Source organism: Coregonus lavaretus, assembly GCF_964263955.1.
Source record: "Coregonus lavaretus genome assembly, contig: HAP1_SCAFFOLD_862, whole genome shotgun sequence".
Classification (NCBI taxonomy): Eukaryota; Metazoa; Chordata; class Actinopteri; order Salmoniformes; family Salmonidae; genus Coregonus; species Coregonus lavaretus.
This window is the reverse complement of record NW_028160992.1, coordinates 1-72089: the sequence shown is the minus strand read 5'-3', so window position 1 is coordinate 72089 and position 72089 is coordinate 1. Positions and strand designations below refer to the sequence as shown.

General features: G+C 46.5%; 2 protein-coding genes across 3 annotated transcripts in view; both read left to right on the top strand.

Moving 5' to 3' along the window:
* Positions 1–5999, top strand: part of LOC311121235 (non-histone chromosomal protein HMG-14A-like) — a 10822-nt gene extending 4823 nt beyond the window's left edge. For both annotated transcript variants that reach the window (XM_084195746.1, XM_084195747.1), the window contains exons 5-6: positions 724–849; positions 5231–5999. In XM_084195746.1, the coding sequence (XP_084051872.1) occupies positions 724–849; positions 5231–5278 (174 nt within the window). In that variant the 3' untranslated portion in view covers positions 5279–5999. The remainder of the gene's footprint in view (positions 1–723; positions 850–5230) is intronic.
* A 24876-nt stretch (positions 6000–30875) lies between these two features.
* On the top strand, positions 30876–59475 carry LOC311121236 (integral membrane protein 2A-like; the record flags this gene model as incomplete). Its single annotated transcript, XM_084195748.1, has 5 exons — positions 30876–31073; positions 31581–31724; positions 31830–32015; positions 32802–32912; positions 59331–59475. Coding segments are annotated over exons 1-5 (664 nt in total), but the record flags the coding sequence as incomplete, so codon positions are not given.
* Between the last annotated feature and the right edge of the window lie 12614 nt (positions 59476–72089).

The window sequence follows — 72089 nt, the reverse complement described above, 5'->3', positions numbered from 1 at the left end:
TGACTAGTCAGGATCGAGGCAAAGATGAACGGAGCAAAGTATAGAGAGATCGTTGATGAAAATCTGCTCCAGTGCTCAGGACCTCAGACTGGGATGAAGGTTCACCTTCCAACAGGACATTGACCCTAAGCACACAGCCAAGACAACGCAGGAGTGGCTTAGGGACAAGTCTCTGAATGTCCTTGAGTGGCACAGCCAGAGCCCAGACTTGAACCCGATCAAACATCTCTGGAGAGATCTGAAAATAGCTGTGCAGCGACGCTCCCCATCCAACCTGACAGAGCTTGAGAGGATCTGCAGAGAAGAATGGGAGAAACTCCCCAAATACAGGTGTGCCAAGCTAGTATCATCATACCCAAGAAGACTCGAGGCTGTAATCGCTGCCAAAGGTGTTTCAACAAAGTACTGATTAAAGGGTCTGAATACTTATGTAAATGTGATATTTCTGTTTTTTATTTTTAATAAATTAGCAACATTTTATAAAAACATGTTTTTGCTTTGTCATTATGGGGTATTGTGTGTAGATTGATGAGAAGACAAAACAACAATTTAATCCATTTTAAAATAAGGCTGTAACGTAACAAAATGTGGAAAAAGCCAAGGGGTCTGAATACTTTCCGAAGTTACTGTAGATAATGTCTGTCATCCCCCCCATCCAGAAAGAGAAGGCATATAGTAGTCCTGGTATAGATGAGGATAATGTCTGTCATCCCCCCCATCCAGAAAGAGAAGGCTGTGAACGACAAGAAGGAGGAGAAGAAAACTAAGAAGGCAGCAGCGAAGGAGAACGCTGAGGCCGAGGCCGCTGAGGAGAACCACTCTGAGAACGGAGACGCCAAGACCAACCAGGTAATATACATTACTAGACTGTACACTACTGTACTATATACTACTATACTGTACACTACTGAACTATATACTACTATATACTACTGTACATTACTCTACTATACATACAGTACCGTTCAAAAGTTTGGGGTCACTTAGAAATGTCCTTGTTTTCGAAAGAAAAAAATTTTTTTTGGCCATTAAAATAACATTAAATTGATCAGAAATACAGTGTAGACATTGTTAATGTTGTAAATGGCTATTGTAGCTGGAAACGGCTGATTTTTAGTGGAATATCTACATAGGCGTACAGAGGCCCATTATCAGCAACCATCAGTCCTGTGTTCCAATGGCACGTTGTGTTTGCTAATCCAAGTTTATCATTTTAAAAGGCTAATTGATCATTAGAAAACCCTTTTGCAATTATGTTAGCACAGCTGAAAACTGTTGTGCTGATTAAAGAAGCAATAAAACTGGCCTTCTTGAGACTAGTTGAGTATCTGGAGCATCAGCAATTGTGGGTTCGATTACAGAATCAAAATGGCCAGAAACAAAGAACTTTCTTCTGAAACTCATCAGTCTATTCTTGTTCTGAGAAATTAAGGCTATTCCATGCGAGAAATTGCCAAGAAACTGAAGATCTCGTACAACGCTGTGTACTACTCCCTTCACAGAACAGCGCAAACTGGCTCTAACCAGAATAGAAAGAGGAGTGGGAGGCCCCGGTGCACAACTGAGCAAGAGGACAAATACATTGGAGTGTCTAGTTTGAGAAACAGACTCCTCACGGGTCCTCAACTGGCAGCTTCATTAAATAGTACCCGCAAAACACCAGTCTCAACGTCAACAGTGAAGAGGCGACTCTGGGATGCTGACCATCTAGGCAGAGTTGCAAAGAAAAAGCCATATCTCAGACTGGCCAATAAAAATAAAAGATTAAGATGGGCAAAAGAACACAGACACTGGACAGAGGAAGATCGGAAAAATGTATTATGGACAGACGAATGGAAGTTTGTGGTGTTCGGATCACAAAGAAAAACATTTGTGAGATGCAGACCAAATGAAAACACGATGGAGGAGTGCTTGATGCCATCTGTCAAGCATGGTGGAGGCAATGTGATGGTCTGGGGGTGCTTTGGTGGTGGTAAAGTGGGAGATTTGTACAGGGTAAAAGGGATCTTGAAGAAGGAAGGCTATCACTCCATTTTGCAACGCCATGCCATACCCTGTGGACGGCGCTTGATTGGAACCAATTTCCTCCTACAACAGGACAATGACCCAAAGCACAGCTTCAAACTATGCAAGAACTATGTAGGGAAGAAGCAGTCAGCTGGTATTCTGTCTATAATGGAGTGGCCAGCACAGTCACCAGATCTCAACCCTATTGAGCTGTTGTGGGAGCAGCTTGACCGTATGATACGTAAGAAGTGCCCATCAAGCCAATCCAATTTGTGGGAGGTGCTTCAGGAAACATGGGGTGAAATCTCTTCAGATTACCTCAACAAATTGACAACTAGAATGCCAAAGGTCTGCAAGGCTTTAATTGCTGCAAATGGAGGATTCTTTGACGAAAGCAAAGTTTGAAGGACACAATTATTATTTCAATTAAAAATCATTATTTCTAACCTTGTCAATGACTACATTTCCTATGCATTTTGCTATATTTCCTATTCAAACTCATTTCATGTGTGTTTTCATGGAAAGCAAGGACATTTCTAAGTGACCCCAAAATTTTGAAGGGTAGTGTAATTTACATTATCCAGAGAGACTTACAGTAGTGAATGCACACATTTTCATACTGGCTCCCCATGGGAATCGAACCCACAACCCTGGCGTTGCAAGTGCCATGCTCTACCAACTGAGCTAAGGAAGACTACAGTACAATATACTACTATACTGTACACTACTATACTATATACTACACTACTATACTATATACTGCTATAATATATACTACACTACTATACTATGTTGTACTGTACACTACTGTACTATATACTACACTACTATACTATATACTACTATACTGTACACTACTGTACTATATACTACACTACTATAATATATACTACACTACTATACTATGTTGTACTGTACACTACTATACTATATACTACTGTACACTACACTACTATACTATATACTACTATACTGTACACTACTGTACTAGATACTACTATACTATGTTCTACTGTACTATATACTACACTACTATACTATGTTCTACTGTACTGTACACTACTGTACTATTTAATTTAATTTTTAAATTAAATAGTACTATATACTATACTATATACTACACTACTATACTATGTTCTACTGTACTGTACACTACTGTACTATATACTACACTACTATACTATGTTCTACTGTACACTACACTACTATACTATATACTACACTACTATACTATGTTCTACTGTACTGTACACTACTGTACTAGATACTACTATACTATGTTCTACTGTACTATATACTACACTACTATACTATGTTCTACTGTACTGTACACTACTGTACTATATACTACACTACTATACTATGTTCTACTGTACTGTACACTACTATATACTACACTACTATACTATGTTCTACTGTACACTACACTACTATACTATGTTCTACTGTACACTACACTACTATACTATATACTACTGTACTGTACACTAATATACTATATACTACTGTACTGTACACTACTATACTATATACTACTGTACTGTACACTACTATACTATATACTACTGTACTGTACACTACTGTACTGTACACTACTGTACTAAATGGTTTCATTTGACCAGTCCTGGTCAAAAGTTTTGAAAATGACACTATTAATTTTCAGTCTGCTGCTTCAGTTTTTATGATGGCAATTTGCATATACTCCAGAATGTTATGAAGAGTGATCAGATGAATTGCAAAGTCCCTCTTTGCCATGAAAATGAACTTAATCCCCCAAAAAACATTTCCACTGCATTTCAGCCCTGCCACAAAAGGACCAGCTGACATCATGTCAGTGATTCTCTCGTTAACACAGGTGAGAGTGTTGACGAGGACAAGGCTGGAGATCACTCTGTCATGCTGATTGAGTTAGAATAACAGACTGGAAGCTTTAAAAGGAGGGTGGTGCTTGAAATCATTGTTCTTCCTCTGTTAACCATGGTTACCTGCAAGGAAACACGTGCCGTCATCATTGCTTTGCACAAAAAGGGCTTCACAGGCAAGGATATTGCTGCTAGTAAGATTGCACCTAAATCAACCTTTTATCGGATCATCAAGAACTTCAAGGAGAGAGGTTCAATTGTTGTGAAGAAGGCTTCAGGGCGCCCAAGAAAGTCCAGCAAGCGCCAGGACCGTCTCCTAAAGTTGATTCAGCTGCGGGATCGGGGCACCACCAGTGCAGAGCTTGCTCAGGAATGGCAGCAGGCAGGTGTGAGTGCATCTGCACACACAGTGAGGCGAAGACTTTTGGAGGATGGCCTGGTGTCAAGAAGGGCAGCGAGGAAGCCACTTCTCTCCAGGAAAAACGTCAGGGACAGACTGATATTCTGCAAAAGGTACAGACAGGGATTGGACTGCTGAGGACTGGGGTAAAGTCATTTTCTCTGATGAATCCCCTTTCCGATTGTTTGGGGCATCCGGAAAAAAGCTTGTCCGGAGAAGACAAGGTGAGCGCTACCATCAGTCCTGTGTCATGCCAACAGTAAAGCATCCTGAGACCATTCATGTGTGGGGTTGCTTCTCAGCCAAGGGAGTGGGCTCACTCACAATTTTGCCTAAGAACACAGCCATGAATAAAGAATGGCACCAACACATCCTCTGAGAGCAACTTCTCCCAACCATCCAAGAACAGTTTGGTGACGACCAATGCCTTTTCCAGCATGATGGAGCACCTTGCCATAAGGCAAAAGTGATAACTTAGTGGCTCGGGGAACAAAACATCGACATTTTGGGTCCATGGCCAGGAAACTCCCCAGACCTTAATCCCATTGAGAACTTGTGGTCGATCCTCAAGAGGCGGGTGGACAAACAAAAACCCACAAATTCTGACAAACTCCAAGCATTGATTATGCAAGAATGGGCTGCCATCAGTCAGGATGTGGCCCAGAAGTTAATTGACAGCATGCCAGGGCGGATTGCAGAAGTCTTGAAAAAGAAGGGTCAACACTGAAAAATATTGACTCTTTGCATAAACGTAATGTAATTGTCAATAAAAGCCTTTGACACTTATGGAATGGTTGTAATTATACTTCAGTATACCATAGTAACATCTGACAAAAATATCTAAAAACACTGAAGCAGCAAACTTTGTGAAGACCAATACTTGTGTCATTCTCAAAACTTTTGACCACGACTGTATACTACTATACTATGTTCTACTGACCTCTAATCTCTGACCCTGCAGATGGAGGAGGCTCCCGAGGCGGAGAAGGAGGAAGCCAAATCTGAGTAGCAACACTGCCGACCCCTAACCCCCGACCCCCCCCCCCCCTCCCCCCAGCCTGCCCCAGTGTTCGTGGTCCCCCTCCAAGGCATATTGTTAACAGAGGAATATTTTTATCAATGATTTTATAAGTATACGATCTACTATCCATACAGATTTTTAGCACAAAGCGAAGCTGAGTAATATGATGCAGGTCTGCAGTGGTCATATCAACAAAGTGTCTGCAGGCAAGATGATGAACACACTAAAATCTTTTTTAAACGGCGTTTCATGATTGTGTAGGAAGGAAAGCGCGTCCCGTCCCATAGTGAGTTGTGTGTTCCTGTGCCCCCTCCTTCCTCCACAGTTGGTTCTCCTAGGGTTCTACCTTAGTCCTGGTTTATTAACGGTTCTCCCTGATGTTCTGTTTTGATCCCGTCTGTTCTGTGCAGTGAGTTCCTTTGCTTTGTCTAAATGTTCCTGTTTTTACATTAAACATGTTCTAAGCGTGTAGAAAGTGTGTTGTCCAATAAGAAAGAGGAAGAGGATCATGAGAAACATTCCGGGCACAGTGACATGCTTGTCTCCTAGGCAACTACAGCAGCTGTGTCTGTGACAGCTCCCATCTTGCTGGTTTTCTAAAGACGTTTTTTTAGATGAAGGGTTCTCTGACGTGTGCAGGAGTCTGTCTGTCCCTCTGATGTTCTGGAATTCTCTAATAAAAAAAAAAGTCCTGTGAATTTTCCTCAAACCTTTGTTGAGTCTTTATTCCATCCTCCTAGCCCGGTCTAGTTGGGTCTTCATTCTGTGTGAAGGCTGTTGTAGTTCTGTTGTGGCTTCACTCACAGGTGTGAAACTAGCTCCTGACTAATCCAGCAGGAAACGAGGGACGTTTTTTTCAGGCACATTAATCCTACTCCTGGATTCTCCATTGATCATGCTTCAGGACTAGGCCCTACAGTGTGAATGTTAACCCCATTTCTCCTCACACAGCAGCTCTGTTAGGTATAATGCTCTATGGCAGTGTATAGACAGAGAAAAGCCTGGGTCGCAGGTTCAACTCATTTATAACAGTAATACTTTACCTCTGAGATAAATCGACCAACTTTAAAAAAGAAAGAGTGATACCTTTGACAGAAGCAATAAAAAGAGGGAAGGAAGAAAGAAGTATTGCATTGTAAAATTGTAAATGATGTAAATGTAAAAGTATTGGAGGAGATTCTTTCAAGAGCAGGCTCCATTTTGTCTCTTAGTTGTGGAGAGTGTAGTTCTGTTTATGACCGCTAGGTGTCAGCCTTGTCCTGTATCAGCTGTGAGAGCAGGGTGACAGTCTTATCTGCAGAGGGCTAAGAGTTAGTGTGGCAGCAGGCTTTTGTTCCAACCAAGCAATGACACCTGATTCAACTAATCATCAAATCCTGTTCATCAATGAGGAATGTATTAGTTGTATGACTGCTTGGCTGGAGCAAAATCCTGCACCCACACTGACACAGCTGAGTTAGAATCAGGAAACCATATACATAAATTACTAGTTGGGGAAGCTACTCTGAAAATATAGTTGACTAATTACTTCACACTGGAAGAAGTTAAGCTACACTAAAGCTATCCTTAAAGATGCACTATGCAGAAATAGCTCCGCCATTTCCTGGTTGCTAAAATTCTAATAGTTCGCCTAATTTCAGTTTGTGCCAAAACAAGCCAGTATAGAGTAGAGAACCTAATCTAAAACGCTGTGAAATAGATTTTCCATAACCAAAAATATTGTATTTTCAGCTGTTTGATGCTGGTGCACAAAACCCAAAGTAAAAGACGCAAAAACGAAACTTAAGACCGGGAAGCAGAGAACTGGCGTCGGGTCACCCAAAAGGGACATACTGTATCGCAGCTTTAAGAAAAATATAAGTTACTTTGAAAAAGTAGTTCAATACATCCAAACTACTTTGTAAAAAATTAGCATATCTAAATCTGAAATGTTAGAGAATACAAATTGCAAGGACATATCACACTGTAGTCAGATGTTAACAGAATGTGTAATTTTAAATTACTAAATTATAAGTAATAGCAGTTTTGTTCCCACTGTGACTATTAAAACCAGAAAACCGTGGATAGATGGCAACATTCGCACAAAACTGAAAGCGTTTAACCACAGCAAGGTGACTGGGAACATGGACGTGAACAAACAGACCAGCTATGCCCTCCGTAAGGAAATCAAACAGGCAAAACGACAGTAAGTGGAGTCGCAATTCAACGACTCAGACAGAAGAAGTATGTGGCAGGGACTATAGACAATCACAGACTACAAAAGGAAAACCAGCCACGTCACCGACACCAACGCCTTGCTCCCGGACAAGCTAAACACCTTCACCTGCTTTGAGGAAAACACAGTGGGCCACTGCCGCTCATTGGGACCGTGAGCTCTTGTTCTCCGTGGCTGACGTGAGAAAGACATTAACCCTCACAAGGCTGCCGGCCCAGACGCCATCCCTAGCCGCGTCCTCCGAGCAAGCGCAGACCAGCTGGCTGGAGTGTTTACGGACATTTTCAATCTCTCCCTATCCCAGTCTGTTGTCCCCACTTGCTTCAAGATGTCCACCATTGTTCCTGTACCCAAGGAAGCGAAGGTAACTGAACTAAATGCCTATCGCCCCGTAGCACTCACTTCTGTCATCATGAAGTTCTTTGAGAGGCTAGTTAAGGATCATATCACCTCCACCTTACCTGTCACCCTAGACCCACAGCAATTTGCATACCGCCCCAACAGATCCACGGATGACGCAATCGCCATTGCACTGCACACTGCCGTATCTCATCTGGAGAAAATAAATACCTATGTAAGAATGCTGTTCATTGACTACAGCTCAGCCTTCAACACCATAACGCCCTCCAAGCTCATCATTAAGCTCGAGGCCCTGGGTCTGAACCCCGTCTTGAGCACTGGGTCCTGGACTTCCTGACGAGCTGCCCCCAGGTGGTGAAGGTAGACAACAACACCTCCGCTACGCTGAGGTGAAATTCAAAGTTCCAACCATTTTAAACGTGTAGCTGCCGCTTTCACGTTTTCTGGTCTGATGTGTTAATTAATAATCCCTCCTTTATAAACTCTGCTCGAAAGGGGGCGGTTCCGTCAGGCTGACACGCTCTCTGACCTCGCTTTGGGCGGTGACTAGCAACTGTGCAACGTTATGAAAAACTATTATCTCTTAGAGCTTCTCAAATCACATCCCTCTCTTAACGAAAATACTTTCATCATGTTTCATATTACATGCACAACGTAGTGGGTATACTTTCCAAATTACAGTATTTCCTTTATAACATTTTTAATTACATCACAAAATAACAACCCAATTGACAGTAGTGTTCTATAGATCATTCTAACCATTCCCCACGTTCTATGTTAGAAATAAACCACTTTTCCAATCTTTTTGGCCCTAAACAAAGATCAAACAGCAAAAACATATACATGATCAAATACAAATCTTAGAATCAACTATTAAAGACTACCAGAACCCACTGGATTCTCCAATTACATTGAATGAACTACAGGACAAAATACAAACCCTCCAACCCAAAAAGGCCTGTGGTGTTGATGGTATCCTAAATGAAATGATAAAATATACAGACCACAAAATCCTTAGCTCTGGCATCTTCCCCAATATTTGGAACCAGGGACTGATAACCCCAAATTTGACCCCAATAACTACCGTGGGATATGTGTCAACAGCAACCTTGGGAAAATCCTATGCATTGTCATTAACAGCAGACTCGTACATTTCCTCAGTGAAAACAATGTACTGACAAATGTCAAATTGGCTTTTTACCAAATTACCGTACGACAGACATTTTACATTTTAGTCATTTAGCAGACGCTCTTATCCAGAGCGACTTACAGTTAGTGAGGGCATACATTTTCATACTGGCCCCCCGGGGGAATCGAACCCACAACCCTGGCGTTGCAAGAGCCATGCTCTACCAACTGACCATATATTCACCCTGACTGACAAAGAAACAAAACAAAACGAAGGCAAAATTCTTCTCATACTTTGTTGGTTTCAAAAAAGCCTTTGACTCAATTTGGATTCAGGGTCTTCTAATTTGGATTCAGGGTCTTCTAATTTGGATTCAGGGTCTTCTAATTTGGATTCAGGGTCTTCTAATTTGGATTCAGGGTCTTCTAATTTGGATTCAGGGTCTTCTAATTTGGATTCAGGGTCTTCTATACAAATTGATGGAAAGTGGTGTTGGGGTGAAAACATACGACATTATAAAATCCACCGGTACCCCCCTGTATATATAGCCTCCCTACTGCACCTTTACCCCCCTGTATATAGCCTCCCTACTGCACCTTTACCCCCCTGTATATATAGCCTCCCTACTGCACCTTTACCCCCCTGTATATATAGCCTCCCTACTGCACCTTTACCCCCCTGTATATAGCCTCCCTACTGCACCGGTACCCCCCTGTATATATAGCCTCCCTACTGCACCTTTACCCCCCTGTATATATAGCCTCCCTACTGCACCTTTACCCCCCTGTATATATAGCCTCCCTACTGCACCGGTACCCCCCTGTATATAGCCTCCCTACTGCACCTTTACCCCCCTGTATATAGCCTCCCTACTGCACCTTTACCCCCCTGTATATATAGCCTCCCTACTGCACCGGTACCCCCCTGTATATATAGCCTCCCTACTGCACCGGTACCCCCCTGTATATATAGCCTCCCTACTGCACCGGTACCCCCCTGTATATATAGCCTCCCTACTGCACCTTTACCCCCCTGTATATATAGCCTCCCTACTGCACCTTTACCCCCCTGTATATATAGCCTCCCTACTGCACCTTTACCCCCCTGTATATATAGCCTCCCTACTGCACCTTTACCCCCCTGTATATAGCCTCCCTACTGCACCTTTACCCCCCTGTATATATAGCCTCCCTACTGCACCGGTACCCCCCTGTATATATAGCCTCCCTACTGCACCGGTACCCCCCTGTATATATAGCCTCCCTACTGCACCTTTACCCCCCTGTATATATAGCCTCCCTACTGCACCGGTACCCCCCTGTATATATAGCCTCCCTACTGCACCTTTACCCCCCTGTATATATAGCCTCCCTACTGTTATTTTATTTTACTTCTGCTCTTTTTTTCTCAACACATTTTTTGTTGTTGTTTTATTTTAACTTTTTTGTTAAAAATAAATGCACTGTTGGTTAAGGGCTGTAAGCATTTCACTGTAATGTCTGCACCTGTTGTATTCGGCACATGTGGCCAATAAAATTTGATTTGATTTGATTTGATTGGTTCTGCTCAGGTATTGCCGGGCATATGTGACCAATCACTGCGGCCTAGGGCTTCCCCCTGCTCCCTCCAGTGTGTGTGTGCTGGCCCTGTCAATCCCTCTTCTCATGAACACACTTTTGTATTTTGTATTCATTACGGATCACCATTAGTGGCTGCCAAGGCAACAGCTACTCTTCCTGGGGTCCAACCACAATTTACATACAATAAAACAATCCATAACACAACACCTTATTACACACTACTCTACCATAACATATTTACAATACAAAATCACTAATACAGCAAAATAACAATATTAAAATGTGTGTGTGTAGAGTGCGTGTGTTAGCATGTGTTTGCGAATGCTGTGTGTGTGTGTCTCTTCACAGTCCGCGCTGTTCCATAAAGTGTAGTTTTATCTGTTTTTTAAATCTGATATTACTGCTTGACTGAGTTACCTGATGTGGAATAGAGTTCCATGTAGTCATGGCTCTATGTATTACTGTGCGCCTCCCATAGTCTGTTCTGGACTTGGGGACTGTGAAGAGACCTCTGGTGGCATGTCTCGTGGGGTATGCATGGGTGTCCGAGCTGTGTGCCAGCATTCCAAACAGACAGCTCGATACATTCACCATGTCAATACCTCTTAAAAAAACAAGCAGTGATGAAGTCAATCTCTCTTCCACTCTAAGCCAGGAGAGATTGACATGCATGTCATTAATGTTAGCTCTCCGTTTACTTTTAAGGGCCAGTCGTGCTGCCCTGTTCTGAGCGAACTGTAATTTTCCCAAGTCCCTCTTTGTGGCACCTGACCACACTACTGAACAGTAGTCCAGGTGCGACAAAACTAGGGCCTGTAGGACCTGCCTTGTTGATAGTGCTGTTAAGAAGGGCCTGTAGGACCTGCCTTGTTGATAGTGCTGTTAAGAAGGCAGAGCAGCGCTTAATTATGGACGTGTTGATGACTCAACATTAAACACACCAGCTACCACAGCAAGTGAAATCATTGCAACACTTAATAAAGAGATGCATTTAGTTTCAGAATGGATGGCAATAAATAAGTTAGTCCTAAATGTTTCAAAAACTAAAGCATTGTTTTTGGTACAAATCATTCAATAAACCCTAAACCTCAACTAAATCTTTTAATAAATAATGTGTAAATTGAGCAAGTTGAGGAGACTAAACTGCTTGGAGTAACCCTGGATTGTAAACTGTCATGGTCAAAACATATTGATACAACAGTAGCTAAGATGGGGAGAAGTCTGTCCATAATAAAGCGCTGCTCTGCCTTCTTAACAACACTATCAACAAGGCAGGTCCTACAGGCCCTAGTTTTGTCGCACCTGGACTACTGTTCAGTCGTGTGGTCAGGTGCCACAAAGAGGGGCTTAAAAAAATTACAATTGGCCCAGAACAGGGCAGCACGGCTGGCCCTTGGATGTACACAGAGAGCTAACATTAATAATATGCATGTCAATCTCTCCTATTTAAGGAAGATGGCGCCATATTGGATGGCGCCATATTGGATGGCTGCCGTTCTGCGAGCTCCGACCCAATTTAGCTATTTTGTGATTATTTTGTCATTTATTTGTACTTTATTTTCACGAAATGTATCCTTTTATTTCTTACTACCGACAGGAATTCTTGAACATCAGATCAGCAGTTACTGACCCCAGTTCCAGCTTCGACTTCGACTCATCTGCCCTGGGAACTTTCTGTAATTCCAACCCAAGAGGAAACGCCGGCGTTACAGAGGCAAGAGGGGGGATCCTTAGGAGATTACGGCGAAGGGAGAACCGGCCACCTCTTTCCTCTATTCTACTGGCTGATGACCTCCGATCACGGATTTGCTACCAACGGGACTCTGCAATATTCTCTGCTTTTCAGAAACATGGCTCTCGGACAAGGTACCCCCCATGGCTATCCAACTCGATGGATTCTCCATTCACCGCGTGGACAGGACAGTTTAGTCAGGGAAATCGAGGAGGGGAGGGGTTTGCCTCCTCATCAACAACAACTGGTGTGCTGACTCGAGCGCGGTGGAAGTGTTGACCCATTGTTCAACTGTCTTTGAATACCTGATGGTCAAATGCCAACCCTTTACCTCCCAAGGGAGTTTTCAGCTGTTATTGTGACTGTTGTATACATTCCACCTCAGGACAAGAAAAATAACAAGCTGGCGCTTAAGAAACTGTACGAGGCTAAAACCAAGAAGGAAAACGTATATCCAGAGGCTGCTTTTCTGGATGCCGGCGATTTTATTTCTGTCATTAAGATCTTTCCCGACATGACTGCTGAAACGACCAGAAAGAGAGCCCTGTTTAATAATATCACCTACGTGAGGCAGAGATCCAGCACAGGCTAATTCACCCTGTCACATTGATCATCACCTTCCAAGGAGCTACCAAAACCTTTCTGAACCACTCTGTGCAGCACGTAATACTCCGACGCATGTCTTGTGTTCAAGAACCTAATTGGCCTGGCTCCTCCCCCTCCACTTAGTACTTTAGTCAAACAGAAAACCCAAACCCACAGCAGCAGATCCACAAGGTCTGCCATGAGAGGTGACTGTATAGTTCCCTTAAGGAAAAGCACCTTTAGTCAATCTGCTTTCTCTGTGCGAGCTTCCCATATCTGGAACAAACTGCCATCAGACACACACAACTGCCCCACCTATCACCCCTTCACAATAACATAAAGACATGGCTGAAGGCCAATCAGACCAGTGATCATAAAGACATGGCTGAAGGCCAATCAGACCAGTGAACATAAAGACATGGCTGAAGGCCAATCAGACCAGTGATCATAAAGACATGGCTGAAGGCCAATCAGACCAGTGAACATAAAGACATGGCTGAAGGCCAATCAGACCAGTGAACATAAAGACATGGCTAAAGGCCAATCAGACCAGTGAACATAAAGACATGGCTGAAGGCCAATCAGACCAGTGATCATAAAGACATGGCTGAAGGCCAATCAGACCAGTGAACATAAAGACATGGCTGAAGGCCAATCAGACTAGTGATCATAAAGACATGGCTGAAGGCCAATCAGACCAGTGAACATAAAGACATGGCTGAAGGCCAATCAGACCAGTGAACATAAAGACATGGCTGAAGGCCAATCAGACCAGTGAACATAAAGACATGGCTGAAGGCCAATCAGACCAGTGAACATAAAGACATGGCTAAAGGCCAATCAGACCAGTGAACATAAAGACATGGCCAATCAGACCAGTGAACATAAAGACATGGCTGAAGGCCAATCAGACCAGTGAACATAAAGACATGGCTGAAGGCCAATCAGACCAGAGAACATAAAGACATGGCTGAAGGCCAATCAGACCAGTGAACATAAAGACATGGCTGAAGGCCAATCAGACCAGTGAACATAAAGACATGGCTGAAGGCCAATCAGACCAGTGAACATAAAGACATGGCTGAAGGCCAATCAGACCAGTGAACATAAAGACATGGCTGAAGGCCAATCAGACCAGTGAACATAAAGACATGGCTGAAGGCCAATCAGACCAGTGAACATAAAGACATGGCTGAAGGCCAATCAGACCAGTGAACATAAAGACATGGCTGAAGGCCAATCAGACCAGTGAACATAAAGACATGGCTAAAGGCCAATCAGACCAGTGAACATAAAGACATGGCTGAAGGCCAATCAGACCAGTGAACATAAAGACATGGCTGAAGGCCAATCAGACCAGTGAACATAAAGACATGGCTGAAGGCCAATCAGACTTCTGCGTGCTACGTGTTGCTTGTCCTATGTTCTCTGTCTGCGTGCTACGTGTTGCTTGTCCTATGTAGCTCTGTCTGAGTGCTACGTGTTGCTTGTGCTATGTTCTCTGTCTGCGTGCTACGTGTTGCTTGTCCTATGTAGCTCTGTCTGTGTGCTACGTGTTGCTTGTCCTATGTTCTCTGTCTGCGTGCTACGTGTTGCTTGTTCTATGTTGCTCTGTCTGTCTGCATGCTACGTGTTACTTGTCCTATGTTTCTCTGTCTGTCTGCGTGCTACATGTTGCTTGTCCTATGTTTCTCTGTCTGTCTGCATGCTACGTGTTGCTTGTCCTATGTTGTTCTGTCTGTCTGCATGCTACGTGTTGCTTGTCCCATGTTGTTCTGTCTGTCTGCATGTTACGTGTTGCTTGTCCTATGTTGTTCTGTCTGTCTGCATGCTACGTGTTGCTTGTCCTATGTTGCTCTGTCTGTCTGCGTGCTACGTGTTGCTTGTCTTTGTTTCTCTGTCTGTCTGCATGCTACGTGTTGCTTGTTCTATGTTTCTCTGTCTGTCTGCATGCTACGTGTTGCTTGTTCTATGTTTCTCTGTCTGTCTGCGTGCTACGTGTTGCTTGTTCTATGTTGCTCTGTTTGTCTGCGTGCTACGTGTTGCTTGTCTTTGTTTCTCTGTTTGTCTGCGTGCTGCGTGTTGCTTGTTCTATGTTTCTCTGTCTGGCTGAGTGCTACGTGTTGCTTGTCCTATGTTTCTTTATCTGTCTGCGTGCTATGTGTTGCTTGTCCTATGTTTCTCTGTCTGTCTGCATGGTACGTGTTGCTTGTTCTATGTTTCTCTGTCTGTCTGCATGCTACGTGTTGCTTGTTCTATGTTTCTCTGTCTGTCTGTGTGCTACGTGTTGCTTGTTCTATGTTTCTCTGTTTTTCTGCATGCTACGTGTTGCTTGTTCTATGTTGTTCTGTCTGTCTGCATGCTACGTGTTGCTTGTACTATGTTGCTCTGTCTGTCTGCGTGCTACATGTTGCTTGTCCTATGTTTCTCTGTCTGTCTGCGTGCTACGTGTTGCTTGTTCTTTGTTTCTCTGTTTGTCTGCATGCTACGTGTTGCTTGTCTATGTTGTTCTCTCTGTCTGCATGCTACGTGTTGCTTGTCCTATGTTAATCTGTCTGTCTGCGTGCTACGTGTTGTTTGTCCTATGTTGCTCTGTCTGTCTGCGTGCTACGTGTTGCTTGTCCTATGTTGCTCTGTCTGTCTGTGTGCTACGTGTTGCTTGTCCTATGTTGCTCTGTCTGTCTATGTGCTACGTGTTGCTTTACCTATGTTGTTCTGTCTGTCTGCGTGCTACGTGTTGCTTGTTCTATGTTTCTCTGTCTGTCTGCGTGCTACGTGTTGCTTGTCCTCTGTTTCTCTGTCTGTCTGCATGCTACGTGTTGCTTGTTCTATGTTGCTGTGTTTGTCTGCGTGCTACATTTAGCTTGTTCTATGTTGCTCTGTCTGTCTGCGTGCTACGTGTTGCTTGTTCTTTGTTGCTCTGTCTGTCTGCGTGCTACGTGTTGCTTGTTCTATGTTGCCCTGACTGTGTGCTACGTGTTGCTTGTTCTATGCTTCTCTGTCTGTCTGCGTGCTACGTGTTGCTTGTCCTATGTTTCTCTGTTTGTCTGCATGCTACGTGTTGCTTCTCCTATGTTGCTCTGTCTGTCTGCGTGCTAAGTGTTGCTTGTCCAATGTTGCTCTGTCTGTGTGCTACGTGTTGCTTGTTCTATGCTTCTCTGTCTGTCTGCGTGCTACGTGTTGCTTGTCCTATGTTTCTCTGTTTGTCTGCATGCTACGTGTTGCTTGTCCTATGTTGCTCTGTCTGTCTGCGTGCTAAGTGTTGCTTGTCCAATGTTGCTCTGTCTGTGTGATACGTTTTGCTTGTTCTATGTTTCTCTGTCTGTCTGCGTGCTACGTGTTGCTTGTTCTATGTTGCTCTGTTTGTCTGCGTGCTACATGTTGCTTGGCTTTGTTTCTCTGTCTGTCTGTGTGCTACGTGTTGCTTGTCCTATGTTGCTCTGTCTGTCTGTGTGCTACGTGTTGCTTGTCCTATGTTGCTCTGTCTGTCTGCGTGCTACGTGTTGCTTGTCCTATGTTGCTCTGTCTGTCTGCGTGCTACGTGTTGCTTGTCCTATGTTGCTCTGTCTGTCTGCGTGCTATGTGTTATTTGTCCTATGTAGCTCTGTCTGTCTAAGTGCTACGTGTTGCTTGTCCTATGATGCTCTGTCTGTCTGCGTGCTACGTGTTGCTTGTCCTATGTTGCTCTGTCTGTCTGTGTGCTACGTGTTGCTTGTCCTATGTTTCTCTGTCTGTTTGCGTGCTACGTGTTTCTTGTCCTATGTTGCTCTGTCTGTCTGTGTGCTAAGTGTTGCTTGTCCTATGTTGCTCTATCTGTCTGCGTGCTACGTGTTGCTTGTCCTATGTTCCTCTGTCTGTCTGCGTGCTACGTGTTGCTTGTCCTATGTTGTTCTGTCTGTCTGCAAGCTACATGTTGCTTGTTCTATGTTGCTCTGTTTGTCTGCGTGCTACGTGTGGCTTTTCTATGTTTCTCTGTCTGCGTGCTACGTGTTGCTTGTTCTATGTTTCTCTGTCTGTGTGCTACGTGTTGCTTGTCCTATGTTTCTCTGTCTGCATGCTATGTGTTGCTTGTCCTATGTTCTCTGTCTGCATGCTACGTGTTGCTTGTTCTATGTTTCTCTGTCTGTCTGCATGCTACGTGTTGCTTGTCCTATGTTTCTCTGTCTGTCTGCATGCTACGTGTTGCTTGTTCTATGTTTCTCTGTCTGTCTGCATGCTACGTGTTGCTTGTCCTATGTTGCTCTGTCTGTCTGCTACGTGTTGCTTGTCCTATGTTCTCTGTCTGCATGCTACCTGTTGCTTGTCCTATGTTTCTCTGTCTGTCTGCTATGTGAAGCTTGTCCTATGTTTCTCTGTCTGTCTGCATGCTACGTGTTGCTTGTTCAATGTTCTCTGTCTGCCTGCTATGTGTTGCTTGTCCTATGTTCTCTGTCTGCATGCTACGTGTTGCTTGTCCTATGTTTCTCTGTCTGTCTGCTATGTGAAGCTTGTCCTATGTTGCTCTGTCTGTCTGCATGCTACGTGTTGCTTGTTCAATGTTCTCTGTCTGCGTGCTACGTGTTGCTTGTCCTATGTTGCTCTGTCTGTCTGCGTGCTACGTGTTGCTTGTCCTATGTAGCTCTGTCTGTCTGCGTGCTACGTGTTGCTTGTCCTATGATGCTCTGTCTGTCTGCGTGCTACGTGTTGCTTGTCCTATGTTGCTCTGTCTGTCTGTGTGCTACGTGTTGCTTGTCCTATGTTTCTCTGTCTGTTTGCGTGCTACGTGTTTCTTGTCCTATGTTGCTCTGTCTGTCTGTGTGCTAAGTGTTGCTTGTCCTATGTTGCTCTATCTGTCTGCGTGCTACGTGTTGCTTGTCCTATGTTCCTCTGTCTGTCTGCGTGCTACGTGTTGCTTGTCCTATGTTGTTCTGTTTGTCTGCAAGCTACATGTTGCTTGTTCTATGTTGCTCTGTTTGTCTGCGTGCTACGTGTGGCTTTTATATGTTTCTCTGTCTGCGTGCTACGTGTTGCTTGTTCTATGTTTCTCTGTCTGTGTGCTACGTGTTGCTTGTCCTATGTTTCTCTGTCTGCATGCTACGTGTTGCTTGTCCTATGTTCTCTGTCTGCATGTTACGTGTTGCTTGTTCTAGGTTTCTCTGTCTGTCTGCATGCTACGTGTTGCTTGTCCTATGTTTCTCTGTCTGTCTGCATGCTACGTGTTGCTTGTTCTATGTTTCTCTGTCTGTCTGCATGCTACGTGTTGCTTGTCCTATGTTGCTCTGTCTGTCTGCTACGTGTTGCTTGTCCTATGTTCTCTGTCTGCATGCTACCTGTTGCTTGTCCTATGTTTCTCTGTCTGTCTGCTATGTGAAGCTTGTCCTATGTTTCTCTGTCTGTCTGCATGCTACGTGTTGCTTGTTCAATGTTCTCTGTCTGCCTGCTACGTGTTGCTTGTCCTATGTTCTCTGTCTGCATGCTACGTGTTGCTTGTTCAATGTTCTCTGTCTGCCTGCTACGTGTTGCTTGTCCTATGTTCTCTGTCTGCATGCTACGTGTTGCTTGTCCTATGTTTCTCTGTCTGTCTGCTACGTGTTGCTTGTCTTTGTTTCTCTGTCTGTCTGCATGCTACGTGTTGCTGGTGTGGTATCGAAATAACGATGCTAATTATGCTGTGATGATAAGAAATCCGCTGACACTGTCCTTGATTATAATAGTTTATTACATCAAAGATTTCAGCGTAAATTTACAGACTCCTGCAGACATCTGTAGAACAACTGACCCAATCTCTAATATGTTGTTTCTCCCCGTCCTTTGTTCCAACCATGGTATTTATAATCTGTAACATGATATGGGTGGTTCTCCATTAGACCAATCCCTGGCCTTCACATAACAGACTCTCCTCTGTTTTAGGGGGCCCCTATAGTAATGCTTTCCCGATGCTTCCACAAGCTGAGTCAACTTCCTCTAACACACCATTTGCAAACGTCAGCAAAGTCATAAACTGTTTAGATACTACATATTTCCCCCCTTCGAGACTAATTAAGTCTCGAAAACAAATAGAATAGGATTATGACAAATAACAATTTTTCTTATTGAGTAACTTTAGCAATAAACCAAAATGTATGGAGAGTAAACACATTTTTCTATGGAGTGTAAATAAATTTCTATGAAATATGAACAAATCTTTATGGCGTGTGAGAGCGAAAAACCTGTCTGGCAGCTTTCTTTCCAAATATACATCAATCAATCAAGACAGTAAAATTCTCTCACGGCCCCTCTGCCCCAGGCAACCACCTAAGTACTCCAGATCAATTCATAAATCTTTATCAATGCATTTTAAACTATGATGCAATTGAATACACATGAAAGCCTCAAAACAAAATACAATCAAACTTGTCCACATTCAGGCTGGTCGACCCATCGGACCCTCCTGTGGATTCTCTCTATCCCTGCCTAGACCCAATATCCCTAAGCATCCACGAAAAAACTAAAACATCTGAGGTCCCCACATGTACCCAACAACAGAAAATATCATTCTTCAGAAATTAATACAGAAAGAATATGACACAAATTATGTATTACACATGCAAATATGTCTATATATCATTGCAGACACTGGAATGTAGTCCACTACACTGCATCTCCTCAGCAGTGTCGACTTTCAATGCAACATCGATGATGGAATCTGAACATTTCCACACCTTCCTTGTTCCACTTCCTCCAGTCCATTCATATTGTCCATGTTTGAGTATTTGAATCCCCTCTACACATTCCCCCATATGCTTCTGGAAGAAAAGAAAACACCAACCAGTATCTTTTGCAAAACAACACATGCAAATTAAAACATCAATATCAACAAAAATATAAAAATGATATACAAAATGAATCACATTCCATTTCCCCCCTTTGATTCATAAGAAAATACTAAATATCACAATAATATGTAAAGACGTGAACAATTATCTCTCCACGTGGGAGGAATGTCACCACCCCCACATCTCTCACATCTACAAGGAAGATGAGCTGTACCACCCATCCTAACCCTAATGACAGTCTTTTCCTCTAAAATTGGTGTTGGAGCGATTTTCTGAGGCGCCATTGTAATCAAATGTGATACATTTATAGCTTTAATAACTGTCAATGTTGAAAGAGTTGAATTGCTTCTCACTGTTGTTGTATTAGGCTGAAGTGTTGATGTCATTGTTGTTGATTCATCTATTTTCCCTACAGCTTGGAGCTCTTTACTTATATTTCCATCTATCACCACTAGTGTCACTACATTAACTCTCAGTCCCAACTCTAATCCCTCACTTTCAAACTGTGGATTATAAAAAATACATTTATAATCACCTTGATCCTCCTGCTGGGAATTGTACACATAGAGACTACAATCACCCTCAATCTTCAGTCTTCTCTTATCATTCAGCAACGCATACTTTCTCAATGTAACTGCTCCTAACAGATCTAAACTCCTGCCATAGCTATCTTCCCACTGAACTCTAAATTTCCCTTCACCACTGTTCTCTCTTGTGCACTGACATGGAAGCTGAGCTGACTTTCCTAGAGTTACTTCAACCCTAGTTTTCGTAACGTTTTGGTCTGACTTTTCTCCTAGCTGGTCTGGGCCTACTTTGTCTAACCAAATCACCAGCTTCTCCTGTAACAGAGTTGCCCTTGGTGATCTCCACTGTTTCACATTCCACTGAAATATTCCCTGTTGTTTCTGGGACGTATTGAAAATCAATGTCCACAAATCTCCTTTCCTTTCCATCCATTGCAGAGTCATCTCTGGCATCATCAGAAGTGTAAAAATTATCATCAATGTTGTCCACAACATGGACAATCTCTCCTTCTGGGTTTTGACTCTGGATATTGTCATGCATCCCTCCTTCTGCCTGTTCTCCCCTATCTTCATCCTGCTCTCTTGAGCCTTCAACATCCTGTCTCTCTGTGCGTGGCACCTCTTCTCCAGGCGCTTTAACACAATGTGACAAATGATACCACGTTGGAGACCCTTTAACCTGGACAGCTGTTCCAGTACTACGAACAACTTCAAATGGTCCTTCACGACGTTCGTTATACCACTTCCTTCTAAATACCTTCACGAACACCTTGTCCCCAGGTTGCACTGTACTCCTTTTTTGCTCATCAAGCTTCTCCTGCACCTCTTCTTATCTTTGCCTGTCAGAAACATATGTGGACAACTTTTAATGAAAATTGGCCATATATGTAACGTACGCTCTCATTACATCTTCCAAAAGAGCCAAGCTTGGACCCTTTCCGCTTGTTCGCAAACAAGGCGTAGGCATCCTTCTTCCTGTGACCAGTTCATGGGGTGTCATACGTAGATCACGCAACTCACTTGAGCGACACACCATTAATGCTAAAGGAAGCGCCGCTATCCAGTTTAGACCCGTGTGCTGACAAATTTTGACAATGCGATTTTTCAAGACACCGTTCATTTTTTCACAAATCCCTTGACTTTGTGGGTGATAAACTGCTCCAAGACGTTGCTTAATTCCCAATTTTTGCATCATCAATTTCACTGATTTATCCACAAATTCCTTCCCATTATCTGAGGATATTCAATCGGGTAGTCCCCACCTGCTTATGACTTCTTTACACAAGAACTTGGCAACCGATTGAGCAAATTTTCGCTTGGTTGGACATCTTATACACCTCTTGGTGTAGGAATGTAACCAAGAATAACAGTCACACCCCTGCAAACATTATTTTTCAGACAGATTGTGCACCTGCCTATGACATAGTCAACCTGTTCAAGCAAATATGGTGCCCAAAAACCATACTCCTTTGTGATCTTTCTCCTAACCTCCCCCCTTGCAACATGAGCTAACCCATGTGCTTCCTGAATCATCAGACCTAATAGGTCTAGAGGCACTACTATCAACCCCTCATGGTTTCTCCAAAGACAACAAAGGATTGCTACTCTGAGGATTTTGTTGTTGTCCTTAAAACAGCTGCTTTCGAAAGTCCTTTAATTTGTGGTTCAATCCCTTGGATTGCTTCAACTTTCAATGGATGCTCCTGGTCGAAGTTCAACTTTCACCGGTTGGGCTGATTTCACAAGTCCAATATCGGTACTGTGTTGAGACCACAAACATTCTTGAACTTGTTGCAACATCTCCTCTTTCATAGGGTCTGAATCCATCTTCACACTGCAAATAGATTCATGTGTCATCCGTACAGCTTGTGGCTCTCCTTGTCCTTGAGCCGAAATCATTATTTTGAGAAATCGCTGATCTTCTCTCCTCCAAATCGCCAAATTCTCTTTCATCGGTACGAAAACAGCTTTCTCTGCTTCTGTCATAATTTCTCCTATTTGCTTCTGCTCATAGCCTTCAGAAACCAACAAGGTCACATGTGGCACACTCTTCTCAATCTCCAATTCTTTATCCAGATAATCGTCTGTGTTTATCTTCATAGCTGCTCCTTGTGGTCCTAAAATTATGCAACATGAGCTGAGTTGAACTTTCTTTGGTTGATGACTCAACCATTCCTCTGAGTTCGATTGGGCAGCCTTCTTGAAATACTTGAGCGTACAATGAAATTGATATTCCGGAAGCCTCGCATCTGGCATATTTGCCACAATAAATTTCTCCCATATCTTAGCCTGCTTCAAAAAATCTTCACTGAGATTTCCAATCCAGAATACTGAAGAAGAATCCATCTCTGTCATCATCAACAATTGGTAAAACTTTTCCTTTGGCACTTCTACCAGACAGCCGCCTGGTGTACATTTTATTGTACAGTTCAACTTACACAATGCATCTCTTCCCAACAATGCAATAGGTGTATGTTCTGATACCAGTATGGGTATTGTAATTTTCTGATTTTTATAGCAGAGCTCAATTGGTTCCGTAAGAGGAATCTACTGTTTCACTCCCTCAAATCCAATTGTCCTAATTAGTTGATTGGACATAATGAGATGTGTAGCATCTTCAGGCCGAACACAGCTAAAAGCAGCTCCGCTATCCGCCATCACTTCCAATGGTCGGTTGTTTATTTTCACCTCAATTGTAGGATATTTTTCTGGTCCTGATGCTACCAGCTGACACCCCCCTTTCGGATCTTCTGGGCACCCCTAGAATCCTTGCTCCGGGCCCCTATAAGGGTTCACCGGTCCTCCAGATGATCTTGACTGGCCCCTGTATCTTCCTCTGAAATTCCCTCTGGTGTTTCCTCCTGGCCCATTACACTCACGGGCAAATTTACACTCACGGGCAAAGTGACCATCCTGTCCACAATTATAACACACTTCTGAAGATTGCTGGAAGTATGGCTTAAATCTTCCTCCTCTTCCTCTTCCTAAGCCTTCTCGTCCTCTTCCTCTCCAATTCTGTGTCTGTCCAGAGACTGGCTGTGGATATGAAACAACTGGTACCACTATTGGTTGCTGGTACACTTGCGGTTGGAACTGGTCCGGTTGAAGCTGTGGCAGTGATTGTTGATTTGGTGCACACTGATTCTGCATAACCAAAGCTTGTTTCTTCTCCTTCTTATTCTCCATCAGTTGTATTTGATTGAGTTTTCTGAGAGTTTCTTGGTCCTGTTCTTTCTGGTTGTGTTCCTTTTTTCCTGTACAGATCCACTTGATGGGCTATCTGATCTGTATAGACACCTTTTGTCATGCTTCCAAGTCCAACCACCTCTGCCAGTTTGCTCCTTACTGGTGAGGGCAGTCCCATCTGCAGTTTAGCTCTCAAAATTGACTGCTCAATTTGACTCACATCTGGATCATTTCCGGTAATATTTCTCCACACTTGATGAACTCTTGACACATAGGCTCTCGGATTTTCTTGTTGTCCTAGTGGGTCAATCAGAATGTTGTCAGGATGCACATTTGTTGGAAACGTATCTTTCAGTGCTCTCCACAGCCGATTTCTACATGCAGCCAACAATTCAGGATCATTCACCGCAGTCCCCACATATCTATTAAGTCTAGCTCTCTGAAAAATTTATTCCATATCTGGAATCCCAAGGAGATTAGCCAAAAGTCTCTTAATGTCTCCTATGGCAGACTGTTCCCACCGTAATTTCTTCCAATTTTGAAATCCAAGGATATGCTCCATCTTGAAGAGTAGGCAGCTTCTCAAATATATCTGACATATCGGTATTCTGCAAAGGCTTATACTCCAGGTTCTGTCCTCGATTTATCACTGGCATCATCTTCTTACTTGTGCCCTCTTTCCTTGGCCTCAATGTATACTTCTTCTCCAATTCTTGGGATCCTTTTCTCAGCAGTTTTTTCTTCTATATCTTCAGCTTCTTGAGTTGTTCTTCCAGTTCTCTTACTTCTTCTAAATTATTCGCCTTATCCAGGCATGATACGCATCGGTCTATATCTATTTCTATTTCTTCTGTGCTAATCATTGTAGGATAAAATCCTCTTGAATATGAAGCACCTTTAATCTCCAAATCTTTATTGCTGTCTTCATCTTCACTTTCATCAGAACTCGAATCTCTTGTATTCTACTTCTTCCATCATCCATCACCCCTTATTTCCGCTCTGGCCAACCTCCGTCTGATCACAGGGTCATATCCACCCATGATCTCTTTTGAATCACTCTGATCATCATCATCATCATCTTCAAGTTCCATCCTCCTGAACCTCACTCCACCTTTAGTTTCCAGACATCTCGTTTTCTTCTTACTTTTGGAGTTTGGATTCATCTTTATGGTCGTTTCTGCTTGTTCTCTTTCTATTATTCGTTCATCTTCATGTCTGATGCAATAATCACCCTCCTGAATGATCACTGGAAGCTGAGGATAGACGTCCTTAAACTTGACTTCTTTCTCATAAGGTGGGGGTCTTTTTGCTGAATCCGTATGTGAGAAAGGTGTATTGACTTCTGCCATTAGTTTTTCTGTCACCTTCACCTCTTTTGCCATTTTCTCTATACCTCTGTTTCTTTTCTTGTTGGTATCTGTTATCAGTTTTTGTCCTTCATTTTCAAACAGCTTAAGAACACCCAGCTCTCTTTGTCTCTTTTCTTTACGTTGTTCCCTTTTTTCCCCCTTCTTTTGATCTATAAATTGACACAAGCACTTTCATTATGTTGATGACGTCAGGGTTAAGAGTCCCTTCCACTGGCCATGGTTGTTCAATGTCAGGCCAACGTTTATTCCATTTTCCAGATAACCTTGCAATACCATTAACTAGAGGATTACTATTTTCTACTACATCAACAGGAGTAATTACTTTCATAGTTTTGATGTCCTTTTTCCCCATTGTAACAACTCTTTTCTATTCCTTTATTGTGAATTATTTTATTATTATTATTATTATTTTAAACCAATTAATGTGTAAATCAAAAATACTTTAGAGTATGTAGCTTATGTTTCCCTCCCTTTTATTTTTTATTTTAAATTAATTAATTAATTAATCAATATATTTTATTATTATTTTTATTCATTATTTTTTTATTTTTTTTATTTTTTTAACCAAATTATTGATTAGTGGCAATCTTACCACATCCGATCAGGAAAAGTAAATGAAAGTAGTCAACTTCAGAGCAATCCAAAAAATAAAGACCTGTAATCCAGCAACACTACAGCACTCACAAACCAATTGCTTAATAAGCACCCAATTACCTTAATTTTACAGAATAATGTCAGTGCTGGATTTCCAACACAACTCTAATCAAACCAACCCATGCACAAAAAACTCCAATGTGCAATTCTTTAATTACATCAATTGATCAGTCTGTTGCCAAGTCCCTGTCAAATTGTCACAACATGAAATATGCTAGGCACACACAATATCCTGTATGGGAAGGTAAGTTTTGTGAACAGAACAGTACTGGCCTTGATTGGACTGGATCCGTGGCAGCACACACTGTCGCGTGACGCACTCGTCAGCACCTCCTCTCTCTCTCTGTCTCCTCCTTCTCGTCTCTCATATCACAGGAGAACAAAGAACACAGACAAGAATTTAGTCTTTTATGCATTCACTGGGTTATTTCAACCATACAATACCCTTTTAGACATACCTATGTTCACACTCGCGCTAAGAAATAAGCAAACAGCTTAACTCAGGAATATTATAAATAGCGTAATAACATTTTATTTTATTTATTTTTAATCCGTCAACATATCTCTCATTTATAAATTCAATAGATCTCAATCAAATAGTTTCATCGTTAAGCAACAGCCGATTTAACAAACAGAATACTTTATTCGTGTGTAAGTCTCCCCCTCATTCTCTGTCTGCATGTCACAGCAGCTCAGTGCAGGCAGGGGAGTGGCATATTTGCTCTACGTAACTCTAAACTCATAAAATCCCACACATGCGTAGTTCATTCACCAATGCGATTTCAGAGTGAGAAGAGCTCCCAAGCAGCTCTCTCCAAGCTAAACAACAGAAAGTAGACAGACCAGCTGTCCCTCCGTTATTTCCCCAACACAGACAAACAGTAACACTTAACAGAACTCACAAACCAGCACAAAACATAGAACACAAATCCTACTTTGAAGTTTCTTAACTTCACTTATCCTAATCTGCAGATTTATAGTTATTTTCTTATCCATTACAAAACATCTCTATACACTCTTAAAAATCCTCACTGTAGGCTCATAATCTTTTAACAGTTATTAAATGTTCTCTTTTTATAGAGACTCATAAGATTTTAACCTTAACGTCCTCCCAGGGGGCTCATATATAGTTAACAATTATTAACGTTCTCGCTAACGGAGACTCATAAGATTTTAACCTTAACTAACATATTTCCTTACAAAAAACTAAAACCCCTGTTCTCAACCAAAACATATATATATATATATATCTAACATAAATCTTATCCTAACATGAGTCGACACACACAGCTGAAACACAACAGAGACGTCTTTATTTTATTATAATTTTTTTCGCACACACACACAATTCAAGAGGAATGCATCCGTTCCTACGGTCCTCTAAAGCATGCTACTGTCGTTCCTTATTTCTCATAGTTCCTTCCTAAATTTCTGCTACCACGAGTTTGCAGATATTCAATGAGAGGTTACATCGAACATATACCTCGTCAACTATAAGTCGAGGGGTAACTTGCAACCGAATGTACAGTGGGGGAAAAAAGTATTTAGTCAGCCACCAATTGTGCAAGTTCTCCCACTTAAAAAGATGAGAGAGGCCTGTAATTTTCATCATAGGTACACGTCAACTATGACAGACAAAATGAGAAAGAAAAATCCAGAAAATCACATTGTAGGATTTTTTATGAATTTATTTGCAAATTATGGTGGAAAATAAGTATTTGGTCAATAACAAAAGTTTCTCAATACTTTGTTATATACCCTTTGTTGGCAATGACACAGGTCAAACGTTTTCTGTAAGTCTTCACAAGGTTTTCACACACTGTTGCTGGTATTTTGGCCCATTCCTCCATGCAGATCTCCTCTAGAGCAGTGATGTTTTGGGGCTGTCGCTGGGCAACACGGACTTTCAACTCCCTCCAAAGATTTTCTATGGGGTTGAGATCTGGAGACTGGCTAGGCCACTCCAGGACCTTGAAATGCTTCTTACGAAGCCACTCCTTCGTTGCCCGGGTGGTGTGTTTGGGATCATTGTCATGCTGAAAGACCCAGCCACGTTTCATCTTCAATGCCCTTGCTGATGGAAGGAGGTTTTCACTCAAACTCTCATGATACATGGCCCCATTCATTATTTCCTTTACACGGATCAGTCGTCCTGGTCCCTTTACAGAAAAACAGCCCCAAAGCATGATGTTTCCACCCCCATGCTTCACAGTAGGTATGGTGTTCTTTGGATGCAACTCATCATTATTTGTCCTCCAAACACGACGAGTTGAGTTTTTACAAAAAATATATATTTTGGTTTCATCTGACCATATGACATTCTCCCAATCCTCTTCTGGATCATCCAAATGCACTCTAGCAAACCTCAGACGGGCCTGGACATGTACTGGCTTAAGCAGGGGGACACGTCTGGCACTGCAGGATTTGAGTCCCTGGCGGCGTAGTGTGTTACTGATGGTAGGCTTTGTTACTTTGGTCCCAGCTCTCTGCAGGTCATTCACTAGGTCCCCCCGTGTGGTTCTGGGATATTTGCTCACCGTTCATGTGATCATTTTGACCCCACGGGGTAGGATCTTGCGTGGAGCCCCAGATTGAGGGAAATTATCAGTGGTCTTGTATGTCTTCCATTTCCTAATAATTGCTCCCACAGTTGATTTCTTCAAACCAAGCTGCTTACCTATTGCAGATTCAGTCTTCCCAGCCTGGTGTAGGTCTACAATTTTGTTTCTGGTGTCCTTTGACAGCTCTTTGGTCTTGGCCATAGTGGAGTTTGGAGTGTGACTGTTTGAGGTTGTGGACAGGTGTCTTTTATACTGATAACAAGTTCAATCAGGTGCCATTAATACAGGTAACGAGTGGAGGACAGAGGAGCCTCTTAAAGAAGAAGTTACAGGTCTGTGAGAGCCAGAAAATCTTGCTTGTTTGTAGGTGACCAAATACTTATTTTCCACCATAATTTGCAAATAAATTCATGAAAAATCCTACAATGTGATTTTCTGGAGAAAAAAAATCTCAATTTATCCAGAAAAACGCATGTCAAAAATGTTATAAATTGATTTGCATTTTAATGAGGGAAATAAGTATTTGACCCCCTCTCAATCAGAAAGATTTCTGGCTCCCAGCTGTCTTTTATACAGGTAACGAGCTGAGATTAGGAACACACTCTTAAAAGGAATGCTCCTAATCTCAGCATGTTACCTGTATAAAAGACACCTGTCCACAGAAGCAATCAATCAATCAGATTCCAAACTCTCCACCATGGCCAAGACCAAAGAGCTCTCCAAGGATGTCAGGGACAAGATTGTAGACCTACACAAGGCTGGAATGGACTACAAGACCATCGGCAAGCAGTTTGGTGAGAAGGTGACAACAGTTGGTGCGATTATTCGCAAATGGAAGAAACACAAAATAACTGTCAATCTCCCTCGGCCTGGGGCTCCATGCAAGATCTCACCTTGTGGAGTTGCAATGATCATGAGTATGGTGAGGAATCAGCCCAGAACTACACGGGAGGATCTTGTCAATGATCGCAAGGCAGCTGGGACCATCGTCACCAAGAAAACAATTGGTAACAAACTACGCCGTGAAGGACTGAAATCCTGCAGCGCCCGCAAGGTCCCCCTGCTCAAGAAAGCACATATACAGGCCCGTCTGAAGTTTGCCAATGAACATCTGAATGATTCAGAGGAGAACTGGGTGAAAGTGTTGTGGTCAGATGAGACCAAAATCGAGCTCTTTGGCATCAACTCAACTCACCGTGTTTGGAGGAGGAGGAATGCTGCCTATGACCCCAAGAACACCATCCCCACTGTCAAAAATGGAGGTGGAAACATTATGCTTTGGGGGTGTTTTTCTGCTAAGGGGACAGGACAACTTCACCGCATCAAAGGGACAATGGACGGCGCCATGTACCGTCAAATCTTGGGTGAGAACCTCCTTCCCTCAGCCAGGGCATTGAAAATGGGTCGTGGATGGGTATTCCAGCATGACAATGACCCAAAACACACGGCCAAGGCAACAAAGGAGTGGCTCAAGAAGAAGCCCTTTAAGGTCCTGGAGTGGCCTAGCCAGTCTCCAAACCTTAATCCCATAGAAAATCTGTGGAGGGAGCTGAAGGTTTGAGTTGCCAAACGTCAGCCTTGAAACCTTAATGACTTGGAGAAGATCTGCAAAGAGGACTGGGACAAAATCCCTCCTGAGATGTGTGCAAACCTGGTGGCCAACTACAAGAAACGTCTGACCTCTGTGATTGCCAAAAAGGGTTATGCCACCAAGAACTAAGTCATGTTTTGCAGAGGGGTCAAATACTTATTTCCCTCATTAAAATGCAAATCAATTTATAACATTTTTGACATGCGTTTTTCTGTCTCTCACTGTTCAAATAAACCTACCATTACAATTATAGACTGATCATGTCTTTGTCAGTGGGCAAACGTACAAAATCAGCAGGGGATCAAATACTTTTTTCCCTCACTGTACATATACACACATTATTACCCCATTTGTCCTCCAGTACCTAGATAAAGTATATGCATATGATGGTGTGTATAGACAGTATGGACAGTATATGAATAGAAAAGGTGTGTTTAGTAGTAGGTGGTATTTTGGGTGGGGGTGATGGGAGTGGTGAGGTTTGTAAGGAATTGTTTTATTTTGTTCGAAATGAAGGTTTAATTAAGAGAATATAGTGGAATAGACAGGTTGTCACCGGCCTCACACTCTACTACAGTAGGTGGTGGTGTTTGCCCCTGTCAGTTGGTTGCGATCAGCCAATAGAAACTCAAAGAAGAAGAACCACGGCAAGTTAGTGGCTACAAAAAGACGCCATTACTATTGCTTTCTATATGCACAGTTTGAAGTACTCATGGAAGGGACATTGCAGGCTAGCTCAGTGCTGCCCCCTCTCATTGATTAACTCAAATTGAAGGCCGAACGGGGTATTGCAGGCTAAATTATCCTTATAAATTATTCTGTGTGCGATTTTTTCCTACATCAGGTGATTGTCGTTTTAACATATTTTAATTTACACGACGAGTGACCAATAAGAATGCCATTTTTCCATTCCTATAATGGGGGGGTCCTGTTTTCTGCTAACAATGCCTGCTGTACCTCGGTCGGCTTTGAGCTTCCGTTGCTTCAAAGAGAGGGGCAGTCGCTCTCCCATTGGTTTCTCTCCCTCATCCACAACCAGTCAATCCACATGTCCTGCTGGTCATTCTAGAATAATGTGGTTCGACCTCGGTCCTGAAATCTGACCGCCAAACAAGGAATGCACAATTTACAATATATATATATATATATATATATATATATATATATTATTTAATGCCATTTTCTTCTGACTATCGCTTCATAGCTGCAGTGTAGCCCAGTAGTTGAAGCTCTATCCACATTATTTGTGCCTCCCTTTAATCCCAAATGACATCTGCAAACATGTGATCGGTCCGGAACACACCGAGATCAAGCCCCCTCTCGGTTTATTCAAAGTGCGTCACAGAATCACGCGGTTCACAGGAGAGCTAGTGCGCGCTATTATACCCGGGGATAAATAATCGTCTAAGTACTGTCGTAACATGGTGAAGATAGCATTCAACTCTGCTCTGGCGCAGAAAGCCCTGCAAGGGAAGGAGGCTGGGCTGGTGTCGGAGAAAGTAAGTTTCTCTGTCTTGACATTAGCGGTGGTCTGATGGCGCTGCAGCGGGACAGAAGAGGCCTTCCCCCGGCCACAACACCACTCAGAGACCCGGTAGACTAGACACACTGGAGCCCGCCGGCGGTGCAGTGGTCATAAAAGCTAGAAGCACATAGCAGAATGAACCAGTATGTGTGCGTTAGAGGTCTGTAGAGCACCGATACTGTGGTTGAATAGATGCTAAGCTCCGTTTGTTGTGAGATGCGCCATGATTTGGGACCGCCCATTTGAGAATTTCGACAGCTGTCAGTTAATGGTGAAGTTTCCGTCAGATTGAAAAATGGTTGCGCTGTCCTTATTAAATAATATACATATAAGACAATGTAGCTTATTATGTTACTGCATTAAACGTTGCACAATTTGACACGTTTTTTTTCTATTTGAAACATTGTTGCACTGTACTGTTTTAGAATACCCAATTGATGGGTTTACATGTTGCTACATTTCACTGTGTGTGTGTGTGTAGGACCCTGAGGCAGCTGTGGGTAACCTTAGCAGCAGTAATCAAGGCTCTACAGGGAGATGTGTCCTCACTCTACTGGGACTAGCATTCATCCTGACTGGGGCCATAGTAGGAGCAGCCTGCCTCTACCGATACTACACACCCAAGGTACTGAATCTTTTGTATTTTTATCATGTTACCCCTGCTTGCAAACCAAATTTCTCTCTTGGGGCATTACATTTTGATTGCCCCCCTGCTGTTCTTCCTCTGTAGAGGCTGTACCACGGGGCAATGCAGTTCAGTGAGGTGTCCAGCGGGGCGGCGGTAGAGAGCCAGCCCTACTATCTTCCCCGCGTTGAGGAGGAAGTAGAGATCTCTGACAGCATGGCCACCATCAGTGTCTCAACCCCTCGCTTTGCCCAGGGAGACCCCGCATATATCCTGCACGACTTCCAAAGGGTACACACACCTAGACACACACTGATTCCTGATTTAATTTAGGATTTTAAACAAATCTGACAGAGTTGACCAAATCTCCAGACACATCTTTTAGGAATCACAGTTTTGATATAAATATTCTTTAATGTCACAGAGGGCTACATAACATAATTATTCAGTTAATATCCATTATTGACCATTTTTAGAATTGTTAACACTTTTTTGGAGAGTGTTGAAATTGGGATCCTTTGCTCCAGACAAGGAATTGAATTAGGCATAGAGACGACATGAAATTGAATTATATTGAAATTATTTAGAAAATTCCCAAAACAAATATTTTCCCCTAAATGTACATTTTAAGCTCAAATAATGCAGCAAAATCCATTTTTTAAACAATTAAAATAACGTTTCCCTGCCGGACAAGGATTGACTTTCAAGAATCCCTGAGCTAATTTCTTGCTATCCGACACATTTTGCCATGAGGCTGAGAGAGAACTTTGCAGTTTTAAAGGTAATTTCCTGTAATAATAATTTTTAAAAATCATAGCTTATGACGTGTTTATAGTTTATATGCTGTCAAGGGGGCTCGACCTCCGGGGGTACAGCAACCCAAAACGATTAATAAATTATTATTATTTTGGTTTGGGGCCCCCAAATGTCGTGCCCCCCCCCAAACGTACAAACATACGGCCTAAATACAACTACACAAACATTCCATTACATGAAACCCGGCTGTTTTGTTGTTGTAATGGATGATGGCAGACATAAGTGAGAGTTTTCTGACTTATTTCTGGTGTGTGTGTGTAGAAGCTGACGGCATATCTGGACCTGACTCTGAGGACATGTTTTGTGATTCCCCTGAACACCTCGGTGGTTCTGCCTCCTCAAGACCTCATGGACCTCTTCATGCAGTTAATGGTGAGAACAAACCCTTAGCTCAGCAGGCTAACACAGTCTCATGGTGAGAACAGACCTTTAGCTCAGCAGGCTAACACAGTCTCATGGTTAGAACAGACCTTTAGCTCAGCAGGCTAACACAGTCTCATGGTGAGAACAGACCTTTAGCTCAGCAGGCTAACACAGTCTCATGGTGAGAACAGACCTTTAGCTCAGCAGGCTAACACAGTCTCATGGTTAGAACAGACCTTTAGCTCAGCAGGCTAACACAGTCTCATGGTGAGAACAAACCTTTAGCTCAGCAGGCTAACACAGTCTCATGGTGAGAACAAACCTTTAGCTCAGCAGGCTAACACAGTCTCATGGTGAGAACAAACCTTTAGCTCAGCAGGCTAACACAGTCTCATTGTGAGAACAGACCTTTAGCTCAGCAGGCTAACACAGTCTCATTGTGAGAACAGACCTTTAGCTCAGCAGGCTAACACAGTCTCATGGTTAGAACAGACCTTTAGCTCAGCAGGCTAACACAGTCTCATGGTTAGAACTTTAGCTCAGCAGGCTAACACAGTCTCATGGTGAGAACAGACCTTTAGCTCAGCAGGCTAACACAGTCTCATGGTTAGAACAGACCTTTAGCTCAGCAGGCTAACACAGTCTCATGGTGAGAACAGAACTTTAGCTCAGCAGGCTAACACAGTCTCATGGTGAGAACATACCTTTAGCTCAGCAGGCTAACACAGTCTCATGGTGAGAACTTTAGCTCAGCAGGCTAACACAGTCTCATGGTGAGAACAGACCTTTAGCTCAGCAGGCTAACACAGTCTCATGGTGAGAACAGACCTTTATCTCAGCAGGCTAACACAGTCTCATGGTGAGAACATACCTTTAGCTCAGCAGGCTAACACAGTCTCATGGTGAGAACTTTAGCTCAGCAGGCTAACACAGTCTCATGGTGAGAACAGACCTTTAGCTCAGCAGGCTAACACAGTCTCATGGTGAGAACAGACCTTTATCTCAGCAGGCTAACACAGTCTCATGGTGAGAACAGACCTTTAGCTCAGCAAGCTAACACAGTCTCATGGTTAGAACAGACCTTTAGCTCAGCAAGCTAACACAGTCTCATGGTTAGAACAGACCTTTAGCTCAGCAGGCTAACACAGTCTCATGGTGAGAACAAACCTTTAGCTCAGCAGGCTAACACAGTCTCATGGTGAGAACAGACCTTTATCTCAGCAGGCTAACACAGTCTCATGGTGAGAACAAACCTTTAGCTCAGCAGGCTAACACAGTCTCATGGTGAGAACAGAACTTTAGCTCAGCAGGCTAACGCAGTCTCATGGTGAGAACAGACCTTTAGCTCAGCAAGCTAACACAGTCTCATGGTGAGAACAGACCTTTAGCTCAGCAAGCTAACACAGTCTCATGGTTAGAACAGAACTTTAGCTCAGCAGGCTAACACAGTCTCATGGTGAGAACTTTAGCTCAGCAGGCTAACACAGTCTCATGGTTAGACCTTTAGCTCAGCAGGCTAACACAGTCTCATTGTGAGAACTTTAGCTCAGCAGGCTAACACAGTCTCATGGTGAGAACAGACCTTTAGCTCAGCAGGCTAACACAGTCTCATGGTGAGAACTTTAGCTCAGCAGGCTAACACAGTCTCATGGTTAGAACTTTAGCTCAGCAGGCTAACACAGTCTCATGGTGAGAACAGACCTTTAGCTCAGCAGGCTAACACAGTCTCATGGTTAGAACAGACCTTTAGCTCAGCAGGCTAACACAGTCTCATGGTTAGAACAGACCTTTAGCTCAGCAGGCTAACACAGTCTCATGGTTAGAACAGACCTTTAGCTCAGCAGGCTAACACAGTCTCATGGTTAGAACAGACCTTTAGCTCAGCAGGCTAACACAGTCTCATGGTAAGAACAGACCTTTAGCTCAGCAGGCTAACACAGTCTCATGGTTAGAACTTTAGCTCTGCAGGCTAACACAGTCTCATGGTGAGAACAGACCTTTAGCTCAGCAGGCTAACACAGTCTCATGGTGAGAACAGACCTGAGACTGTGAGTAGAGGGGTGGAGGGGTAGAGACTGGGTGGAGGGGTGGAGACTGGGTGGTGGGGTGGAGACTGGGTGGTGGGGTGGAGACTGGGTGGTGGGGTGGAGACTGGGTGGTGGGGTGGAGACTGGGTGGTGGGGTGGAGGGGTAGAGACTGGGTGGAGGGGTAGAGACTGGGTGGTGGGGTGGAGGGGTAGAGACGGGGTGGAGGGGTAGAGAATGGGTGGTGGGGTGGAGGGGTGAAGACTGGGTGGTGGTGTGGAGACTGGGTGGTGGGGTGGAGACTGGGTGGTGGGGTGGAGACTGGGTGGTGGGGTGGAGGGGTAGAGACTGGGTGGAGGGGTAGAGACTGGGTGGTGGGGTGGAGGGGTAGAGACTGGGTGGTGGGGTGGAGGGGTAGAGACTGGGTGGTGGGGTGGAGACTGGGTGGTGGGGTGGAGACTGGGTGGTGGGGTGGAGGGGTGGAGACTGGGTGGTGGGGTGGAGACTGGGTGGTGGGGTGGAGGGGTGGAGACTGGGTGGTGGGGTGGAGACTGGGTGGAGGGGTGGAGACTGGGTGGTGGGGTGGAGGGGTAGAGACTGGGTGGTGGGGTGGAGGGGTAGAGACTGGGTGGTGGGGTGGAGGGGTAGAGACTGGGTGGAGGGGTGGAGACTGGGTGGTGGGGTGGAGACTGGGTGGTGGGGTGGAGACTGGGTGGTGGGGTGGAGACTGGGTGGTGGGGTGGAGACTGGGTGGTGGGGTGGAGACTGGGTGGAGGGGTGGAGACTGGGTGGAGACTGTGGAGGGCTAGAGACTGGGTGGTGGGGTGGAGGGTAGAGACTGGGTGGTGGGGTGGAGACTGGGTGGTGGGGTGGAGGGGTAGAGACTGGGTGGAGGGGTGGAGACTGGGTGGTGGGGTGGAGGGGTAGAGACTGGGTGGAGACTGTGTGGAGGGGTGGAGACTGGGTGGTGGGGTGGAGGGGTAGAGACTGGGTGGTGGGGTGGAGACTGGGTGGTGGGGTGGAGGGGTAGAGACTGGGTGGAGACTGTGTGGAGGGGTGGAGACTGGGTGGAGGGGTGGAGACTGGGTGGTGGGGTGGAGGGGCAGAGACTGTGTGGAGGGGTGGAGACTGGGTGGTGGGGTGGAGGGGTGGAGACTGGGTGCAGGTGTGGACACTAGGTGGAGGGGTGGAGACTTTGTGGTGGGATGATGGGGTAGAGACTGGTGGGGTGGAGGGATTGAGACTGGGTGGTGGGGTGGAGGGGTAGAGACTGGGTGGTGGGGTGGAGGGGTAGAGACTGGGTGGTGGGGTGGAGGGGTAGAGACTGGGTGGTGGGGTGGAGGGGTAGAGACTGGGTGGTGGGGTGGAGGGGTAGAGACTGGGTGGTGGGGTGGAGGGGTAGAGACTGGGTGGTGGGGTGGAGGGGTAGAGACTGGGTGGTGACTGTGTGGAGGGGTGGAGACTGGGTGGTGGGGTGGAGGGGTAGAGACTGGGTGGTGGGGTGGAGGGGTAGAGACTGGGTGGTGACTGTGTGGAGGGGTGGAGACTGGGTGGTGGGGTGGAGGGGTAGAGACTGGGTGGAGGGGTGGAGACTGGGTGGAGGGGTAGAGACTGGGTGGTGGGGTGGAGGGGTAGAGACTGGGTCGAGACTGTGTGGAGGGGTGGGGACTGGGTGGAGGGGTGGAGACTGGGTGGTGTGGTGGAGGGGTAGAGACTGGGTGGAGGGGTAGAGACTGGGTGGAGGGGTGGAGACTGGGTGGAGGGGTAGAGACTAGGTGGAGGGGTGGAGACTGTGGTGGGATGATGGGGTGGAGACTGGGTGGAAGGGTAGAGACTGGGTGGAAGGGTAGAGACTGGGTGGAGGGCTAGAGACTGGGTGGTGGGGTGGAGACTGGGTGGAAGGGTAGAGACTGGGTGGAGGGGTAGAGACTGGGTGGTGGGGTGGAGACTTTGTGGTGGGATGATGGGGTAGAGACTGGGTGGTGGGGTATAGACTGGGTGGAGGGGTAGAGACTGGGTGAGGGGTAGAGACTGGGTGGAGGGCTAGAGACTGGATGGAGGGCTAGAGACTGGGTGGAGGGCTAGAGACTGGATGGAGTGCTAGAGACTGGATGGAGTGCTAGAGACTGGGTGGAGTGCTACAGACTGGGTGCAGGTATAGAGACTGGGTGGAGGGGTAGAGACTGGGTGGAGTGCTAGAGACTGGGTGGAGTGCTAGAGACTGGGTGGAGTGCTAGAGACTGGATGGAGTGCTAGAGACTGGATGGAGTGCTAGAGACTGGATGGAGTGCTAGAGACTGGGTGGAGTGCTAGAGACTGGATGGAGTGCTAGAGACTGGATGGAGTGCTAGAGACTGGATGGAGTGCTAGAGACTGGATGGAGTGCTAGAGACTGGATGGAGTGCTAGAGACTGGGTGGAGTGCTAGAGACTGGGTGGAGTGCTAGAGACTGGATGGAGTGCTAGAGACTGGATGGAGTGCTAGAGACTGGATGAAGGGTTACAGACTGGGTGCAGGTATAGAGACTGTGTAGAGGGGTAGAGACTGGGTGGAGTGCTAGAGACTGGAGGAAGGGTTACAGACTGGGTGCAGGTATAGAGACTGTGTAGAGGGGTAGAGACTGGATGGAGTGCTAGAGACTGGGTGGAGTGCTAGAGACTGGATGGAGGGTTACAGACTGGGTGCAGGTATAGAGACTGTGTAGAGGGGTAGAGACTGTGGTGGGGTAGAGACTGTGGTGGGGTGCAGGTATAGAGACTGTGTAGAGGGGTAGAGACTGGGTGGAGTGCTAGAGACTGGATGAAGGGTTACAGACTGGGTGCAGGTATAGAGACTGTGTAGAGGGGTAGAGACTGTGGTGGGGTAGAGACTGTGGTGGGGTGCAGGTATAGAGACTGTGTAGAGGGGTAGAGACTGTGTGGTGGGGTAGAGACTGTGGTGGGGTGCAGGTATAGAGACTGTGTAGAGGGGTAGAGACTGTGGTGGGGTGCAGGTATAGAGACTGTGTAGAGGGGTAGAGACTGTGGTGAGGTGCAGGTATAGAGACTGTGTAGAGGGGTAGAGACTGTGTAGTGGGGTGCAGGTATAGAGACTGTGGTGGGGTAGAGACTGTGTAGAGGGGTAGAGACTGTGTGGTGGGGTGCAGGTATAGAGACTGTGTGGAGGGGTAGAGACTTTGTAGAGGGGTAGAGACTGTGGTGGGGTGCAGGTATAGAGACTGTGTGGAGGGGTAGAGACTGTGGTGGGGTGCAGGTATAGAGACTGTTTAGAGGGGTAGAGACTGTGTAGAGGGGTAGAGACTGTGGTGGGGTGCAGGTATAGAGACTGTGTGGAGGGGTAGAGACTGTGTAGAGGGGTAGAGACTGTGTGGTGGGGTGCAGGTATAGAGACTGTGTAGAGGGGTAGAGACTGTGTAGTGGGGTAGAGACTGTGTGGTGGGGTGCAGGTATAGAGACTGTGTAGAGGGGTAGAGACTGTGGTGGGGTGCAGGTATAGAGACTGTGTGGAGGGGTAGAGACTGTGGTGGGGTGCAGGTATAGAGACTGTGTAGAGGGGTAGAGACTGTGTAGATGGGTAGAGACTGGTGGGGTGCAGGTATAGAGACTGTGTGGAGGGGTAGAGACTGTGGTGGGGTGCAGGTATAGAGACTGTGTAGAGGGGTAGAGACTGTGTAGAGGGGTAGAGACTGTGGTGGGGTGCAGGTATAGAGACTGTGTGGAGGGGTAGAGACTGTGGTGGGGTGCAGGTATAGAGACTGTGTGGTGGGGTGCAGGTATAGAGACTGTGTGGTGGGGTGCAGGTATAGAGACTGTGTGGTGGGGTAGAGACTGTGGTGGGGTGCAGGTGTAGAGACTGTGTAGAGGGGTAGAGACTGTGTAGAGGGGTAGAGACTGTGGTGGGGTGCAGGTATAGAGACTGTGTGGAGGGGTAGAGACTGTGGTGGGGTGCAGGTATAGAGACTGTGTGGTGGGGTGCAGGTATAGAGACTGTGTGGTGGGGTAGAGACTGTGGTGGGGTGCAGGTATAGAGACTGTGGTGGGGTAGAGACTGTGGTGGGGTGCAGGTATAGAGACTGTGTAGAGGGGTAGAGACTGTGGTGGGGTGCAGGTATAGAGACTGTGTAGAGGGGTAGAGACTGTGGTGGGGTAGAGACTGTGGTGGGGTGCAGGTATAGAGACTGTGTGGAGGGGTAGAGACTGTGTAGTGGGGTGCAGGTATAGAGACTGTGGTGGGGTAGAGACTGTGTAGAGGGGTAGAGACTGTGTAGAGGGGTAGAGACTGTGGTGGGGTGCAGGTATAGAGACTGTGTGGAGGGGTAGAGACTGTGGTGGGGTGCAGGTATAGAGACTGTGTGGTGGGGTGCAGGTATAGAGACTGTGTGGTGGGGTAGAGACTGTGGTGGGGTGCAGGTATAGAGACTGTTGTGGAGTAGAGACTGTGGTGGGGTGCAGGTATAGAGACTGTGTAGAGGGGTAGAGACTGTGGTGGGGTGCAGGTATAGAGACTGTGTAGAGGGGTAGAGACTGGGTGGTGGGGTAGAGACTGTGGTGGGGTGCAGGTATAGAGACTGTGTAGAGGGGTAGAGACTGTGTGGTGGGGTGGAGGTGTAGAGACTGTGGTGGGGTAGAGACTGTGTAGAGGGGTAGAGACTGTGTAGAGGGGTAGAGACTGTGTGGTGGGGTGGAGGTGTAGAGACTGGTGGGGTAGAGACTGTGTAGAGGGGTAGAGACTGTGTAGAGGGGTAGAGACTGTGTGGTGGGGTGGAGGTGTAGAGACTGTGGTGGGGTAGAGACTGTGTAGAGGGGTAGAGACTGTGTGGTGGGGTGGAGGTGTAGAGACTGTGGTGGGGTAGAGACTGTGTAGAGGGGTAGAGACTGTGTAGAGGGGTAGAGACTGTGTAGTGGGGTAGAGACTGTGTAGTGGGGTAGAGACTGTGTAGTGGGGTGCAGGTATAGAGACTGTGTAGTGGGGTAGAGACTGTGTGGTGGGGTGCAGGTATAGAGACTGTGTAGTGGGGTAGAGACTGTGTGGTGGGGTGCAGGTATAGAGACTGTGTAGAGGGGTAGAGACTATGTAGAGGGGTAGAGACTGTGTAGTGGGGTAGAGACTGTGTAGTGGGGTGCAGGTATAGAGACTGTGTAGTGGGGTAGAGACTGTGTGGTGGGGTGCAGGTATAGAGACTGTGTAGTGGGGTAGAGACTGTGTGGTGGGGTGCAGGTATAGAGACTGTGTAGAGGGGTAGAGACTGTGTGGTGGGATAGAGACTGTGTAGTGGGGTAGAGACTGTGGTGGGGTGCAGGTATAGAGACTGTGTGGTGGGGTAGAGACTGTGGTGGGGTGCAGGTATAGAGACTGTGTGGTGGGGTAGAGACTGTGGTGGGGTGCAGGTATAGAGACTGTGTAGTGGGGTAGAGACTGTGGTGGGGTGCAGGTATAGAGACTGTGTAGAGGGGTAGAGACTGTGGTGGGGTGCAGGTATAGAGACTGTGTAGTGGGGTAGAGACTGTGTGGTGGGGTGGAGGTGTAGAGACTGTGGTGGGGTGCAGGTATAGAGACTGTGTAGTGGGGTAGCGACTGTGTAGTGGGGTAGAGACTGGTGGGGTGCAGGTATAGAGACTGTGTAGAGGGGTAGAGACTGTGGTGGGGTGGAGGTGTAGAGACTGTGGTGGGGTAGAGACTGTGTAGAGGGGTAGAGACTGTGTAGTGGGGTAGAGACTGTGTGGTGGGGTGCAGGTATAGAGACTGTGTAGAGGGGTAGAGACTGGGTGGTGGGGTAGAGACTGTGGTGGGGTGCAAGTATAGAGACTGTTTAGAGGGGTAGAGACTGTGGTGGGGTGCAGGTATAGAGACTGTGTAGTGGGGTAGAGACTGTGTGGAGGTGTAGAGACTGTGTAGAGGGGTAGAGACTGTGTAGAGGGGTAGAGACTGGGTGGGGTGCAGGTATAGAGACTGTGTAGAGGGGTAGAGACTGTGTAGAGGGGTAGAGACTGGGTGGGGTGCAGGTATAGAGACTGTGTAGAGGGGTAGAGACTGTGTGGTGGGGTGCAGGTATAGAGACTGTGTAGAGGGGTAGAGACTGGGTGGGGTGCAGGTATAGAGACTTTGTGGTGGGGTGGAGGTGTAGAGACTGTGTAGAGGGGTAGAGACTGGGTGGGGTGCAGGTATAGAGACTGTGTGGAGGGGTAGAGACTGGGTGGTGGGGTGCAGGTATAGAGACTGTGTAGTGGGGTAGAGACTGTGGTGGGGTGCAGGTATAGAGACTGTGTAGTTGGGTAGAGACTGTGTAGTGGGGTAGAGACTGTGTGGTGGGGTGGAGGTGTAGAGACTGTGTAGAGGGGTAGAGACTGTGGTGGGGTGCAGGTATAGAGACTGTGGTGGGGTAGAGACTGTGTAGTGGGGTGCAGGTGTAGAGACTGTGTAGAGGGGTAGAGACTGTGGTGGGGTGCAGGTATAGAGACTGTGGTGGGGTAGAGACTGTGGTGGGGTGCAGGTATAGAGACTGTGTAGAGGGGTAGAGACTGTGTAGAGGGGTAGAGACTGTGTGGTGGGGTGCAGGTATAGAGACTGTGTGGTGGGGTAGAGACTGTGGTGGGGTGCAGGTGTAGAGACTGTGTAGAGGGGTAGAGACTGTGTAGAGGGGTAGAGACTGTGGTGGGGTGCAGGTATAGAGACTGTGTGGAGGGGTAGAGACTGTGGTGGGGTGCAGGTATAGAGACTGTGTGGTGGGGTGCAGGTATAGAGACTGTGTGGTGGGGTAGAGACTGTGGTGGGGTGCAGGTATAGAGACTGTGGTGGGGTAGAGACTGTGGTGGGGTGCAGGTATAGAGACTGTGTAGAGGGGTAGAGACTGTGTGGTGGGGTGGAGGTGTAGAGACTGTGGTGGGGTAGAGACTGTGTGGAGGGGTAGAGACTGGGTGGTGGGGTGCAGGTATAGAGACTGTGTAGTGGGGTAGAGACTGTGGTGGGGTGCAGGTATAGAGACTGTGTAGTGGGGTAGAGACTGTGTAGTGGGGTAGAGACTGTGTGGTGGGGTGGAGGTGTAGAGACTGTGTAGAGGGGTAGAGACTGTGGTGGGGTGCAGGTATAATAATAATTATATTATAATAATTATATTATAATTATAATTAGTCATTTAGCAGACGCTCTTATCCAGAGCGACTTACAGGAGCAATTAGGGTTAAGTGCCTTGCTCAAGGGCACATCGACAGATTTTTCACCTAGTCGGCTCGGGGATTAGAACCAGCGACCTTTCGGTTACTGGCACAACGCTCTTAACCACTAAGCTACCTGCCGCCCGTGCAGGTATAGAGACTGTGGTGGGGTAGAGACTGTGTAGTGGGGTGCAGGTGTAGAGACTGTGTAGAGGGGTAGAGACTGTGGTGGGGTGCAGGTATAGAGACTGTGGTGGGGTAGAGACTGTGGTGGGGTGCAGGTATAGAGACTGTGTAGAGGGGTAGAGACTGTGTAGAGGGGTAGAGACTGTGTGGTGGGGTGCAGGTATAGAGACTGTGTGGTGGGGTAGAGACTGTGGTGGGGTGCAGGTGTAGAGACTGTGTAGAGGGGTAGAGACTGTGTAGAGGGGTAGAGACTGTGGTGGGGTGCAGGTATAGAGACTGTGTGGAGGGGTAGAGACTGTGGTGGGGTGCAGGTATAGAGACTGTGTGGTGGGGTGCAGGTATAGAGACTGTGTGGTGGGGTAGAGACTGTGGTGGGGTGCAGGTATAGAGACTGTGGTGGGGTAGAGACTGTGGTGGGGTGCAGGTATAGAGACTGTGTAGAGGGGTAGAGACTGTGGTGGGGTGCAGGTATAGAGACTGTGTAGAGGGGTAGAGACTGTGGTGGGGTGCAGGTATAGAGACTGTGTGGAGGGGTAGAGACTGTGTAGTGGGGTGCAGGTATAGAGACTGTGGTGGGGTAGAGACTGTGTAGAGGGGTAGAGACTGTGTAGAGGGGTAGAGACTGTGGTGGGGTGCAGGTATAGAGACTGTGGTGGGGTAGAGACTGTGTAGTGGGGTGCAGGTGTAGAGACTGTGTAGAGGGGTAGAGACTGTGGTGGGGTGCAGGTATAGAGACTGTGGTGGGGTAGAGACTGTGGTGGGGTGCAGGTATAGAGACTGTGTAGAGGGGTAGAGACTGTGTAGAGGGGTAGAGACTGTGTGGTGGGGTGCAGGTATAGAGACTGTGTGGTGGGGTAGAGACTGTGGTGGGGTGCAGGTGTAGAGACTGTGTAGAGGGGTAGAGACTGTGTAGAGGGGTAGAGACTGTGGTGGGGTGCAGGTATAGAGACTGTGTGGAGGGGTAGAGACTGTGGTGGGGTGCAGGTATAGAGACTGTGTGGTGGGGTGCAGGTATAGAGACTGTGTGGTGGGGTAGAGACTGTGGTGGGGTGCAGGTATAGAGACTGTGGTGGGGTAGAGACTGTGGTGGGGTGCAGGTATAGAGACTGTGTAGAGGGGTAGAGACTGTGGTGGGGTGCAGGTATAGAGACTGTGTAGAGGGGTAGAGACTGTGGTGGGGTGTAGGTATAGAGACTGTGTGGAGGGGTAGAGACTGTGTAGTGGGGTGCAGGTATAGAGACTGTGGTGGGGTAGAGACTGTGTAGAGGGGTAGAGACTGTGTAGAGGGGTAGAGACTGTGGTGGGGTGCAGGTATAGAGACTGTGGTGGGGTAGAGACTGTGTAGTGGGGTGCAGGTGTAGAGACTGTGTAGAGGGGTAGAGACTGTGGTGGGGTGCAGGTATAGAGACTGTGGTGGGGTAGAGACTGTGGTGGGGTGCAGGTATAGAGACTGTGTAGAGGGGTAGAGACTGTGTAGAGGGGTAGAGACTGTGTGGTGGGGTGCAGGTATAGAGACTGTGTGGTGGGGTAGAGACTGTGGTGGGGTGCAGGTGTAGAGACTGTGTAGAGGGGTAGAGACTGTGTAGAGGGGTAGAGACTGTGGTGGGGTGCAGGTATAGAGACTGTGTGGAGGGGTAGAGACTGTGGTGGGGTGCAGGTATAGAGACTGTGTGGTGGGGTGCAGGTATAGAGACTGTGTGGTGGGGTATAGAATGTGGTGGGGTGCAGGTATAGAGACTCTGGTGGGGTAGAGACTGTGGTGGGGTGCAGGTATAGAGACTGTGTAGAGGGGTAGAGACTGTGGTGGGGTGCAGGTATGGAGACTGTGTAGAGGGGTAGAGACTGTGGTGGGGTAGAGACTGTGGTGGGGTGCAGGTATAGAGACTGTGTGGAGGGGTAGAGACTGTGTAGTGGGGTGCAGGTATAGAGACTGTGGTGGGGTAGAGACTGTGTAGAGGGGTAGAGACTGTGTAGAGGGGTAGAGACTGTGGTGGGGTGCAGGTATAGAGACTGTGTGGAGGGGTAGAGACTGTGGTGGGGTGCAGGTATAGAGACTGTGTGGTTGGGTGCAGGTATAGAGACTGTGTGGTGGGGTAGAGACTGTGGTGGGGTGCAGGTATAGAGACTGTGGTGGAGTAGAGACTGTGGTGGGGTGCAGGTATAGAGACTGTGTAGAGGGGTAGAGACTGTGGTGGGGTGCAGGTATAGAGACTGTGTAGAGGGGTAGAGACTGGGTGGTGGGGTAGAGACTGTGGTGGGGTGCAGGTATAGAGACTGTGTAGAGGGGTAGAGACTGTGTGGTGGGGTGGAGGTGTAGAGACTGTGGTGGGGTAGAGACTGTGTAGAGGGGTAGAGACTGTGTAGAGGGGTAGAGACTGTGTGGTGGGGTGCAGGTGTAGAGACTGTGTAGAGGGGTAGAGACTGTGGTGGGGTGCAGGTATAGAGACTGTGGTGGGGTAGAGACTGTGGTGGGGTGCAGGTATAGAGACTGTGTAGAGGGGTAGAGACTGTGTAGAGGGGTAGAGACTGTGTGGTGGGGTGCAGGTATAGAGACTGTGTGGTGGGGTAGAGACTGTGGTGGGGTGCAGGTGTAGAGACTGTGTAGAGGGGTAGAGACTGTGTAGAAGGGGAGAGACTGTGGTGGGGTGCAGGTATAGAGACTGTGTGGAGGGGTAGAGACTGTGGTGGGGTGCAGGTATAGAGACTGTGTGGTGGGGTGCAGGTATAGAGACTGTGTGGTGGGGTAGAGACTGTGGTGGGGTGCAGGTATAGAGACTGTGGTGGGGTAGAGACTGTGGTGGGGTGCAGGTATAGAGACTGTGTAGAGGGGTAGAGACTGTGGTGGGGTGCAGGTATGGAGACTGTGTAGAGGGGTAGAGACTGTGGTGGGGTAGAGACTGTGGTGGGGTGCAGGTATAGAGACTGTGTGGAGGGGTAGAGACTGTGTAGTGGGGTGCAGGTATAGAGACTGTGGTGGGGTAGAGACTGTGTAGAGGGGTAGAGACTGTGGTGGGGTGCAGGTATAGAGACTGTGTGGAGGGGTAGAGACTGTGGTGGGGTGCAGGTATAGAGACTGTGTGGTTGGGTGCAGGTATAGAGACTGTGTGGTGGGGTAGAGACTGTGGTGGGGTGCAGGTATAGAGACTGTGGTGGAGTAGAGACTGTGGTGGGGTGCAGGTATAGAGACTGTGTAGAGGGGTAGAGACTGTGGTGGGGTGCAGGTATAGAGACTGTGTAGAGGGGTAGAGTCTGGGTGGTGGGGTAGAGACTGTGGTGGGGTAGAGACTGTGTAGAGGGGTAGAGACTGTGGTGGGGTAGAGACTGTGTAGAGGGGTAGAGACTGTGTGGTGGGGTAGAGACTGTGGTGGGGTAGAGACTGTGTAGAGGGGTAGAGACTGTGGTGGGGTGCAGGTATAGAGACTGTGTAGAGGGGTAGAGACTGGGTGGTGGGGTAGAGACTGTGGTGGGGTGCAGGTATAGAGACTGTGTAGAGGGGTAAAGACTGTGTGGTGGGGTGGAGGTGTAGAGACTGTGGTGGGGTAGAGACTGTGTAGAGGGGTAGAGACTGTGTAGAGGGGTAGAGACTGTGTGGTGGGGTGGAGGTGTAGAGACTGTGGTGGGGTAGAGACTGTGTAGAGGGGTAGAGACTGTGTAGAGGGGTAGAGACTGTGTGGTGGGGTGGAGGTGTAGAGACTGTGTAGAGGGGTAGAGACTGTGTAGAGGGGTAGAGACTGTGTAGAGGGGTAGAGACTGTGTAGTGGGGTAGAGACTGTGTAGTGGGGTAGAGACTGTGTAGTGGGGTGCAGGTATAGAGACTGTGTAGTGGGGTAGAGACTGTGTGGTGGGGTGCAGGTATAGAGACTGTGTAGTGGGGTAGAGACTGTGTGGTGGGGTGCAGGTATAGAGACTGTGTGGTGGGGTGCAGGTATAGAGACTGTGTAGAGGGGTAGAGACTGGGTGGTGGGGTAGAGACTGTGTGGTGGGGTAGAGACTGTGGTGGGGTGCAGGTATAGAGACTGTGTGGTGGGTTAGAGACTGTGGTGGGGTGCAGGTATAGAGACTGTGTAGTGGGGTAGAGACTGTGGTGGGGTGCAGGTATAGAGACTGTGGTGGGGTGCAGGTATAGAGACTGTGTAGTGGGGTAAAGACTGTGTGGTGGGGTGGAGGTGTAGAGACTGTGGTGGGGTGCAGGTATAGAGACTGTGTAGTGGGGTAGAGACTGTGTAGTGGGGTAGAGACTGTGGTGGGGTGCAGGTATAGAGACTGTGTAGAGGGGTAGAGACTGTGTGGTGGGGTGGAGGTGTAGAGACTGTGGTGGGGTAGAGACTGTGTAGAGGGGTAGAGACTGTGTAGAGGGGTAGAGACTGTGTAGTGGGGTAGAGACTGTGTGGTGGGGTGCAGGTATAGAGACTGTGTATAGGGGTAGATACTGGGTGGTGGGGTAGAGACTGTGGTGGGGTGCAGGTATAGAGACTGTTTAGAGGGGTAGAGACTGTGGTGGGGTGCAGGTATAGAGACTGTGTAGTGGGGTAGAGACTGTGTGGAGGTGTAGAGACTGTGTAGAGGGGTAGAGACTGTGTAGAGGGGTAGAGACTGGGTGGGGTGCAGGTATAGAGACTGTGTAGAGGGGTAGAGACTGTGTAGAGGGGTAGAGACTGGGTGGGGTGCAGGTATAGAGACTGTTTAGAGGGGTAGAGACTGTGTGGTGGGGTGGAGGTGTAGAGACTGTGTGGTGGGGTAGAGACTGTGTGGAGGGGTAGAGACTGGGTGGTGGGGTGCAGGTATAGAGACTGTGTAGTGGGGTAGAGACTGTGGTGGGGTGCAGGTATAGAGACTGTGTAGTGGGGTAGAGACTGTGTAGTGGGGTAGAGACTGTGTGGTGGGGTGGAGGTGTAGAGACTGTGTAGAGGGGTAGAGACTGTGGTGGGGTGCAGGTATAGAGACTGTGGTGGGGTAGAGACTGTGTAGTGGGGTGCAGGTGTAGAGACTGTGTAGAGGGGTAGAGACTGTGGTGGGGTGCAGGTATAGAGACTGTGGTGGGGTAGAGACTGTGGTGGGGTGCAGGTGTAGAGACTGTGGTGGGGTAGAGACTGTGTAGTGGGGTGCAGGTGTAGAGACTGTGTAGAGGGGTAGAGACTGTGTAGAGGGGTAGAGACTGTGTGGTGGGGTGCAGGTATAGAGACTGTGGTGGGGTAGAGACTGTGTAGTGGGGTGCAGGTGTAGAGACTGTGGTGGGGTGCAGGTGTAGAGACTGTGTAGAGGGGTAGAGACTGTGTGGTGGGGTAGAGACTGTGGTGGGGTGCAGGTGTAGAGACTGTGGTGGGGTGCAGGTGTAGAGACTGTGGTGGGGTGCAGGTGTAGAGACTGTGTAGAGGGGTAGAGACTGTGTAGTGGGGTAGAGACTGTGTAGTGGGGTGCAGGTATAGAGACTGTGTAGAGGGGTAGAGACTGTGGTGGGGTGCAGGTATAGAGACTGTGTAGAGGGGTAGAGACTGTGTAGAGGGGTAGAGACTGGGTGGGGTGCAGGTATAGAGACTGTGTGGAGGGGTGGAGGTGTAGAGACTGTGGTGGGGTGCATGTATAGAGACTGTGTAGAGGGGTAGAGACTGTGTAGAGGGGTAGAGACTGTGTGGTGGGGTGCAGGTATAGAGACTGTGGTGGGGTAGAGACTGTGTAGTGGGGTGCAGGTGTAGAGACTGTGGTGGGATAGAGACTGTGGTGGGGTGCAGGTATAGAGACTGTGTAGAGGGGTAGAGACTGTGTAGTGGGGTAGAGACTGTGGTGGGGTGCAGGTATAGAGACTGTGTGGAGGGGTAGAGACTGTGGTGGGGTGAAGGTATAGAGACTGTGTAGAGGGGTAGAGACTGTGTAGTGGGGTGCAGGTATAGAGACTGTGTAGAGGGGTAGAGACTGTGGTGGGGTGCAGGTATAGAGACTGTGTGGAGGGGTAGAGACTGTGGTGGGGTGCAGGTATAGAGACTGTGTAGAGGGGTAGAGACTGTGGGGTGCAGGTATAGAGACTGTGTAGAGGGGTAGAGACTGTGTGGTGGGGTGCAGGTATAGAGACTGTGTGGAGGGGTAGAGACTGTGTAGTGGGGTAGAGACTGTGGTGGGGTGCAGGTATAGAGACTGTAGTGGGGTAGAGACTGTGGTGGGGTGCAGGTATAGAGACTGTGTAGAGGGGTAGAGACTGTGGTGGGGTGCAGGTATAGAGACTGTGTAGAGGGGTAGAGACTGTGTAGAGGGGTAGAGACTGTGTGGTGGGGTAGAGAATGTGTAGAGGGGTAGAGACTGTGTAGAGGGGTAGAGACTGTGTGGTGGGGTAGAGACTGTGGTGGGGTGCAGGTATAGAGACTGTGTAGAGGGGTAGAGACTGTGGTGGGGTGCAGGTATAGAGACTGTGTAGAGGGGTAGAGACTGTGGTGGGGTGCAGGTATAGAGACTGTGTAGAGGGGTAGAGACTGTGTAGTGGGGTAGAGACTGTGGTGGGGTGCAGGTATAGAGACTGTGTGGAGGGGTAGAGACTGTGGTGGGGTGCAGGTATAGAGACTGTGTAGAGGGGTAGAGACTGTGGTGGGGTGCAGGTATAGAGACTGTGGTGGGGTAGAGACTGTGGTGGGGTGCAGGTATAGAGACCGTGTAGAGGGGTAGAGACTGTGTGGAGGGGTAGAGACTGTGGTGGGGTGCAGGTATAGAGACTGTGGTGGGGTAGAGACTGTGGTGGGGTGCAGGTATAGAGACTGTGTAGTGGGGTAGAGACTGTGGTGGGGTGCAGGTATAGAGACTGTGTAGAGGGGTAGAGACTGTGGTGGGGTGCAGGTATAGAGACTGTGTAGAGGGGTAGAGACTGTGTAGAGGGGTAGAGACTGTGGTGGGGTGCAGGTATAGAGACTGTGTAGAGGGGTAGAGACTGTGGTGGGGTGCAGGTATAGAGACTGTGTAGAGGGGTAGAGACTGTGGTGGGGTGCAGGTATAGAGACTGTGTAGAGGGGTAGAGACTGTGTAGTGGGGTAGAGACTGTGGTGGGGTGCAGGTATAGAGACTGTGTGGAGGGGTAGAGACTGTGGTGGGGTGCAGGTATAGAGACTGTGTAGAGGGGTAGAGACTGTGGTGGGGTGCAGGTATAGAGACTGTGGTGGGGTAGAGACTGTGGTGGGGTGCAGGTATAGAGACTGTGTAGAGGGGTAGAGACTGTGTGGAGGGGTAGAGACTGTGGTGGGGTGCAGGTATAGAGACTGTGGTGGGGTGCAGGTATAGAGACTGTGTGGAGGGGTAGAGACTGTGGTGGGGTGCAGGTATAGAGACTGTGTAGAGGGGTAGAGACTGTGTAGAGGGGTAGAGACTGTGGTGGGGTGGAGGTATAGAGACTGTGTAGAGGGGTAGAGACTGTGGTGGGGTGCAGGTATAGAGACTGTGTAGAGGGGTAGAGACTGTGTAGAGGGGTAGAGACTGTGGTGGGGTGCAGGTATAGAGACTGTGTAGAGGGGTAGAGACTGTGGTGGGGTGCAGGTATAGAGACTGTGTAGAGGGGTAGAGACTGTGTAGTGGGGTAGAGACTGTGGTGGGGTGCAGGTATAGAGACTGTGTGGAGGGGTAGAGACTGTGGTGGGGTGCAGGTATAGAGACTGTGTAGAGGGGTAGAGACTGTGGTGGGGTGCAGGTATAGAGACTGTGGTGGGGTAGAGACTGTGGTGGGGTGCAGGTATAGAGACCGTGTAGAGGGGTAGAGACTGTGTGGAGGGGTAGAGACTGTGGTGGGGTGCAGGTATAGAGACTGTGGTGGGGTAGAGACTGTGGTGGGGTGCAGGTATAGAGACTGTGTAGTGGGGTAGAGACTGTGGTGGGGTGCAGGTATAGAGACTGTGTAGAGGGGTAGAGACTGTGGTGGGGTGCAGGTATAGAGACTGTGTAGAGGGGTAGAGACTGTGTAGAGGGGTAGAGACTGTGGTGGGGTGCAGGTATAGAGACTGTGTAGAGGGGTAGAGACTGTGGTGGGGTGCAGGTATAGAGACTGTAGAGGGGTAGAGACTGTGGTGGGGTGCAGGTATAGAGACTGTGTAGAGGGGTAGAGACTGTGTAGTGGGGTAGAGACTGTGGTGGGGTGCAGGTATAGAGACTGTGTGGAGGGGTAGAGACTGTGGTGGGGTGCAGGTATAGAGACTGTGTAGAGGGGTAGAGACTGTGGTGGGGTGCAGGTATAGAGACTGTGGTGGGGTAGAGACTGTGGTGGGGTGCAGGTATAGAGACTGTGTAGAGGGGTAGAGACTGTGTGGAGGGGTAGAGACTGTGGTGGGGTGCAGGTATAGAGACTGTGGTGGGGTGCAGGTATAGAGACTGTGTGGAGGGGTAGAGACTGTGGTGGGGTGCAGGTATAGAGACTGTGTAGAGGGGTAGAGACTGTGTAGAGGGGTAGAGACTGTGGTGGGGTGGAGGTGTAGAGACTGTGGTGGGGTAGAGACTGTGTAGTGGGGTGCAGGTGTAGAGACTGTGGTGGGATAGAGACTGTGGTGGGGTGCAGGTATAGAGACTGTGTAGAGGGGTAGAGACTGTGTAGTGGGGTAGAGACTGTGGTGGGGTGCAGGTATAGAGACTGTGTGGAGGGGTAGAGACTGTGGTGGGGTGAAGGTATAGAGACTGTGTAGAGGGGTAGAGACTGTGTAGTGGGGTGCAGGTATAGAGACTGTGTAGAGGGGTAGAGACTGTGGTGGGGTGCAGGTATAGAGACTGTGTGGAGGGGTAGAGACTGTGGTGGGGTGCAGGTATAGAGACTGTGTAGAGGGGTAGAGACTGTGTAGAGGGGTAGAGACTGGGTGGGGTGCAGGTATAGAGACTGTGTGGAGGGGTGGAGGTGTAGAGACTGTGGTGGGGTGCATGTATAGAGACTGTGTAGAGGGGTAGAGACTGTGTAGAGGGGTAGAGACTGTGTGGTGGGGTGCAGGTATAGAGACTGTGGTGGGGTAGAGACTGTGTAGTGGGGTGCAGGTGTAGAGACTGTGGTGGGATAGAGACTGTGGTGGGGTGCAGGTATAGAGACTGTGTAGAGGGGTAGAGACTGTGTAGTGGGGTAGAGACTGTGGTGGGGTGCAGGTATAGAGACTGTGTGGAGGGGTAGAGACTGTGGTGGGGTGAAGGTATAGAGACTGTGTAGAGGGGTAGAGACTGTGTAGTGGGGTGCAGGTATAGAGACTGTGTAGAGGGGTAGAGACTGTGGTGGGGTGCAGGTATAGAGACTGTGTGGAGGGGTAGAGACTGTGGTGGGGTGCAGGTATAGAGACTGTGTAGAGGGGTAGAGACTGTGGGGTGCAGGTATAGAGACTGTGTAGAGGGGTAGAGACTGTGTGGTGGGGTGCAGGTATAGAGACTGTGTGGAGGGGTAGAGACTGTGTAGTGGGGTAGAGACTGTGGTGGGGTGCAGGTATAGAGACTGTAGTGGGGTAGAGACTGTGGTGGGGTGCAGGTATAGAGACTGTGTAGAGGGGTAGAGACTGTGGTGGGGTGCAGGTATAGAGACTGTGTAGAGGGGTAGAGACTGTAGAGGGGTAGAGACTGTGTGGTGGGGTAGAGACTGTGTAGAGGGGTAGAGACTGTGTAGAGGGGTAGAGACTGTGTGGTGGGGTAGAGACTGTGGTGGGGTGCAGGTATAGAGACTGTGTAGAGGGGTAGAGACTGTGGTGGGGTGCAGGTATAGAGACTGTGTAGAGGGGTAGAGACTGTGGTGGGGTGCAGGTATAGAGACTGTGTAGAGGGGTAGAGACTGTGTAGTGGGGTAGAGACTGTGGTGGGGTGCAGGTATAGAGACTGTGTGGAGGGGTAGAGACTGTGGTGGGGTGCAGGTATAGAGACTGTGTAGAGGGGTAGAGACTGTGGTGGGGTGCAGGTATAGAGACTGTGGTGGGGTAGAGACTGTGGTGGGGTGCAGGTATAGAGACCGTGTAGAGGGGTAGAGACTGTGTGGAGGGGTAGAGACTGTGGTGGGGTGCAGGTATAGAGACTGTGGTGGGGTAGAGACTGTGGTGGGGTGCAGGTATAGAGACTGTGTAGTGGGGTAGAGACTGTGGTGGGGTGCAGGTATAGAGACTGTGTAGAGGGGTAGAGACTGTGGTGGGGTGCAGGTATAGAGACTGTGTAGAGGGGTAGAGACTGTGTAGAGGGGTAGAGACTGTGGTGGGGTGCAGGTATAGAGACTGTGTAGAGGGGTAGAGACTGTGGTGGGGTGCAGGTATAGAGACTGTGTAGAGGGGTAGAGACTGTGTAGTGGGGTAGAGACTGTGGTGGGGTGCAGGTATAGAGACTGTGTGGAGGGGTAGAGACTGTGGTGGGGTGCAGGTATAGAGACTGTGTAGAGGGGTAGAGACTGTGGTGGGGTGCAGGTATAGAGACTGTGGTGGGGTAGAGACTGTGGTGGGGTGCAGGTATAGAGACCGTGTAGAGGGGTAGAGACTGTGTGGAGGGGTAGAGACTGTGGTGGGGTGCAGGTATAGAGACTGTGGTGGGGTAGAGACTGTGGTGGGGTGCAGGTATAGAGACTGTGTAGTGGGGTAGAGACTGTGGTGGGGTGCAGGTATAGAGACTGTGTAGAGGGGTAGAGACTGTGGTGGGGTGCAGGTATAGAGACTGTGTAGAGGGGTAGAGACTGTGTAGAGGGGTAGAGACTGTGGTGGGGTGCAGGTATAGAGACTGTGTAGAGGGGTAGAGACTGTGGTGGGGTGCAGGTATAGAGACTGTAGAGGGGTAGAGACTGTGGTGGGGTGCAGGTATAGAGACTGTGTAGAGGGGTAGAGACTGTGTAGTGGGGTAGAGACTGTGGTGGGGTGCAGGTATAGAGACTGTGTGGAGGGGTAGAGACTGTGGTGGGGTGCAGGTATAGAGACTGTGTAGAGGGGTAGAGACTGTGGTGGGGTGCAGGTATAGAGACTGTGGTGGGGTAGAGACTGTGGTGGGGTGCAGGTATAGAGACTGTGTAGAGGGGTAGAGACTGTGTGGAGGGGTAGAGACTGTGGTGGGGTGCAGGTATAGAGACTGTGGTGGGGTGCAGGTATAGAGACTGTGTGGAGGGGTAGAGACTGTGGTGGGGTGCAGGTATAGAGACTGTGTAGAGGGGTAGAGACTGTGTAGAGGGGTAGAGACTGTGGTGGGGTGGAGGTGTAGAGACTGTGGTGGGGTAGAGACTGTGTAGTGGGGTGCAGGTGTAGAGACTGTGGTGGGATAGAGACTGTGGTGGGGTGCAGGTATAGAGACTGTGTAGAGGGGTAGAGACTGTGTAGTGGGGTAGAGACTGTGGTGGGGTGCAGGTATAGAGACTGTGTGGAGGGGTAGAGACTGTGGTGGGGTGAAGGTATAGAGACTGTGTAGAGGGGTAGAGACTGTGTAGTGGGGTGCAGGTATAGAGACTGTGTAGAGGGGTAGAGACTGTGGTGGGGTGCAGGTATAGAGACTGTGTGGAGGGGTAGAGACTGTGGTGGGGTGCAGGTATAGAGACTGTAGAGGGGTAGAGACTGTGTAGAGGGGTAGAGACTGGGTGGGGTGCAGGTATAGAGACTGTGTGGAGGGGTGGAGGTGTAGAGACTGTGGTGGGGTGCATGTATAGAGACTGTGTAGAGGGGTAGAGACTGTGTAGAGGGGTAGAGACTGTGTGGTGGGGTGCAGGTATAGAGACTGTGGTGGGGTAGAGACTGTGTAGTGGGGTGCAGGTGTAGAGACTGTGGTGGGATAGAGACTGTGGTGGGGTGCAGGTATAGAGACTGTGTAGAGGGGTAGAGACTGTGTAGTGGGGTAGAGACTGTGGTGGGGTGCAGGTATAGAGACTGTGTGGAGGGGTAGAGACTGTGGTGGGGTGAAGGTATAGAGACTGTGTAGAGGGGTAGAGACTGTGTAGTGGGGTGCAGGTATAGAGACTGTGTAGAGGGGTAGAGACTGTGGTGGGGTGCAGGTATAGAGACTGTGTGGAGGGGTAGAGACTGTGGTGGGGTGCAGGTATAGAGACTGTGTAGAGGGGTAGAGACTGTGGGGTGCAGGTATAGAGACTGTGTAGAGGGGTAGAGACTGTGTGGTGGGGTGCAGGTATAGAGACTGTGTGGAGGGGTAGAGACTGTGTAGTGGGGTAGAGACTGTGGTGGGGTGCAGGTATAGAGACTGTAGTGGGGTAGAGACTGTGGTGGGGTGCAGGTATAGAGACTGTGTAGAGGGGTAGAGACTGTGGTGGGGTGCAGGTATAGAGACTGTGTAGAGGGGTAGAGACTGTAGAGGGGTAGAGACTGTGTGGTGGGGTAGAGACTGTGTAGAGGGGTAGAGACTGTGTAGAGGGGTAGAGACTGTGTGGTGGGGTAGAGACTGTGGTGGGGTGCAGGTATAGAGACTGTGTAGAGGGGTAGAGACTGTGGTGGGGTGCAGGTATAGAGACTGTGTAGAGGGGTAGAGACTGTGGTGGGGTGCAGGTATAGAGACTGTGTAGAGGGGTAGAGACTGTGTAGTGGGGTAGAGACTGTGGTGGGGTGCAGGTATAGAGACTGTGTGGAGGGGTAGAGACTGTGGTGGGGTGCAGGTATAGAGACTGTGTAGAGGGGTAGAGACTGTGGTGGGGTGCAGGTATAGAGACTGTGGTGGGGTAGAGACTGTGGTGGGGTGCAGGTATAGAGACCGTGTAGAGGGGTAGAGACTGTGTGGAGGGGTAGAGACTGTGGTGGGGTGCAGGTATAGAGACTGTGGTGGGGTAGAGACTGTGGTGGGGTGCAGGTATAGAGACTGTGTAGTGGGGTAGAGACTGTGGTGGGGTGCAGGTATAGAGACTGTGTAGAGGGGTAGAGACTGTGGTGGGGTGCAGGTATAGAGACTGTGTAGAGGGGTAGAGACTGTGTAGAGGGGTAGAGACTGTGGTGGGGTGCAGGTATAGAGACTGTGTAGAGGGGTAGAGACTGTGGTGGGGTGCAGGTATAGAGACTGTAGAGGGGTAGAGACTGTGGTGGGGTGCAGGTATAGAGACTGTGTAGAGGGGTAGAGACTGTGTAGTGGGGTAGAGACTGTGGTGGGGTGCAGGTATAGAGACTGTGTGGAGGGGTAGAGACTGTGGTGGGGTGCAGGTATAGAGACTGTGTAGAGGGGTAGAGACTGTGGTGGGGTGCAGGTATAGAGACTGTGGTGGGGTAGAGACTGTGGTGGGGTGCAGGTATAGAGACTGTGTAGAGGGGTAGAGACTGTGTGGAGGGGTAGAGACTGTGGTGGGGTGCAGGTATAGAGACTGTGGTGGGGTGCAGGTATAGAGACTGTGTGGAGGGGTAGAGACTGTGGTGGGGTGCAGGTATAGAGACTGTGTAGAGGGGTAGAGACTGTGTAGAGGGGTAGAGACTGTGGTGGGGTGGAGGTGTAGAGACTGTGTAGAGGGGTAGAGACTGTGGTGGGGTGCAGGTATAGAGACTGTGTAGAGGGGTAGAGACTGTGTAGAGGGGTAGAGACTGTGGTGGGGTGCAGGTATAGAGACTGTGTAGAGGGGTAGAGACTGTGGTGGGGTGCAGGTATAGAGACTGTGTAGAGGGGTAGAGACTGTGTAGTGGGGTAGAGACTGTGGTGGGGTGCAGGTATAGAGACTGTGTGGAGGGGTAGAGACTGTGGTGGGGTGCAGGTATAGAGACTGTGTAGAGGGGTAGAGACTGTGGTGGGGTGCAGGTATAGAGACTGTGGTGGGGTAGAGACTGTGGTGGGGTGCAGGTATAGAGACCGTGTAGAGGGGTAGAGACTGTGTGGAGGGGTAGAGACTGTGGTGGGGTGCAGGTATAGAGACTGTGGTGGGGTAGAGACTGTGGTGGGGTGCAGGTATAGAGACTGTGTAGTGGGGTAGAGACTGTGGTGGGGTGCAGGTATAGAGACTGTGTAGAGGGGTAGAGACTGTGGTGGGGTGCAGGTATAGAGACTGTGTAGAGGGGTAGAGACTGTGTAGAGGGGTAGAGACTGTGGTGGGGTGCAGGTATAGAGACTGTGTAGAGGGGTAGAGACTGTGGTGGGGTGCAGGTATAGAGACTGTGTAGAGGGGTAGAGACTGTGGTGGGGTGCAGGTATAGAGACTGTGTAGAGGGGTAGAGACTGTGTAGTGGGGTAGAGACTGTGGTGGGGTGCAGGTATAGAGACTGTGTGGAGGGGTAGAGACTGTGGTGGGGTGCAGGTATAGAGACTGTGTAGAGGGGTAGAGACTGTGGTGGGGTGCAGGTATAGAGACTGTGGTGGGGTAGAGACTGTGGTGGGGTGCAGGTATAGAGACTGTGTAGAGGGGTAGAGACTGTTTGGAGGGGTAGAGACTGTGGTGGGGTGCAGGTATAGAGACTGTGGTGGGGTGCAGGTATAGAGACTGTGTGGAGGGGTAGAGACTGTGGTGGGGTGCAGGTATAGAGACTGTGTAGAGGGGTAGAGACTGTGTAGAGGGGTAGAGACTGTGGTGGGGTGGAGGTGTAGAGACTGTGTAGAGGGGTAGAGACTGTGGTGGGTGCAGGTATAGAGACTGTGTAGAGGGGTAGAGACTGTGTAGAGGGGTAGAGACTGTGGTGGGGTGCAGGTATAGAGACTGTGTGGTGGGGTAGAGACTGTGGTGGGGTGGAGGCATAGAGACTATGTGGAGGGTTTAGAGACTGTGTGGTGGGGTGCAGATATAGAGACTGTGTAGAGGGGTAGAGACTGTGTGGTGGGGTGCAGATATAGAGACTGTGTAGAGGGGTAGAGACTGTGGTGGGGTGCAGGTGTAGAGACTGTGTAGAGGGGTAGCGACTGGGGGTGGAGACTGGGATAGAGAGGTAGAGACTTGGATAGAGGGGTAGAGACTGGGGGTGGAGACTGGGATAGAGGGGTAGCGACTGGGGGTGGAGACTGGGATAGAGGGGTAGCGACTGGTGGTGGAGACTGGGATAGAGGTGTAGCGACTGGGGGTGGAGACTGGGATAGAGGGGTAGAGACGGGGTGGTGGAGACTGGGATAGAGAGGTAGCGACTGGGGGTGGAGACTGGGATAGAGGGGTAGCGACTGGGGGTGGAGACTGGGATAGAGGGGTAGCGACTGGGGGTGGAGACTGGGTGGGCTGGAAGGGTGGAGACTGGGATAGAGGGGTAGAGACTGGTGGTGGAGACTGGGATAGAGGGGTAGAGACTGGGGGTAGAGACTGGGATAGAGGGGTAGAGACTGGGGGTGGAGACTGGGATAGAGGGGTAGAGACTGGGGGTGGAGACTGGGATAGAGGGGTAGAGACTGGGGGTGGAGACTGGGATAGAGGGGTAGAGACTGGGGGTGGAGACTGGGATAGAGGTGTAGCGACTGGGGGTGGAGACTGGGATAGAGGGGTAGAGACTGTGTGGTGGGGTGGAGACTGGGATAGAGGGGTTGAGACTGGGGGTGGAGACTGGGATAGAGGGGTAGAGACTGGGGGTGGAGACTGGGATAGAGGGGTAGCGACTGGGGGTGGAGACTGGGATAGAGGGGTAGCGACTGGGGGTGGAGACTGGGATAGAGAGGTAGCGACTGGGGGTGGAGACTGGGATAGAGGTGTAGCGACTGGGGGTGGAGACTGGGATAGAGGGGTAGAGACTGGGGGTAGAGACTGGGATAGAGGGGTAGAGACTGGGGGTGGAGACTGGGATAGAGGGGTAGAGACTGGGGGTAGAGACTGGGATAGAGGGGTAGAGACTGGGGGTGGAGACTGGGATAGAGGGGTAGAGACTGGGGGTGGAGACTGGGATAGAGGGGTAGAGACTGGTGGTGGAGACTGGGATAGAGGTGTAGCGACTGGGGGTGGAGACTGGGATAGAGGGGTAGAGACGGGGTGGTGGAGACTGGGATAGAGGGGTAGCGACTGGGGGTGGAGACTGGGATAGAGGGGTAGCGACTGGGGGTGGAGACTGGGATAGAGGGGTAGAGACTGGGGGTGGAGACTGGGGGGTGGAGACTGGGATAGAGGGGTAGCGACTGGGGGTGGAGACTGGGATAGAGGGGTAGCGACTGGGGCTGGAGACTGGGTGGGCTGGAAGGGTGGAGACTGGGATAGAGGGGTAGAGACTGGGGGTGGAGACTGGGATAGAGGGGTAGAGACTGGGGGTGGAGACTGGGATAGAGGGGCAGAGACTGGGGGTGGAGACTGAGTAGAGGGGTAGCGACTGGGGGTGGAGACTGGGATAGAGGGGTAGAGACTGGGGGTGGAGACTGGGATAGAGAGGTAGAGACTGGGATAGAGGGGTAGAGACTGGGGGTGGAGACTGGGATAGAGGGGTAGAGACTGGTGGTGGAGACTGGGATAGAGGGGTAGAGACTGGGGGTGGAGACTGGGGGGTGGAGACTGGGATAGAGGGGTAGCGACTGGGGGTGGAGACTGGGATAGAGGGGTAGAGACTGGGGGTGGAGACTGGGGGGTGGAGACTGGGATAGAGGGGTAGCGACTGGGGGTGGAGACTGGGGGGTGGAGACTGGGATAGAGGGGTAGAGACTGGGGGTGGAGACTGGGTAGAGGGGTTGAGACTGGGGGTGGAGACTGGGTAGAGGGGTAGCGACTGGGGGTGGAGACTGGGATAGAGGGGTAGAGACTGGGGGTGGAGACTGGGATAGAGGGGTAGCGACTGGGGGTGGAGACTGGGATAGAGGGGTAGAGACTGGTGGTGGAGACTGTGGTGGGCTGGAAGGGTGGAGACTGGGTAAGGGGGTAGAGACTGGGTAAGGGGGTAGAGACTGGGTAAGGGGGTAGAGACTGGGTAAGGGGGTAGAGACTGGGTAAGGGGGTACAGACTGGGTAAGGGGGTACAGACTGGGTAAGGGGGTACAGACTGGGTAAGGGGGTAGAGACTGGGTAAGGGGGTAGAGACTGGGTAAGGGGGTAGAGACTGGGTAAGGGGGTAGAGACTGGGTAAGGGGGTACAGACTGGGTAAGGGGGTACAGACTGGGTAAGGGGGTACAGACTGGGTAAGGGGGTACAGACTGGGTAAGGGGTACAGACTAGGTAAAGGGGTTGTCTTATTGTGTTTAAACAGATGAACAAATTGTTGTTGATTAGTTGTCTGCTAAAGTATCAGATGAACGATTCACTATGTTAATGTGTGTGTGTAGTCGGGGTCGTTCCGTAGCTACCTGGTGCAGGAGGACCTGGTCGTGACGGAGCGTGTTGATGATGTCACAGAGATGGGCTTCTATATCCGGCGGCTGTGTGAGGGGAAGGAAACCTATAGGATGCAGCGCCGCAGTGACCTCACAGGTGGGTTTGTGTGTGTTACAAGTGTGTGTGTGTGTGTGTGTTGAAAGCGTGTGTGTTACTGTGTGTGTGTGTGTGTGTGTGTGTGTGTGTGTGTGTGTTGAAAGCGTGTGTGTTACTGTGTGTGTGTCTGTGTGTGTTATAGGGTTGACCCCGACAAAAAAAAAATATTGATTGACCGAGAGTCGTCTGTTCTATCCTGTGTGTTTTAATCAACTACAGTATAGACTCATCCTGTGTTTTAATCAACTACAGTATAGACTCATCCTGTGTGTTTTAATCAACTACAGTATACAGTATAGACTCATCATGTGTTTTAATCAACTACAGTATAGGCTCATCATATGTGTGTTAATTTAATCAACAACAATATACAGTATAGACACATCCTGTGTGTTTTAATTTAATCAATTACAGTATACAGTATAGACACATCCTGTGTGTTTTAATCAACTACAGTATAGACTCACCCTGTGTTTTAATCAACTACAGTATAGACTCATCCTGTGTGTTTTAATCAACTACAGTATACACACATCCTGTGTGTTTTAATCAACTACAGTATAGACTCATCCTGTGTGTTTTAATCAACTACAGTATAGACTCATCCTGTGTGTTTTAATCAACTACAGTATAGACACATCCTGTGTGTTTTAATCAACTACAGTATAGACTCATCCTGTGTGTTTTAATTTAATCAATTACAGTATACAGTATAGACTCATCCTGTGTGTTTTAATCAACTACAGTATAGACTCATCCTGTGTGTTTTAATCAACTACAGTATAGACTCATCCTGTGTGTTTTAATCAACTACAGTATAGACTCATCCTGTGTGTTTTAATCAACTACAGTATAGACTCATCCTGTGTGTTTTAATCAATTACAGTATAGACTCATCCTGTGTGTTTTAATCAACTACAGTATACACACATCCTGTGTGTTTTAATCAACTACAGTATAGACTCATCCTGTGTGTTTTAATCAACTACAGTATAGACTCATCCTGTGTGTTTTAATCAACTACAGTATAGACACATCCTGTGTGTTTTAATCAACTACAGTATAGACTCATCCTGTGTGTTTTAATTTAATCAATTACAGTATACAGTATAGACTCATCCTGTGTGTTTTAATCAACTACAGTATAGACTCATCCTGTGTGTTTTAATCAACTACAGTATAGACTCATCCTGTGTGTTTTAATCAACTACAGTATAGACTCATCCTGTGTGTTTTAATCAACTACAGTATAGACTCATCCTGTGTGTTTTAATCAATTACAGTATAGACTCATCCTGTGTGTTTTAATCAACTACAGTATAGACGCATCCTGTGTGTTTTAATCAACTACAGTATAGACTCATCCTGTGTGTTTTAATCAATTACAGTATAGACTCAGCCTGTGTGTTTTAATCAACTACAGTATAGACTCATCCTGTGTGTTTTAATCAACTACAGTATAGACGCATCCTGTGTGTTTTAATCAACTACAGTATAGACGCATCCTGTGTGTTTTAATCAACTACAGTATAGACTCATCCTGTGTGTTTTAATCAGCTACAGTATAGACTCATCCTGTGTGTTTTAATCAACTACAGTATAGACTCATCCTGTGTGTTTTAATCAACTACAGTATAGACTCATCCTGTGTGTTTTAATCAACTACAGTATAGACTCATCCTGTGTGTTTTAATCAACTACAGTATAGACTCATCCTGTGTGTTTTAATCAACTACAGTATAGACTCATCCTGTGTGTTTTAATCAACTACAGTATAGACTCATCCTGTGTGTTTTAATCAACTACAGTATAGACTCATCCTGTGTGTTTTAATCAACCACAGTATAGATTCATCCTGTGTGTTTTAATCAACCACAGTATAGACTCATCCTGTGTGTTTTAATCAACCACAGTATAGACTCATCCTGTGTGTTTTAATCAACCACAGTATAGACTCACCCTGTGTGTTTTAATCAACCACAGTATAGACTCATCCTGTGTGTTTTAATCAACCACAGTATAGACTCATCCTGTGTGTTTTAATCAACCACAGTATAGACTCATCCTGTGTGTTTTAATCAACCACAGTATAGACTCATCCTGTGTGTTTTAATCAACCACAGTATAGACTCATCCTGTGTGTTTTAATCAACCACAGTATAGACTCATCCTGTGTGTTTTAATCAACTACAGTATAGACTCATCCTGTGTGTTTTAATCAACTACAGTATAGACGCATCCTGTGTGTTTTAATCAACTACAGTATAGACGCATCCTGTGTGTTTTAATCAACTACAGTATAGACGCATCCTGTGTGTTTTAATCAACTACAGTATAGACTCATCCTGTGTGTTTTAATCAACTAGAGTATAGACTCATCCTGTGTGTTTTAATCAACTACAGTATAGACTCATCCTGTGTGTTTTAATCAACTACAGTATAGACTCATCCTGTGTGTTTTAATCAACCACAGTATAGACTCATCCTGTGTGTTTTAATCAACCACAGTATAGACTCATCCTGTGTGTTTTAATCAACCACAGGATAGACTCATCCTGTGTGTTTTAATCAACCACAGGATAGACTCATCCTGTGTGTTTTAATCAAATCAACTATTTCACTGAGCTGGTCTGATGCTTTCAGGGCACTGTTTGATGAAATAATTAAGACACACAAATGACTAGAGGCAGTCCAACCGCAATTGATTTGATTGGGCCAGGCCGGGCTCAGACTTGCTTGACTGTGAAAAAAATCAATATGACAGCGAGTGACTGACTAGCACCCTTTTTCTCTATCTCCTCCCTGCTGCAGCGACCGCCACAAAATTTTTTAGTGATCCAATTGACATTTTAGTCATTTAGCAGACGCTCTTATCCAGAGCGACTTACAATACATTTTTCATACTGGCCCCACCAACAGTAACACATAACATCAACAGTAACACAGAACATCAACAGTAACACAGAACATCAACAGTAACACAGAACATCAACAGTAACACAGAACATCAACAACCACAGAACATCAACAGTAACACAGAACATCAACATAACCACATAACATCAACAGTAACACAGAACATCAACATAACCACATAACATCAACAGTAACACAGAACATCAACATAACATCAACATATCAACATAACCACAGAACATCAACAGTAACACATAACATCAACAGTAACACAGAACATCAACAGTAAAACAGAACATCAACATAACCACAGAACATCAACATATCAACATAACCACAGAACATCAACAGTAACACATAACATCAACATAACCACAGAACATCAACAGTAAAACAGAACATCAACATAACCACAGAACATCAACATATCAACATAACCACAGAACATCAACATAACCACAGAACATCAACAGTAACACATAACATCAACAGTAACACAGAACAGTAACACAGAACATCAACATAACCACAGAACATCAACAGTAACACATAACATCAACAGTAACACATAACATCAACAGTAACACATAACATCAACAGTAACACATAACATCAACAGTAACACATAACATCAACAGTAACACAGAACAGTAACACAGAACATCAACATAACCACAGAACATCAACAGTAACACAGAACATCAACAGTAACACATAACATCAACATAACCACAGAACATCAACATAACCACAGAACATCAACATAACCACAGAACATCAACAGTAACACATAACATCAACAGTAACACAGAACATCAACATAACCACAGAACATCAACAGTAACACAGAACATCAACAGTAACACAGAACATCAACAGTAACACAGAACATCAACATAACCACAGAACATCAACAGTAACACATAACATCAACATAACCACAGAACATCAACAGTAACACATAACATCAACATAACCACAGAACATCAACAGTAACACATAACATCAACAGTAACACATAACATCAACAGTAACACATAACATCAACAGTAACACAGAACATCAACAGTAACACAGAACATCAACAGTAACACAGAACATCAACAGTAACACAACATCAACAGTAACACATAACATCAACAGTAACACATAACATCAACAGTAACACAGAACAGTAACATAGAACATCAACAGTAACACAGAACATCAACAGTAACACAGAACATCAACAGTAACACAGAACATCAACAGTAACACAGAACATCAACAGTAACACATAACATCAACAGTAACACAGAACATCAACATAACCACAGAACATCAACATAACCACAGAACATCAACAGTAACACAGAACATCAACAGCATGGCGTTTGCAACGCCAGGGTTGTGGGTTCGATTCCCACGGGGGCCAGTATGAAAAATAAAAAATAATGTATGCACTCACTTAACTGTAAGTCGCTCTGGATAAGAGCGTCTGCTAAATGACTAAAATGTAAATGTAAATGTAACACATAACATCAACAGTAACACATAACATCAACAGTAACACAGAACATCAACAGTAACACAGAACATCAACAGTAACACAGAACATCAACAGTAACACAGAACATCAACAACCACACATAACATCAACAGTAACACAGAACATCAACAGTAACACAGAACATCAACATAACCACATAACATCAACAGTAACACAGAACATCAACATAACCACAGAACATCAACAGTAACACAGAACATCAACAGTAACACAGAACATCAACAGTAACAGAACATCAACAGTAACACATAACATCAACAGTAACACAGAACATCAACATAACCACAGAACATCAACAGTAACACAGAACATCAACATAACCACATAACATCAACAGTAACACAGAACATCAACATAACCACATAACATCAACAGTAACACAGAACATCAACATAACATCAACATATCAACATAACCACAGAACATCAACATAACCACAGAACATCAACAGTAACACATAACATCAACAGTAACACAGAACATCAACAGTAACACATAACATCAACATAACCACAGAACATCAACAGTAAAACAGAACATCAACATAACCACAGAACATCAACATATCAACATAACCACAGAACATCAACATAACCACAGAACATCAACAGTAACACATAACATCAACAGTAACACATAACATCAACATAACCACAGAACATCAACAGTAACACAGAACATCAACAGTAACACATAACATCAACATAACCACAGAACATCAACATAACCACAGAACATCAACAGTAACACATAACATCAACAGTAACACAGAACATCAACATAACCACAGAACATCAACAGTAACACAGAACATCAACATAACCACAGAACATCAACAGTAACACATAACATCAACATAACCACAGAACATCAACAGTAACACAGAACATCAACAGTAACACAGAACATCAACAGTAACACAGAACATCAACAGTAACACAGAACATCAACATAACCACAGAACATCAACAGTAACACATAACATCAACATAACCACAGAACATCAACAGTAACACAGAACATCAACAGTAACACAGAACATCAACAGTAACACAGAACATCAACAGTAACACAGAACAGTAACACATAACATCAACAGTAACACAGAACAGTAACACAGAACATCAACAGTAACACAGAACATCAACAGTAACACAGAACATCAACAGTAACACAGAGCATCAACAGTAACACAGAACAGTAACACAGAACATCAACAGTAACACAGAACATCAACAGTAACACAACATCAACAGTAACACAGAACAGTAACACATAACATCAACAGTAACACATAACATCAACAGTAACACAGAACAGTAACACAGAACATCAACAGTAACACAGAACATCAACAGTAACACAGAACATCAACAGTAACACAGAACATCAACAGTGTTTATCGCGCTGTCCGTGTTGCTGAAGCTGCAACATAATTACAGCCATTTCTGACTGAAAAGTTATGTTACCGAAATCCCTCATTTGTTTAGAAAAAACATTCCCTATTCCCTCAACCATTGCTTTCTTTACGTGAAACATGTATGCATCACATGCACGTGACCGATAGGGCCTGACCTATAGCATATCATAACCACATCAATAAATATTCAGTGGCAGGGACTGGGAGACTAGTCAGGATCAAGGGAAAGATGAACGGAGCAAAGTACAGAGAGATCCTTGATGATTAAGTCTCCCGAGTGGCGCAGTGGTCTAAGGCACTGCATCGCAGTGCTAGCTGTGCCACTAGAGATCCTGGTTCGAATCCAGGCTCTGTCGTAGCTGGCCGTGACCGGGAGACCCATGGGGCGGCGCACAATTGGCCCAGCGTCGTCCAGGGTAGGGGAGGGAATGGCCGGCAGGGATGCATCTCAGTTGGTAGACCAATGCCAGGGTTGTGTGTTCGATTCCCAAGGAATAGACGCATCCTGTGTGTTTTAATCAACTACAGTATAGACTCATCCTGTGTGTTTTAATCAATTACAGTATAGACTCATCCTGTGTGTTTTAATCAACTACAGTATAGACGCATCCTGTGTGTTTTAATCAACTACAGTATAGACGCATCCTGTGTGTTTTAATCAACTACAGTATAGACTCATCCTGTGTGTTTTAATCAACTACAGTATAGACTCATCCTGTGTGTTTTAATCAACTACAGTATAGACTCATCCTGTGTGTTTTAATCAACTACAGTATAGACTCATCCTGTGTGTTTTAATCAACTACAGTATAGACTCATCCTGTGTGTTTTAATCAACTACAGTATAGACTCATCCTGTGTGTTTTAATCAACCACAGTATAGACTCATCCTGTGTGTTTTAATCAACCACAGTATAGACTCATCCTGTGTGTTTTAATCAACCACAGTATAGACTCATCCTGTGTGTTTTAATCAACCACAGTATAGACTCATCCTGTGTGTTTTAATCAACCACAGTATAGACTCATCCTGTGTGTTTTAATCAACCACAGTATAGACTCATCCTGTGTGTTTTAATCAACCACAGTATAGACTCATCCTGTGTGTTTTAATCAACCACAGTATAGACTCATCCTGTGTGTTTTAATCAACCACAGTATAGACTCATCCTGTGTGTTTTAATCAACTACAGTATAGACACATCCTGTGTGTTTTAATCAACTACAGTATAGACTCATCCTGTGTGTTTTAATTTAATCAATTACAGTATACAGTATAGACTCATCCTGTGTGTTTTAATCAACTACAGTATAGACTCATCCTGTGTGTTTTAATCAACTACAGTATAGACTCATCCTGTGTGTTTTAATCAACTACAGTATAGACACATCCTGTGTGTTTTAATCAACTACAGTATAGACACATCCTGTGTGTTTTAATCAACTACAGTATAGACTCATCCTGTGTGTTGTAATCAACTACAGTATAGACTCATCCTGTGTGTTTTAATCAACTACAGTATAGACACATCCTGTGTGTTTTAATCAACTACAGTATAGACACATCCTGTGTGTTTTAATCAACTACAGTATAGACTCATCCTGTGTGTTTTAATCAATTACAGTATAGACTCATCCTGTGTGTTTTAATCAACTACAGTATAGACGCATCCTGTGTGTTTTAATCAACTACAGTATAGACGCATCCTGTGTGTTTTAATCAACTACAGTATAGACTCATCCTGTGTGTTTTAATCAATTACAGTATAGACTCATCCTGTGTGTTTTAATCAACTACAGTATAGACTCATCCTGTGTGTTTTAATCAACTACAGTATAGACTCATCCTGTGTGTTTTAATCAACTACAGTATAGACTCATCCTGTGTGTTTTAATCAACTACAGTATAGACTCATCCTGTGTGTTTTAATCAACTACAGTATAGACTCATCCTGTGTGTTTTAATCAACCACAGTATAGACTCATCCTGTGTGTTTTAATCAACCACAGTATAGACTCATCCTGTGTGTTTTAATCAACCACAGGATAGACTCATCCTGTGTGTTTTAATCAACCACAGTATAGACTCATCCTGTGTGTTTTAATCAACTACAGTATAGACTCATCCTGTGTGTTTTAATCAAATCAACTATTTCACTGAGCTGGTCTGATGCTTTCAGGGCACTGTTTGATGAAATAATTAAGACACACAAATGACTAGAGGCAGTCCAACCGCAATTGATTTGATTGGGCCAGGCCGGGCTCAGACTTGCTGCACTGTGAAAAAAATCAATATGACAGCGAGTGACTGACTAGCACCCTTTTTCTCTATCTCCTCCCTGCTGCAGCGACCGCCACAACATTTTTTAGTGATCCAATTGACATTTTAGTCATTTAGCAGACGCTCTTATCCAGAGCGACTTACAATACATTTTTCATACTGGCCCCCCCAACAGTAACACATAACATCAACAGTAACACAGAACATCAACAGTAACACAGAACATCAACAGTATCACAGAACATCAACAGTAACACAGAACATCAACAGTAACACAGAACATCAACAGTAACACAGAACATCAACAGTAACACAGAACATCAACAGTAACACAGAACATCAACAACCACAGAACATCAACAGTAACACAGAACATCAACATAACCACATAACATCAACAGTAACACAGAACATCAACATAACCACATAACATCAACAGTAACACAGAACATCAACATAACATCAACATATCAACATAACCACAGAACATCAACAGTAACACATAACATCAACAGTAACACATAACATCAACAGTAACACAGAACATCAACAGTAAAACAGAACATCAACATAACCACAGAACATCAACATATCAACATAACCACAGAACATCAACAGTAACACATAACATCAACATAACCACAGAACATCAACAGTAAAACAGAACATCAACATAACCACAGAACATCAACATATCAACATAACCACAGAACATCAACATAACCACAGAACATCAACAGTAACACAAAACATCAACAGTAACACAGAACAGTAACACAGAACATCAACATAACCACAGAACATCAACAGTAACACATAACATCAACAGTAACACATAACATCAACAGTAACACATAACATCAACAGTAACACAGAACAGTAACACAGAACATCAACATAACTACAGAACATCAACAGTAACACAGAACATCAACAGTAACACATAACATCAACATAACCACAGAACATCAACATAACCACAGAACATCAACAGTAACACATAACATCAACAGTAACACAGAACATCAACATAACCACAGAACATCAACAGTAACACAGAACATCAACAGTAACACAGAACATCAACAGTAACACAGAACATCAACATAACCACAGAACATCAACAGTAACACATAACATCAACATAACCACAGAACATCAACAGTAACACATAACATCAACAGTAACACATAACATCAACAGTAACACATAACATCAACAGTAACACAGAACATCAACAGTAACACATAACATCAACAGTAACACATAACATCAACAGTAACACATAACATCAACAGTAACACAGAACATCAACAGTAACACAGAACAGTAACATAGAACATCAACAGTAACACAGAACATCAACAGTAACACAGAACATCAACAGTAACACATAACATCAATTCTAACACATAACATCAACAGTAACACATAACATCAACAGTAACACATAACATCAACAGTAACACAGAACAGTAACATAGAACATCAACAGTAACACAGAACATCAACAGTAACACAGAACATCAACAGTAACACAGAACATCAACAGTAACACATAACATCAACAGTAACACAGAACATCAACATAACCACAGAACATCAACAGTAACACAGAACATCAACAGCATGGCGTTTGCAACGCCAGGGTTGTGGGTTCGATTCCCACGGGGGCCAGTATGAAAAATAAAAAATAATGTATGCACTCACTTAACTGTAAGTCGCTCTGGATAAGAGCGTCTGCTAAATGACTAAAATGTAAATGTAAATGTAACACATAACATCAACAGTAACACATAACATCAACAGTAACACAGAACATCAACAGTAACACAGAACATCAACAGTAACACAGAACATCAACAACCACAGAACATCAACAGTAACACATAACATCAACAGTAACACAGAACATCAACAGTAACACAGAACATCAACATAACCACATAACATCAACAGTAACACAGAACATCAACATAACCACATAACATCAACAGTAACACAGAACATCAACATAACCACAGAACATCAACAGTAACACAGAACATCAACAGTAACACAGAACATCAACAGTAACACAGAACATCAACAACCACAGAACATCAACAGTAACACATAACATCAACAGTAACACAGAACATCAACATAACCACAGAACATCAACAGTAACACAGAACATCAACATAACCACATAACATCAACAGTAACACAGAACATCAACATAACCACATAACATCAACAGTAACACAGAACATCAACATAACATCAACATATCAACATAACCACAGAACATCAACATAACCACAGAACATCAACAGTAACACATAACATCAACAGTAACACAGAACATCAACAGTAACACATAACATCAACATAACCACAGAACATCAACAGTAAAACAGAACATCAACATAACCACAGAACATCAACATATCAACATAACCACAGAACATCAACATAACCACAGAACATCAACAGTAACACATAACATCAACAGTAACACATAACATCAACATAACCACAGAACATCAACAGTAACACAGAACATCAACAGTAACACATAACATCAACATAACCACAGAACATCAACATAACCACAGAACATCAACAGTAACACAGAACATCAACATAACCACAGAACATCAACAGTAACACAGAACATCAACATAACCACAGAACATCAACAGTAACACAGAACATCAACATAACCACAGAACATCAACAGTAACACAGAACATCAACAGTAACACAGAACATCAACAGTAACACAGAACATCAACATAACCACAGAACATCAACAGTAACACATAACATCAACATAACCACAGAACATCAACAGTAACACAGAACATCAACAGTAACACAGAACATCAACAGTAACACAGAACATCAACAGTAACACAGAACAGTAACACATAACATCAACAGTAACACAGAACATCAACAGTAACACAGAACAGTAACACAGAACATCAACAGTAACACAGAACATCAACAGTAACACAGAACATCAACAGTAACACAGAACATCAACAGTAACACAGAACAGTAACACAGAACATCAACAGTAACACAGAACATCAACAGTAACACAGAACATCAACAGTAACACAACATCAACAGTAACACAGAACAGTAACACATAACATCAACAGTAACACAGAACAGTAACACAGAACATCAACAGTAACACAGAACATCAACAGTAACACAGAACAGTAACACAGAACATCAACAGTAACACAGAACATCAACAGTAACACAGAACATCAACAGTAACACAGAACATCAACAGTGTTTATCGCGCTGTCCGTGTTGCTGAAGCTGCAACATAATTACAGCCATTTCTGACTGAAAAGTTATGTTACTGAAATCCCTCATTTGTTTAGAAAAAACATTCCCTATTACCTCAACCATTGCTTTCTTTACGTGAAACATGTATGCATCACATGCACGTGACCGATAGGGCCTGACCTATAGCATATCATAACCACATCAATAAATATTCAGTGGCAGGGACTGGGAGACTAGTCAGGATCAAGGGAAAGATGAACGGAGCAAAGTACAGAGAGATCCTTGATGATTAAGTCTCCCGAGTGGCGCAGTGGTCTAAGGCACTGCATCGCAGTGCTAGCTGTGCCACTAGAGATCCTGGTTCGAATCCAGGCTCTGTCGTAGCTGGCCGTGACCGGGAGACCCATGGGGCGGCGCACAATTGGCCCAGCGTCGTCCAGGGTAGGGGAGGGAATGGCCGGCAGGGATGCATCTCAGTTGGTAGACCAATGCCAGGGTTGTGGGTTCGATTCCCACGGGGGGCCAGTATGAAAAAAATAAAAAATAATGCACTCACTAACTGTAAGTCTCTCTGGAGAAGAGCGTCTGCTAAATGACTAAAATGTAAGTTGGGTTTCCTCTCTCCTCACTTTTCTTAGACAATAAGGGCTGTTTTCCCGTCTCTTTCTGCATTGTTCTCAACACCAATATTCTGGTTAACTTTGCTATTATGCACATAGCAACATGGTCTAGGAAAAGGCGCCAATTAGACAGCGCACTGATGTTTCAGAACCACAGACAGCGACCGCTATCAAACCTGGAGAAAGCGCATTTGTTATAAAATAATATTATTTGTATTAGTGTTGCACCATTGTCCTTAACCATGTACAATTTCAGTAGCAGATGTCTTAGAGTGATGGACTGTGCCATCCCCACGGCCTCCACAATGGATCAGTCCACTCAGACAGGCTCCAATCAGACAGGTGTCTTGTACACCATGAACATGTATTTTTGTTTGCTACTGCTCGACTAAAGAAATCTGGGTCGACCAACAGTCTATCGACCAACAGCCCATCGACCTAACAATCGACCAGTCGACTAATTGGGGTCAGCCATAGATTAACTACACATCCCTAACCTGTGTGTGTATAGATTGTTGTTGTACTTGGACCTGT